Below are 72,089 nucleotides of genomic sequence, written 5' to 3'. Positions count from 1 at the left end.
CTACAAAAGTCAGGGAAATAAATAGAATAGAGCTATGGAGCGCTCAACATTTTTACTTCAGAAGTTTTATAGAATTGCTAAGTGATTTTATTTCCCACAAGCATGATTCTTTCAACAAGTATTTTTCTTATTCAGTATTCTTTCTTTTATTTACGTATTTATTTATTCAGTGAATGTATATTAAACATTCACTATTGCCAGAGCACTGCTAAGTGCTCATCACGGTACAATTTCACAGACGCTTAACATTCAGGGATGCTGTTAGTAGGTTTCTGCTTTCATTCACACAAAAGGCAGGAATGGACATTACTGCTCCTCCCTTGCATTTTGGCTGCTAGCTCTTGTTTCTCTCTGCATTGGGCCTTGCTGTCAACGGTATGGATCTTTAATTAGTTCTCTTTAATCTGCATGAAGTGATTCAAAAGTAGTTGGCACTATACGTGAAGTAGGAGTAAGTTTTGAATCATATTTTGAGTCTCTCTCATGCAGGAAAAAAATATGATTAATTTATTATGAAGAAAATTCTAAAGTACCTATAAAAATTTAATCTGGGCCAGGTGTGGTGCCTCACACCTGTAATCCCAGCACTTTGGGAAGCAAAGGCGGGTGGATCACCTAAGATCAGGAGTTCGAGACCAGCATGGTCAATATGGGGAAAGCTGTCTCTACTAAAAATACAAAAATTAGCTGGGTGTGGAGGCATATGCCTGTAATTCCAGCTACTCGGGAGGCTGAGGTAGGAGAATCGCTTGCACCCGGGAGGTGGAGGTTGCAGTGAGCCAAGATCACGCCACTGCACTCCAGCGGTGGGCAACAAGAGCGAAACTCCGTCTCCAAAAAAAAAAAAAAAGAAATTTAATCTGCAAATATCTAAGCACTTGTGTTGTGGTAAAAGTACAGCAAGTACAACAACTAACTACATCATATACAGGAGAAAAGCTAGCCTCCCTCAGAATGTCCCTTCCCCCAGCTCTTCCTCCCTTCACTTTGCAACACTAAAAGGCACATAGAGCAGAAGTGTTTCAAATTATTGTTGAATATTTATATTTTAAAGTTAAGGCCAGGCACGGTGGCTCACGCCTGTCATCCCAACACTTTGGGAGGCCGGAGGTGGGCAGATCACTTGAGGCCAGAAGTTCGAGACCAGCCTGGCCAACATGGCAAAACCCTATCTCCATAAAAAATACAAAAATTAGCTGGATATGGTGGTAGGTACCTGTAATCCCAGCTACTTGGAAAGCTGAGGCATAAGAATCGCTTGAATCCAGGGGGCAGAGGTTGTAGTGAGCCAAGATCGTGCCACTGCACTTCAGCCTGGACAACAGAGCAAGACTCTATCTCCAAAAATAAGTAAGTAAACAAATAAATAAATAAAGATTATTGAGAATATGTGGGGGAAGCAGTTTAGAAATTTTAAAAGGTTAATTCTATCTTTTGTAAACCTATATTTATTTCTAAGGTGCTTTATTTTTAATACCTCAATTGTTATACCTAAATCAAGCATTATAGCCAAACAGTATTGTATGCCAAAGATTACTTAATGTAACCAACTCCTTTTTACAGAAGAAAGCGAGAGAGGAATACATGCAACTTTTCACAAAGTGATCACATGAATAGAGTGAATACAATGTTGGAAGCAGTGGAATTCCATATAAAAAATTATAGAAACTCCAGTAAAATAATACTGCATAAAATGCTATTTGCACATACACTGAGTGTTGTTATACCTCTATGCCAATTGTCAGCACTTTATTTGGATTTTTAAATTTTTAAATATGCTATAAAGTGTAAGTATACCTACCATTTAACACAAGAACTAAAACATTACAAATACATTTAAATCCCTCTATCTACCCATCCCAGATCCTATTTACTCTCATTCCCACTTATAAAGAAAATTTCTATCTTGAACTTTAGGTTTATCATTTTCATTTTTTTGTACTTTTATTCTGTCCATTTAGACCCTAAACAATATTGTTTTGCATATTTTAAGCTATACAAATAGAGTTACTTGCTACGTATCCTTCTATAACTTGCTTTTTATCTTTCATAATGTGTGTGAGATGCATCTGCATTGATATCTGTACTATGCTATTCATTTTTGTTCCTATATAGTATTTAAATGCATGAATTATATCAAATTTCATAATTTGTAATAGTTTTTGTTTTTATCCATTTGTGTTTTTACCATCTATACTTTTGAAATTTTTTCACGATAACAATGCTGCAATGCATAGTTTTTGTGTTTGAGTATCCCTAATGTATATACTCAGGACTGGAATTACTGGGCCATAGGATATATACAATTTCAACTCCACTCGATATTGTCAAATTGATCTACAAAGTACTTATCATCCCAAAAATATATACTTCCACAAACACTAGATGAGAGCATTCCTAATTTTAATTTTCTGGCAGTGCTCTAGAAATTCTTTTTAGCAAAACATAGCCATAAATCACTTAAATAAGAATCATATTGAATAACATCCTTATGATATAAAATGTTTTTTTGTGCTTTATTGCTAAAGTTGGATCTTTGAGTTTTTGAGCCTTCTAAGGAATGACAACTTAGATAGGCATTATTGGATTGTGGATAATTTGAAAATTTCAAAAGTACTTTACAAACAGGTGGAATATAAATTTAATAACAGTAATGGTATCCATAGGAATCCCCTTATAGAATAGTTTGGTGATGGATTATGACTAAGGCGAGCAGGGAGAAGATCAGATCAAAAATACTCACTCTGCATCTTAGGCATTACAGCTAATGATTGGAATAAATCACACCAAATGCAAATACATATTTTTTAACCAGAGGAGAATAAAGGGATAAAGCTATCCATGAGTGAAAAGGAAAGAATTGTCTGATTTATGTTGAGTGAATTTCAAATCCAATAAGCATCTACCCAGACTATGAAAGGTAAAAGTTAATAGCATGTTTAATTCTTTGCTATTAAAATTAATGTGCATTTCTGAAGGCTGAAAATTGTTTATGTAAGTCACAGCAAAAAGCCAACACTCAGTTTCATGAGGCAAAAAGACCAATCCCTTTATTTATTCCTTCATTCTCTCATTCAAAAAAATTACATTTGCAGAGAAACTTCTATGTATTTGGTATTTATGCTAGGCACAGTGATAAGCCCAAGGAGATCTCCATGCATGCAGAAACTGATATTGACAAGTACAAATTATATTGTTTTCTTGCATGCAGATCTCTACTACATTGTCTCTGTGTTATCAGGTGTCTCTTTATTTGAGCTTTGATATTGCTATCGACTGACTGACTGACAGAAACAGGATGAAAAGCTCCAGAAATCAACAGACACAACCATTTAGGGATTTGTGGAAGGCATCCACAAAAATGCCTCCTGGCATTCATACCCTTTTGTAGTTTCCTCCCATGTTGACTAGGACGGACATGCATAACAAATAATATATCAAGAAGCAAATGTGGGTTGACTCCTGAAGCAAGGTCAAAAAACAACTTTGTAGCTTCAGCATGCTTTCTTAGATAACCTGCTCTGGAGGAAGCCAACTGCCATTTTGTGAAGACGGGTAAGCAGCCATATGAAGAGACCCATATGGCAAGGAACTCAGCCCTCCTGTCAATATCCAACCCCAACTTTCTAGTCTACTGAGTGGACCACCTTGAAAGTGGGTCCTCTAGCCCCAATCAAGTCTGCAGATGAGTGAAGGCCTGACATCTTGATTACAATTTCATAAGAGTCTCTGAGTCAGAACAACTCATGTAAGCTGGTCCTGAATTCCTGATACATAGAGACTAAGATAAAAAATGTTTGTTATTGTTTTAGGCTGCTAAGATGTGAGGTAATTCACTATGCAGCCATAGATAACTAAAATAGGATTGGAAAGTCAAAATAAGAACAACTCTCTTTCTCCCTTTCTCTAAAGCTATAATGAATGTTTCTCTTTACTTTTTCTATATAAGGAATTACAACAGCTTGGTGTGGTGTCTGGTGCTATAATTCCAGTTACTTAGGAAGCTAAGGTGGGAGGATCACTTTAGGCAAGGAGTTTGAGACCAGCCTGGGCTACGTGGCAAGACCCCATCTCTAATAAAATAAAAAATTTGAAATTTGCTGGGTGTGGTGGCATGCAATTATGTTTTCAGCTACTTGAGAGGCTGAGGCCGGAGGATTGCTTGTGCCCAGGAATTTGCAGTTGCAGTAAGCTATGATCACACCACAGCCTAAATGACAGAGCAAGATCCTATCTCTAAAAAATTATATTACACTTAACAATATAATAACTCATTTTGTGCAGGTATTTGATCATTTTGCCCAAATTTTAGCTAAATCACCTCATGCCTTTATACAGGTCACTAAATTGCCTTCAAAATTAACCTTTCTATCAATGGGATAATTATAAAGTGATAATACCAAGATATTATAGTATCATAGTTTTAAGAAAATGTTTAAAGCCTATAAAGTTGAAAACAAACAGCAGTTTAAATTTACTATAGTTTACTACAGAAAACTTGACACACAGAAGAGAAGACTTCTCTGGTGACAAGATCTGAAAATGCTTTTGACTGAAAATATCTAGCATTATATTGTGTGTACATCCCAAGTTGAAATGGAATAGAAGCTTGAGGCTGCCATGAGCTATGATTGCAGCCCTGCACTTCAGTCTGAGCAACAAAGACAAAGCAACTCTGTCTCTAGAATAAAAAGAATAAAAAAGAATTGTAATGGTCTCCCAGAAGGGAAAGCATGTAAGTATCTATGTCACTTGCCTAAAAATAAACTTAATATAGTATCTTAGTTCATTAGTTTGTTTAATGTTCCTTATAATAGAATACCTGAAACTGAGTCATTTATAAAGAAAAGAAAACTCTTTCTTATATAGTTACAGAAACTGAGAAGTTAAGGTCAAGGGGGTATATCTAGTGAGGGCCTTCTTGTTGGTGGGCTTTTTGCAGTATATCAAGGAGGAGCAAGGCATCACGTGGCAACAAACCTGAGTGTGCTAATATGTTAGTTCAGATCTCTCTTCCTTTTCTTATTAATCCACCAGTTCCCCTCCCATGATAACCCATTAATCCATTAAACCACTTGTCCATTACTCCATGAATGGGTTAATCCATTCATGCAGGCAGAGCCCTCATGATCCAATCATCTCTTAAATATCCCAACTCTCAATACTGCCACATTGCGGATTAAGTTTCAACATGAGTTTTGGAGGGAACATCCAACCCATAACATACAGTAAAAAGCAAATGGATCACTGATTCTTTACCTCATTCAGAAATATGCGTTGAGCACTAAGAACCACCAAAATAATGAGTAGATAATTGCACTTTGAATAGATCATTAAAAAGAAGACACTGGAATTCAACAGAAAAGTGACAGAAAATGCCTAAAGCAAGAAAGGAGAGGGAAGCGAAGCAGTCTGCTCAGGCAAGATCAGCTGGGAAATGGGAATGACTCCCCAGTGTGGGAAAAGAGTAAGTAATAGACCTGCAGTGGGCCACATTCCAACTGTGGACTCCTGCAGTCCCAAGCACGGGAGATCCCCAATCCCTATGCAAGCCCTGAAACTAATACATGGAGCTGCCTGGAGATTACACAATGAAACTGCTCCAGGGAATGAGTTTTTACTAGGTCCCCCACTTCCCCCAACTCCTAAGCATCGACAGCAAGGTGCCATTTTAAGAGCACAGCACATAACAGGCTGTGAACTATCCTGGGCCCAGCAGTAGTAGGGCTAAGTCATGAGCAAAGTGCAGGCTGCTGCTACTGCTGTGATTAAAATGCAGTGAAGGCAACGGCTGCTTCCAATGGGGCTGAGGCAAGAGCAGGGCATGTGTTCCCTAGCCACCAGCCTAGGTTGCCGTCACTGAAGGTGGCCCTATCCTCCTCAGTGACAGGAATGTAGTATGGCTGCTGCCACCCCCTACTTGAGCATTCTCCTGGAGGCCTGGGAATCTCCTCACCCCTACTTACCATAGCAAGTACCCGCACGCACCACTGTGGGGCCCTAAGTCAAGCCCGCTGAGCTAAGCTTGAACCCCCAGCATGCCAAAGCATGCAGTCCGGAGGCCTGGAGATTAACAAGCTCAGTCCATCAACACTGGCACCTGAGTATTTCTCCCATAGCCTTGAGGTTGAACCTACCCACCCTGTCACTACCACCACAGTTGGCACCTGCCTGCACATGCCATCTACGGGCACGGAGACTGGTCTGCCCAGCCCATTTCAGCCCCCATTAACAACAGCACATAGCCCTTGGGAACCAGAGTGGTACCATCATGCACACCATGCCAGCTACTGCCATCATGCATGCCATGCCAGCTAGCCAGTGGACAGAGAACACACCCACCTCCCCAGACCACTGCAGTTACTATTGTCATCCAAGTAAGCCATCTGGAGGCCCAAAAGTTGGCCTACCTGGACCCACCGACACTGGTGCCAGCATACCCCACCCTGGGGACCAATGAAGGGTCCAATTAACCCACTGCTGTTACCACTGGCAAATTCTTGTCTTAAAATAAATTAACTGATTGTTTAAAGAAAGGGATGTTTACAAGTCAGAAAGTTGAGGCAAGTCGAAGATTGTGAAAGTTGTGAAAAATGTTATAAAAGGGAATGTATGCAAGAAATGTTGTATAATTTAAAAGTAATTGGGCCTCCTGAATGTAAAACTACTGAAGAAACAGTTTATGTGCAAGCTGTGTAAGGAAAGTAAAATATACTTTTGGTAAAAGAATTATGAGGCATAAGAATATGGATTTTTATCTACATTAAAAGGTTAATATATATATTGTTTTGAAGGTATATATATTGTGTATAGATATATATTTGAAGGTATATATATTGTTTTGAATATATATATTGTTTTGAAGGTGTAAGCAAGTTTTGAAACATTAATTGTAAAGGAAATGTTGTGTGTAAGCATACTGACTAAAGTTAAAAAGGTATCCAGTTTTTCTGTGAACTGGACATTAAAAGCATGACAGGTTTTTTTTAAAGCACTAACCTGCTCTTTAAGAAAAATTATAAAGGGTTAAACAGAGTCTATAAAAATCTTACCTTATGGTCAGGCATTAAAACTAGATAATGTCTACAAGGTTTTATTAAAATTGAGTTGAGCATTAATAGCACACTAATATAAAGGTAAAATTTAGCTTATCTGGTATAAAATCACACAGGAAGCATTGTCAAATATAAAATGGCATTTGGCTTTATTTGGTCTAAAAACTAATAAAAATAGGTGCTAAAGAAAATTCAGAAGGAAAATGGAGAAATGTTATCCAAACCCCTTATGAGGGAAATCTTGTTCCAACTGCATCAAGGGACCCATTGGGGGCCCCAAGCCATGTGTGACGCAGTCCTCAGAGTTGATGGGTGCATAGAAATTTATACCCTAACCAATCAGGTTACAGACAGTTGCTTACTAAAAGATTACCCCTTAGGGGAAGGAGTCTAGGCTTAAGGCCATTTCAAAGTATCCAGATTGATTATACACAGATGCCTCCCATTGGTCATCTGAAGTATTTATTAGTGGTAGTAGATCACCTTACTCATTGGGTAGAATCTATTTCCTTTTCAAGTACAACTGCTAATAATGTAGTCAAGGCATTAGTTGAAAATATTATACCCAAGTTTAGATTAATAGAAAACATTGATTCAGATAATAGGACTCATTTCATTGCACATGTCATTAAGAAATTAGCCCAGATACTGGAGATAGCATGGGAATATCATACTCCCTGGCACTTCCCTTCATCAGGGAAAGTAGGAAGGCCTATTACCCTGTTGAAAGTCCAAACTGCTCCCTGAAAAGACATACACCTGTCCCTTTATGGGATGCTTTATGGATTGCCTTATCTACATTCTACTGCTGATCTCCAACATTTGAAACAAAAGGTCAGTTTCTAAGAAATTATATACTTGGTTTATCTCCCACTTTCCCCTCCCTTAGAACTAAAGTTCTTTTAGCACAGGTGCCACCCCTAGAGTTTCCAGCACACCAACATCAGCCTGGGGACCATGTCCTTGTCAAAAGTTGGAGAGAAGGAAAAACTTGAACCGGCCTGGGAAGGACCTTGCCTAGTGCTCCTATCTACTAAAATCGCAGTCCAGACAGCAGAAAAAGGATGGACCCATCACACCTGAGTCAAGAAAGTGCCACCCCCTCCAGAGTCTTGGGTCACAGTCCCAGGGGAAAACTCTACCAAACTAAAGCTAAGAAAAATTTAACTCTCTTTCACCTATACTATTACTCCTTCTTTCCTTGCTCTATTGCTGACCACCTAGTTATTAATGTAACCAAGCCAATTTTGCCTTAAACTATTACATTTGATGCTCACCTGGTTATACCCTGTGGAGACTTGACAAGTCAGAGGCAACTCTCCACTTCAGAAAAGTATCTTTATCCTTCCTAGTTCTCTTCAGACTAAAAATCTGTTAACTGGGATAAGTTAGTTTGAGAAGAGTTTGACAAATATTCCAGTATAAACTGGAAATCTTATCCTCCTAGAGCAGAGCTTCTCTGCCAAAGTTGGTCCAATGCTCTATAAAATACTAAAAAGCAAGGAGAACCTCACATGGGTCCTTTGACCCCCATGTTTATATAAACGCTGTTGGAGTTCCATGAGAAGTACCAAATGAATTTAAAGCGCGAGATCAAATAGCTGCAGGATTTAAGTCAATAATTTCGTGGGTGACAATTAATAAAAATGTAGTTTAGATAAATTTTATCTATTATGATCAGCAGTAGTTTATTAATTACACCAGGGATGCTGTCAAAGGGATAGCAGAACAATTGGGGGCCACTAGCCAGATGGCCTGGAAAAACAGAATGGCCCTAGATATAATATTAGCTGCAAAAGGCAGTGTTTGTGTTATGATTAAAACTCAGTGTTGTACCTTTATCCCAAACAACACTGCCCGTACTAGGAGCATAACAAGGGCCTTACAAAGACTTACCACTTTATCCAATGAATTAGCTACAATTGTGGAGTCGATGACCCTTTCTCAGGGTGGCTAGAAGGGTGGTTCAGTAAATGGAAAGAAATCATAGCCTCATTTCTTACTTACCTTTTAGCTGTAATAGGTATACTCATTCTTGTTAGATGTTGTGTCATAACATGCATCCGTGGGCTAGTGTAAAGACTGATAAAAACAGCACTTACTAAAACCTTCCTTAATTCTCCTCCACTTTATTCAGAGAAGCTTTTTCTTTTAGAAAATCAAGCAGAACTAAGCCAAGACATGTTAAGGAAGGTTGAAGAGAAAAACTGTAAATATTCAAGATGGAGGATTGTTAGATATAGTGAACTCCAAGTTTCTCTTCAAAGAATCAGTATGTCATTATGTTCAGCTCTCTTATTCTTTGATTCTCCAGTTCTCTTCACCCCCTTGCCTCTAGTTTCAGTAAACAACTTTCCTGCCAGTTCTAATCACTAGTTCCCCTGGTCACCTGCTTTGACCTGAGTTAACCCTGGCTACCTGCTCTGTCTTGAGTCACCCCTGGTTGCCTGCTCCGTCCTGATTCACCCCTGGTCACCTGCTCTTACCTGAATTATCCTGGGTCACCTGTTCTGTAACCACCCTTCCCATCAAACTACTCTGGCTTGTACCCTTGCTCTCTTTAAAATAGCCAGTCAAAATTAACTTAGACTGTGTGGGCCAACCCTAGCCAATAGGGGAATAACACAGCAGTAGGGGCAACCTGTGTCAGGAATAAGAAACCCTTCCCCTCCCTTGTCCAAGTGTGTTCTCGCCATTACTCCATCCATGAGTTGCACTCTTCTATAGAAGTAAAAATTGCCTTGCTGAGAAAATTAAATTTATGTTTGAGTGCTATTTCTTTGCAGCACTGAGGAACACGCATTTGTTTCTAACACAGGGCGGGGGCTTCCAGGTCAAGGTAGGTGAGAGACAAATGATTGCATTCTTTTGAGTTTCTGATAAGCCTTTCCAAAGGAGGCAATCAGAATATGCATCTATCTCAGTGAGCAAAAGGATGATTTTGAATAGAATGGGAGGCAGATTTGCCCTGCACAGTTCCCAGCTTGAATTTTCCCTTTTGCTCAGTGATGTGGGGGATGCAAAATATTTTCCTTTCACACCATCAAAATTATCCTTCATGAATGAAGTAGAAATATAGTATTTCCCAAATGAGTAAAAGCTGAGGGAATCCATCACCACTTGACTGGACCCTACAAGAAATGCTTAGAGTTTTATTTCTTTTTTCCAAGATGGGGGATTAGAGGCTTTCAGCATGCCTCAGCCACTTGGAAATAGCAAGACAGTACATAAAGATAAACTCTGTGAGATTTAATTCAAGAAGGAAAATGGGAACCACTGGAATCATGAAGACACCCAGATCCCAGAGAGAATGGCAGCAAATTGTCCACATTATGGCATCCAGATGATAAAAGTGAGTGAAGCCCTAGGATATTAGAGGGGCAGTCAGCCTTCCTCTGTGATTCACCTTTCCACTGGGGTTCCCACTAACCCAGGTTGAGGAAGAGCAATGGTTTCTCCCAACCCCTGGAGCTAACTTGGGGAGAGGCTTGGAGACACTGTGAGGGAAAGACACCGCGAAAAGCTGCAGACGTTTTCTCAGACCTGGGACCAGGAGCAGGATGCCATTTTTAATCTAGGTGCATAAAAAGTCAGCCATTCTTTGGTAATCCAGAAGCGTGATTCTGTGGGCATTTTCATCTCGGGCCAGAGATTAGAGCTTGCTCTGAAGTGGAGTAGCCTTTCTACAGTTCTATAGCCAGAATTGTAGAAAGCACCTCAGCAGTAGGTTCTGAATATGTGCTTTCTCCCATTGCAAGCCTAGGACAAGAGGAGAGCTGCTACAGCTGCAGTTTCTCCTGGGCAGTGAGACAGCTAGGGCCAGCTTGGTGAACTAGAACTAATCTGTGTGTGCCACTGCTGGGTACCCTAGCCTGATCCCCTGAGGTCATATACAGAAGGGCTCTCTCCATTCTATGCCCAGGCAGACCTCCAGTCATATGGAGCACTCATTCATTTGCTTCAGCAGCCTGAGCAATCCCATTCTTCCTGGGCATAGGTCATAGTGCAACAAGGCCCTCACTGTTCCACAGCCAGGCAGATCTCCAGGCATTTGAAGCACCAACCAGCTCACCTAGATTGGCAGCCTGAACTACCCTATCCTTCCTGAATAGAGATCCTGGTGCATAGAGGCCCTTTCTGTTTCACACCCAAGCAGATCTCCAGGCATTTGGAACACCAGCTTACCTACCTAGATCAGTAGCCTGAGCTGCCCCAAGCTTCCTGGACTGAGGTCTTGCTGCAGAGAGGCCCTGTCTGCTACACACCCAGACAAATAACAAGGACTTCAGAGCATCTGCTTGCCTAGTTCAGCAGCTTGAGTCACCCCATTCCTGCTATGCAGAGATCATGGTGTAGAAGCCAGCCCAGGCAGATCTCCAGGCATCTGGAGCACCCATTGTCCTGGATTAGGAGTTTAGGCCACCCTGATTCCATGCAGAAAACATGGGGCTGAAGAGGTTTCCTAGCTCCACACCTAGGCACACCTATGGGCACTTGGTAGTTGCCAACTGGATTCTTCTTTAGCTCTCGTCCAGCTCCACCTTTCATGGCCCCTGATCCCCCAGGGCAGAACAGAAAGTTCAGAACAATGTGCATGTCCTGAATCAGCCCATTGCCTGAGGCAATAGATAGCCTTAGCCAGTAAATAAAGCATCGTGAATCAGCCCATTGCCTGAGGCAATAGATAGCTTCAGCCAGTAAATAAAGCATCAAGTATATACCTACCATGTTGGCTGCAGCCAGCTCTTACTTATAAACACCATCTACTGGCTTGTAGATTGAACTGCACAGCCCAATGTAAAATCTGCCAGGAGAAGTTCATGGGGCTATAGAAGCAAAGCAAAAGGACCTTACCTATAATTCTCTACAATCATACTCTCAAGAGAGGAGCAAAAAGGGAAAGAAAAAGAATACAACAAGAATAATACTATAGGGAAAGAAGGAAAAAGAAAATTCCTACCCACACAAAAATAATTATGAAAATTAGAAGTGCCGGTCTCCAGATGAGAAGAAACCAGTGCAAGAATTCTGACACCATGAAAAATCTGAATGTAGTAACACCCCCCAAAGGATCACACTAGCAACCCAGCAATGGTCCATAACCAAAAATGGAAACCTAGAAATGACAAAGAATTCAAAAGCGTGAATGGCAAGGAAGCTCAATGAGATCTAAGACAAGATTGAAAGTCAACATGAAGAAACTTCTAAAGCAATCTAGGAAATGAAGGAGGAGATGGCCTGGCACGGTGGCTCACACCTGTAATCCCAGCACTTTGGAAGACTGAGGCAGGCAGATCACAAGGTCAAGAGATCAAGATCATCCTGGCCAACAGGATGAAAACCCCATCTCTACTAAAAATACAAAAATTAGCTAGGCGTGGTAGCACATGCCTATAGTCCCAGCTACTTGGGAGGTTGAGGCAGGAGAATTGCTTGAACCCAGGATGGGGAAGTGGAGGTTGCAATGAGTTACAATCACACCACTGCACTGCAGTCTGGTGACACAGCAAGACTCCATCTCAAAAAAAAAAAAAAAGGAAATGAAGAAGGAAGATATAAGATCTTGAAAAGAAATCAATTAGAACTTCTTTTTTTAAATGAAAATATCCATAATTTATTGAGAACCTAATGAAGCTCAATGTTATCTCACTTGATTTTTTATTTATGTATTTGTTTAAGTAGCATTAGACAAATCATTGATGCAGAAAATTAACAAAGAAAACATAACTCCATCAAAAAGTGGGCAAAGGATATGAACAGACACTTTTCAAAAGAAGACATTTATGTGACCAACAAACATATGAAAAAAAGCTCATCACTGGTCATTAGAGAAGTGCAAATCAAAACCACAATGAGATACACAATGAGATCATGCCAGTTAGAATGACGATCATTAAAAAGTCAGGAAACAATGGATGCTGGCGAGGCTGTGGGGAAATAGGAATGGTTTACACTGTTGATAGGAGTGTAAATTAGTACAAACATTGTGGAAGACAGTGTGGCAATTCCTCAAGGACCTCAAACCAGAAATACCATTTGACCCAGCAATCTCATTACTGGGTATATATCCAAAGGATTATAAATCATTTTACTATAAAAACACATGCACACATATGTCTACTGCAGCACTATTTACAATAGCAAAGACATGGAACTAACCCAAATGCCCATCAATGATAGACTGTATATGGAAAATGTGGCACATATACACCATGGAACACTATGTAGCCATAAAAAAGGATGAGTTCATGTCCTTTGCAGGGACATGGATGAAGCTAGAAACCATCATTCTCAGCAAACAAACACAGGGATAGAAAACCAAACAGCATGTTCTCACTCATAAGTGGGAGCTGAATAATGAGAATACACGGACACAGGGAGGGGAACATCATACACCAGGGCCTGTTGGGGGGTGGGGGGCAAAAGGAGGGAGAGCATTAGGACAAATGCCCAATGCATGTGGGGCTTAAAACCTAGATGACAGGTTGATAGGTGCAGCAAACCACCATGGCACAGGTATACCTATGTAACAAACCTGCATATTCTGCACATGTACCCAAAACAAAGTAAAATGTAAAAAAAAATTAAAACTGGAAATCAACTCCCAAGGGAACCTTCAAAACCATGCAAATACATAGAAATTAAATAACCTGCTCCTGAATGATCATTGGGTCAAAAGCAAAATCAACATGGAAATTAAAAAATTCTTCAAACTCAACAACAATAGTGACAAAACCTATCAAAACCTCTGGGATACAGCAAAGGTGGTGCTAAGAGGAAAGTTCATACCCCTAAATGCCTACATCAAAGAGACTAAAAAAGCACAAACTGACATTCTAAGGTTACACCTCAAGGAACCAGAGAAACAAGACCAAACCAAACCCAAACCCAGCAGAAGAAAGGAAATAACCAAGATCAGGGAAAAACTAAATGAAATTGAAGCAAAAAACATACAAAAGATAAATAAAACAAAAGTCTTGTTCTTTGAAAAGATAAATAAAATCGATAGATCATTAACAAAACTAACCAAGAAGACACAATATCCAAATAACCTCAGTAAGAAACAAAACAGGAGATATTAAAACCGACACCACTCAAATACAAAAGATAATTCAAGGCTACTGTGAACACCTTTATATGCATAAACTAGAAAACCTAGAAGAGATGGATAAATTCCTGAAAAATACAACCCTCCTAACTTAAATATGTAAAAATTAGATACCCTGAACAGACCAATAACAAGCAGCAAGATTGAAATGGCAATTAAAAAATTACCAACAAATAAAAGTCCAAGACCAGATAGATTCACAGCAAAATTCTACCAGACATTCAAGTAATAATTGGTACCAATCTTATTGACACTATTCCATAAGATAGAGAAATAGGGAACCCTCCTTAATTCATTCTATGAAGCCAGCATCACCCTAATACCAAAACCAGGAAAGGACATAATCAAAATGAAAAACTATAGACCAATATCCCTGATGAACGTAGATGCTAAAATCCTTAACAAAATACTAGCTAACTGAATCCAACAACATATCAAAAGGATAATCCACTATAACCAAGTGGGTTTCATACCAGCGATTAGGGATGGTTTAACATATGCAAGTCAATAAATGTGATATAACACATAAACAGAATTAAAAGCAAAAATCACCTGATCATCTCAATAGATACAGAAAAAGCATTTGACAAAATCCAGCATTCCTTTTATTAAAACTCAGCAAAATTGGCATACAAGGGACATGCGTCAATGTAATAAAAGCCATCTATGACAAACCCACACCCAACATAATACTGAATGGGGAAAAATTAAAAGCATTCCCTCTGGGAATGGGAACAAGACAAGGATGCCCACTCTCACCACTCCTTTTCAACATAGTACTGGAAGTCCTAGCCAGAACAATCAGATAAGAGAAAAAAATAAAGGGCATCCAAATCAGTAAAGAAGAATCAAACTGTCACTGTTTGTTGCTGATGATTGTTTACCTTGAAAACCCTAAAGACTCCTCCAGAAAGCTCCTAGTACTGATAAAAGCATTCAGGAAAGATTCTATATACAATATTAATGTGCACAAATCAGTAGCTCTTCTATACACCAACAGTGACCAAGTTGACAATCAAATCAAGAACTCAACCCCTTTTCCAATAACTGCAAAAAATAAATAAAGTACTTAGGAATATCCATAACCAAGGAGTCAAAAGACCTCTACAAGGAAAACTATAAAATGCTGCTGGAAAAAATCATAGACAATACCAACAAATGGAAACACATCCCATGTTCATGGATGGGTAGAATCAATATTGTGAAAATTACCATAATGTCAAAAGCAATCTACAAATTTAATACAATCCTCATCAAAATACCATCATCATTCTTCAGAGAATTAGAAAAAAGCAATTATAGAATTTATATGGAACCAAAAAAGAGCCCACATAGCCAATGCAAGACTAAGCAAAAAACAAATCTGGAAGCATCACACTGCCTGATTTTGATTTTAAACTGTACTATAAGGCCATAGTCACCAAAACAGCGTAGTACTGGTATAAAAATAGGCACATATACCAACGGAACAGAATAGAGAACACAGAAATAAACCCAAATACTTACACCGAACTGATCTTTGACAAAGCAAACAAAAATATAAAGTGGGGAAAGAACACTCTTTTCAACAAACAATGCTGGGATAATTGGCTAGCCACATGTAGGATAATGAAACCAAATCCTCATCTCTCACCTTATACAAAAATCAACTAAAGATGGATTAAGGACTTAAATCTAAAACTTGAAACTATAAACATTCTAGAAGATAACATTGGAAAAACCCTTCTAGACATTGGCTTAAGCAAGAATTTTATGACCAAGAACCCAAAGGCAAATCCAATAAAAACAAAGATAAATAGCTGGGACTTCAACTAAAGAGCTTTTATATGGCAAAAAGAAGGCAGCAAAATAAACAGACAACCCACAGAGTGGAAGAAAATCTTCACAATCTATATGTCTGACAAAGCACTAATATCCAGAATCTATTACAAACTCAAACAAATCATCAAAAAAAACAAAAAAAGCAAAAAAAAACAAAAAAAAAAAACCCAAGCAACCCCATCAAAAAGTGGGCTAAGGACGTGAATAGACAATTCTCAAAAGAAGACATACGAATGGAATGGCCAACAAACATATAAAAACTTCTCAACATCGCTGTTAAGGAAATGCAAATCAAAACCACAATGTGATACCACCTTACTCCTGCAAGAATGGCCATAATTTAAAAATCAAAAAACAGTAGATACTGGCATGGATGGGGGGCATCAGGGAGCACTTCTACACTGCTGGTGAGAATGTAAACTAATACAACCACTATGGAAAACAGTGTGGAGAATCCTTAGAGAACTAAAATAGAACTACCATTTGATCCAGCAATCCTACTACTGGGTATCTACCCAGAGGAAAAGAAGTCATTATACGAAAAAGATACTTGCACATGCATGTTTACAGAAGGACAATTCGCAATTACAAAATCGTGGAACCAACCCAAATGCCTATCAATCAATGAGTGGATAAAGAAACTGTGGTATATATACGCAATGGAATACTACTCTGTCATAAAAAGGAATAAACAAAGAGCATTCACAGCCATCTGGATGAGATTGGAAACTATTATCCTAAGTGAGGTACCTGAAGAATGGAAAACCAAATATTGCATGATCTCACTGATATGTAGGAGCTAATTTATGAGGATGCAAAATCATAAGAATGATACAATGGACTTTGGAAACTAAGGGGGAAGGGTGGGAGGAGGGTGAGGCATAAAAGACTACAAATAGGGTGCAGTGTATACTGACTGCTCAGGTGATGGGTGCACCAAAACCTCACAAAATTACCACTAAAGAATTTACTCATGTAACCAAACACTGCCTGTATCTCAACCTACAGAAAAATAAAATTTAAAAAAATTGAATCAGAAAGAAATTGAAACCCCGAAAAGATCCATAAGGAGTTCCTAAATGGAATCAGTAATAAAAAACCTTAAAAAGCCCCTGACCAGATGGATTCACAGCAGAATTCTACCAAACATATGAAAAAGAGCTGGTACCAATTCTACTGAAACTGTTCCCAAATATCAAGGAGCAAGAACTCTTCTCTAACACATTTTATGAAGCCAGCATTACTCTGATACCAAAACTTGGCAAAGACACACACACAAAAGAAAACTACAGGTCAATATCTCTAATGAACATAGACACAAAACTCTTTAATAAAATGAGTAAACAAAATTCAACAGGACATCAAAAAGTTAATTCACTATGATCGAGTAGGCTTCATTCCTGGGATGCAAGGTTGGTTCAACATAGGCCAATTAATAAATGTGATTTATCACATAAACAAAATTAAAAACAAAAACCATATAATCTTCTCAATTGATACAGAAAAAGCTTCCGATAAAATTCAACATCCCTTCATGATAAAAAACCCTTCAGAAATTAGGCGTTGAAGAAACATATCTCAAAATAGTAAGAGTCATCTATGACAAACCCAGAGCCAACATCCTGCTGAACCAGCAAAAACTGAAAGCCTTTCCTTTGAGAACTGGAAGAACACAAGGATGCCTACTTTCACCATTCCTATTCCACATAGTATACTGGAAATCTTAGCTAGAGCAATCAGGCAAGACAAAGATAAAAGGCATCCAAACAAGTAAAGAACTCAAAGTATGTCTCCTCATGGACCATACAGTTTTATACCTAGAAAACCCTAAAAGTCTCCTGGAACTGATAAACAACTTCAGTAAAGTCTCACAATACAATATCAATGTAGAAAATTCAGTTGCATTTCTACACACCAATATCATTCAAGCTGAGATTCAAATCAAGAATGTAATTCCATTTACAATATCAACACAAAAAAATTCCTAGGAATACATTTAACCAAAGAGGTGGAAGTTCTTTACCAATGAGAATTATAAAACACTGTAAAAACATCATAGAGGACAGAAACAAGTAGAAAAACAATCCATTCTTATGGACTGGAAGAATCAATATCCAGAGTCTGTAAGGAACTTAAACAATTCAACAAGCAAAAATCAAATAACCCCCCTCACTCAAAAAATGGTCAAAAGACATGAACAGACATTTCTCAAAAGGAAGCATACAAGCAACCAACAAACATTGGAAAAAATGCTCTAAATTACTAATCATAGAAAAATGCAAATTGAAATCACAGTGAGATACCATCTTACATCTGTCAGACTGACTATTATTTAAAAGTAAAACACACATACACAAACACACACATATTGGAGAGGCTATGGAGAAAAGGGAATGCTTAAACACTGTTGGTGGGAATGTAAATTAATTCAGCCACTATAGAGAGCAGTTTGGAGATTACTCACAGAACTTAAAACGGAACTACCATTTGATACAGCAACCTCAATACCTGGTATATAGTGAAAAGAAAACAAATTATTCTCATAAAAAGACATATGCACTCACATGTTCATTGCAGGACAATGCACAACAACAAAGACATGGAATTAAGCTAAGTTCCCATCAACAGTGGGTTGAGTAAAGAAAATGTGGTACATATACACCATGTAATATAACTTGGCTGTGTCCCCACCCAAATCTCATCCTGAATTGTTGTTCCCATATTCCCCACGTGTCATGAGAGGGATCTGATGGTAGATAATTGAATCATGTGGGTGGTTCCCCCATCCTGTTCTCATGATAGTGAGTTAGTTCTCACAAGATCTGCTGTTTTATAAGGGACTTCCCCCTGCGCTGGGCACTCATTCTTCTTCTTCCTGCTGCCGTATTTGCTTCCCCTTCCACCATCATTGTAAGTTTCCTGAGGCCTCTCCAGCCATGCTGAACTCTAAGTACATTAAACCTCTTTCTTTTATAAATTACCCAGACTTGGGTATGTCTTTATTAGCAGTGTGAGAATGGACTAATACACCATGGAATACTATGCAGCCATAACAAAGAATAAAGCTGTCCTTTGCAACTGGATGCTATTATCCTAAGTTAATTAACACAGGATCAGAAAAATCAAGTACTGTAAGTTCTCACTTATAAGTAAGAGCTAACCATTGGGTACTCATTGACATAAATACAAGCAATAGACACTGGTGACTCGTAGACAGGGGAGGGAGGACAGGGGGAAAGGGTTGAAAAACTACCTATTGGGTACTATGCTTAGTACCTGGTTGACAGGAACGTTTGCACCCCAAACTTCAGCATCACATAACATACCCAGGTAATAAACCTGCACATAAAACCCTTGCATCTAAAATAAAAGTCAGAAACAAACAAACAAAAATATCCAGAAAACAGAAATGCTTAAGGGAGTGATACACCTGAAAGTGAAAGAAAATTATCTACTATCCATAAAAACATATGAAAATATAAAAACCACTGGTAGAGCAAACACAAACAAAAAAAGAGAAAAGACTCAAATATTACCATTACAGAAAACCAGCAAGCCACGATGATAAGCAGAAAAAGAGAAAGAAACAAACAAAGGATATACAAAACAACCAGAAAACACTGAATAAAATGACGGGAATAAAGCCTCACATATCAATAATCCTCAATGTAAATGGATTAAAACTTTTCACATAAAAGATATACACTGGCTGAATGGATTTTAAAAATGTGGCCCAACTCTATGCTAGCTACCTTTAAAGACACATATAAATTGAAAGTAAAGGGAAGAAAAGAGATAGTGCATGAAAAGGAAAACCAAAAGCGAGCAGGAGTAGCTGTACTTATATCAGAGAAAAAAAACATATTTTAAGTCAAAAACTGTAAAAAGAGACAGACAAGTTCATTATACAATGATAAAGGGATCAATTCAGCAAGGGCATATAACACTTCTAAACATAGGTGCACCCAACACCAGAGCATCCAGATATATGAATCAAATATTAGATTTAGAGGGAGAGATAGTTTCCAATACATTGAGGATTTCAATACTGCACTCTCAGCATTAGACAGATTATCTAGACAGAAAATTAACAAATTAACAAAGAAACTTTGAATTCTGCATTAGACCAAATGGACCTAATAGACATTTGCAGAGCATTTCATCTAATAGCTACAGAACACACATTCTGCTCATCAGCCCATGGAACACTCTCCAGGATACATCATTCTCCAGGACAGAAAACAACCCTCAACAAATTTTTCAAAAATCAAAATTGTATTACGTATATTCTCCGACCACAATGAAATAAACGTAGACTCCATTAACAAGAGGGGTTTCTGTTGTTGCTGTTACCAACATTGTGGATTAGAGGCTTTTAGCATACCTCAGTCACCTGGAAGTAGCAAAATAGTGCATAACAATCAGTTTTTTGATATTTAATTCAAGAAGGAAAATGGGAATTCACCAGAATACTAGAGGACACTCCAAGCCCGGGGAGAAGGTGGGCAATCAGACCCAGTGATAGCAATCAGCTTATAAAAGTGAGTGAAGCCCCAGTACAGGAGAGGCGCAGTCAGTCTCCCTCTGTGACTCACCTTCCACTGGCGACCTGTGTAATGAAGGCCATGAGAGAGCACAATTTTTCTCTCAAACCCTGGAACTAACTTGGGTACAGTCTGAGAGACAAAGAGAGAGAGACCAGGAAAAGCTGCAGGCATTTTCCTAGATCTGAGAATGAGAGAAGGACTCCATTTATAATCCAGCTTTATACAAAGATAGTCATTGTTTGGCTACCTGGCAGCTGTAGCCATTGCAGGCACTGTGGTCTCAGCCCAGAGACTGGAGTGTCTGCTTTGGAGTGGGAGCCAGAATTGAGTGGCACATGTCACATACACTCTACCAGTAGGTGCTGGAATTAGACTCTCTCCCATTACAGGCCCACCGCAGCGGGAGGGTTGCCCAAGTTGAAGTTTCTCCTTGGTGGCAGACTTGCAGCCACAAACAGCTTTTGCGACCTGTCTGCCTGTGTCATTACTGGAACCTGTCTGCCTGTGTCATTACTGTGTGCCCCAGCCTGCTTCATTGACCAGATTGGGGAGAGTGCCTCACTAGCTCTGAAGAGTAAGAGGGGGGCAGTCCCCACTTCCCCAGATATCTAAACTTCAGTGCAGACAACCCCTAAGAGAGGAGAACCACCCAACAAGGCATGCCTTGGGTCAAAGGAAGCACAAGTGTGATGCCAGTCACTGCATGGGGCACCATTAATGCCTGTGAACGAATCTGGGAAGAGGGTCATCTATCACTCAACCCTCGCTCCTCTCCCCATTCACTGCTGTGAATGTGGCAGGGCTCCTCCTATTGGGTCCTAGAGGTGATAGGCTGAAAGAGGCCACTTTTCCAGCTTCTCCAGCAGCTTCACCTCTGCCAAACGGAAGTATACACTGAGGGAGGGTGTTTTTCCTCACTTCTCTGTCACCATTGCCCAGGCCAATGGCAAGCACATGCAGAGTAAGAGTCAACCTGTTGGCTCGTAGACTTTCTCAAGTGCCATCTACTGTACTGCAGCCTGAATTACACCACTATATATACTATATATAATAGTATATAATATATAGTATACCTGATATATATTAGATATACATTAAATAGTGTATACATATTATATAGTATATACATATATAGATTATATTATATAGTATATATTATATATAGTATATATAATACATGTCATATGATATATAGTATATATAATGTATAGTATATAATATATATTTTATATATATCTCTCTCTCACCACAAGAAAGTCACTGCACAAACCTAACTGCAGCCAAAAGACCCATACAGATATTTGGTCCTCTAAAAGCACCCAGAAACAAAACCAAGTGATTATACACACATACACCAGAGTCACACCCTCGAGGGAAAAAGAATAAAAAGTCAAAAATCCCAATCCAAATGATAGCAGCTTCCAAAAAGAAGTGTCAGCTCCCTGTATTCAGAGGGAATCAGCACATGAACTCTGGCAATACAAAAACCCAGAGAGTTTGTCACCTCCAAAAGACTGTACTAGCTCCCTAGCAATGAATCTTTTTTTTTTTTTTTTTTTTTTTTGAGACGGAGTCTCGCTCTGTCGCCCAGGCTGGAGTGCAGTGGCGCGATCTCGGCTCACTGCAAGCTCCGCCTCCAGGGTTCATGCCATTCTCCTGCCTCAGCCTCCCGAGTAGCTGGGACTACAGGCTCCCGCCACCACACCTGGCTAATTTTTTGTATTTTAGTAGAGACAGGGTTTCACCGTGTTAGCCAGGATGGTCTTGATCTCCTGACCTTGTGATCCGCCCACCTCGGCCTCCCAAAGTGCTGGGATTATAGGAGTGAGCCAACGCGCGGGGCCCCCTAGCAGTGAATTTTAACCAGAATGAAATGTCTGAAATGAGAGGTGCTGAATTCAGAATCCAACACAAAACAGGAAAATGATCCAGGATCTGAAAGACAACATAGCTATATAAGAAAGAACCAAACAGAACTTCTCAAATGGCAAAATTCACTTAAGGAACTTCAAATACAACTGAAAGCCTTAACAACAGACCAGACCAAGCAGAAGAAAGAATTTCAGAGCTCAAAGACCAATCCTTCAAATCAGTTAAGTCAGACAAAAATAAAGAAAAAAGAATTTTTTAAACATGAGCAAAGTCTTTGAGAAATACAGAATTATGTAAAGTGACCAAATCTACAGCTTGTTGGCATTTCTGAGAGAGAATAAGAGAAAGTAAGAAACTTGGAAAATATATTTGAGGACATAATTCAAAAAAATTTCCCCAATCTTGCTAGAGAGGTCAACATGCAGATACAAGAAATCCAACTGTATTAGTTAATTTTCATGCTGCTGATAAAGACATACCCAAAACTGGGAACAAAAAAGGTTTAATTGGACCTACAGTTCCACATGGCTGGGGAGGACTCAGAATCATGGCAGGAGGCAAAAGGCACTTCTTACATGGCAGCAGCAAGAGAAAAACGAGGAAGAAGCAAAAGCATAAACCCCCATGATATCCATCAGATCTTGCGAGACTTATTCACTCTCATGAGAATAGCATGGGAAAGACTGGCCCCTGATATTTAATTACCTTCCCTTTCACAACATGTGGGAATTCTGGGAGATACAATTCAAGTTGTGATTTGGGTGGGGTCACAGCCAAACCATATCACCAACGAACTCCAGTGAAACACTATAGATGATGACCATCCTGAAGGCACTTAGTCATCAGACTATCCAAAGTCAACACAAGAGAAAAAAATCTTAAAAGCAGTAAGAGAAAAGAACCATATTACCTATAAAAGAAAACCCATCAGACTAACAGATGGGTTTCTCATTTTTAACATTCTTAATGAAAAGAAATACCAGCCAACCATTTTATATCCTGCCAATCTAAGCTTCATAAATGAAGGAGAACTAGAGTCTTTCCACACAAGCAATTGCTACCAGAAATTTTTACCACCAGATGAGTCCTATAATAGATGCTTAACGGAGTTTTAAACATGGAAGTGAAAGAATGATATTCACTACCAGAAAAGCAGATGTAGAAACATAGCTCACAGATGTTATAAAGCAACTATAAAATCAAGACTACAAAGCAACTAACTAACAACACTATGATAGGAGCAAAACCTCACGTGTCAATACTAAGCTTAAATGTGAATGGCCTAAACACTCCACTTAAAAGACAGAGTGGCAAATTGGATTTAAAAACCACCCATCTTTCTGCTGTCCTCAAGAGACCCATCTCACATTTAGTTGACACTTGCAGGCTCAAAGTAAAGGGATGAAGAAAGTTCTATCATGTAAATGAAAAACAAAAATAATAGAAATCTTTTTTATTATTATACTTTAAGTTCTGGGATACATGTGTAGAAGGTGCAGGTTTGTTACATAGGCATACATATACCATAGTGGTTTGCTGCACCCATCAACCCATCATATACATTAGGTATTTCTCCTAATGTTATCCCTCCCCTAACCCCCCACCTGCTGAAAGACTTTGGTCTGTGATGTTCCCCTCACTGTGTCCATATGTTCTCATTGTTCCACTCCCACTTATGAGTGAGAAGACATGGTGTTTGGTTTTCTGTTCCTGTGTTAGTTTGCTGAGAATGATGAGTTTTAGCTTCATCCATGTCCCTGCAAAGGACATGAACTTGTCCTTTTTAATAACTGCATGGTACTCTGTGGTATATATGTGCCACATTTTCTTTATCCAGTCTATCATTGATGGGCATTTGCATTGGTTCCAAGACTTTGCTATTGTGAGCAGTCTTGCAATAAACATACGTGTGCATGTGTCTTTAGAGCAGAATGATTTCTCATGCTTTGGGTATATATGCAGTAATGGAATTGCTGGGTCAAATTGTATTTCTAGTTCTAGATCTTTGAGGAATCGCTATACTGTCTTCCACAATGGCTGAACTAATTTACACTCTCACCAACAGTGTAAAAGCATTTCTATTTCTCCACATCCTCTCCAGCATTTGTTGTTTCCTGACTTTTTAATGATCACCATTCTGACTGGCATGAGATGGTATCTCATTGTGGTTTTGATTTGCATTGCTCTAATGACCAGTGATGATGAGCTTTTTGTCGTATGTTTGTTGGCTGCATAAATGTCTTCTTTTGAGAAGTGTCTGTTCATATCCTCTGCCCACTTTTTGATGGGGTTTCTTCTTGTAAATTTGTTTAAGTTCTTTGTAGATCCTGGATGTTAGCCCTTTGTCAGATGGATAGATAGCAAAAATTATCTCCCATTCTATAGTTACCTGTTCAATCTGATGATAGTTTCTTTTAGTCTGGAAAAGCTCTTTAAGATTAATTAGATCCCATTTGTCAATTTTGGCTTTTGTTGCCACTGCTTTTGGTGTTTTCGTTATGAAGTGTTTGCCAATGCCTATGTCCTAAATGGTATTACCTAGATTTTCTTCTAGGGTTTTTATGGTTTTAGGTCTTACATTTAAGTCTTTAATCCATCTTGAGTTAATTTTTGTATAAGGTGTAAGGAGAGGTCCAGTTTCAGTTTTCTACATATGGCTAGCCAGTTTTCCCAACACTATTTATTAAATAGGCAATCCTTTCTCCATTGCCTGTTTTTGTCAGGTTTGTCAAAGATCAGATTGCTGTAGATATGTGGCTTTATTTCTGAGGCCTCTGTTCTGTTACATTGGTCTATATATCTGTTTTGGTACCAGTACCATGCTGATTTGGTTACTGTAGCCTTATAGTATAGTTTGAAGTCAGGTAGAGTGATGCCTCCAGCTTTGTTCTTTTTGCTTAGGATTGTCCTGGCTATACAGGCTCCTTTTTGGTTCCATATGAAATTTAAAGTGGTTTTTTCTAATTCTGTGAAGAAAGTCAATGATACTTTGATGGGGATAGCATTGAATCTATCAATTACTTTGGGCAGTATGGCCATTTTCACTATACTGATTCTTCCTATCCATGACCATGGATTGGTTTTCCATTGATTTGGGTCCTCTCTGATTTCCTTGAGCAGTGGTTTGTAGTCCTCCTTGAAGAGGTCCTTCACATCCCTTGTAATTTTTCTTCCTAGGTATTTTATCCTCTTTGTAGCAATTGTGAATGAGAGTTCACTCATGATTTGGCTCTCTATTTGTCTCTTATGGGTGTATAGAAATCCTTGTGATTTTTGCAGTTGATTTTGTCTCCTGAGACTTTGCTGAAGTTGCTTATCAGCTTAAGCAGATTTGGGGCTGAAACAATGGGGTTTTCTAAATATACAATCATGCCATCTGTAAACAGAGTCAATTTCACTTCCTCTCTTCCTATTTGAATACCCTTCATTTATTTTTCTTGCATGATTCCCCTGGCCAGAACTTCCAATACTATGTTGACTGGGAGTGTTGAGAGAGGGCATCCTTGTCTTGTGCTGGTTTTCAAAGGGCATGCTTCCAGCTTTCTCCCATTTAGTATGATATACTGTGAGTTTGTCATAAATCGTTCCTATTATTTTGAGATAGGTTCCATCAATACCAAGTTTATTGAGTTTTTAGCGTGAAGTGGTGTTGAATTTTATCAAAGGCCTTTTCTGCCTGTACTGAGATAATCACCACTGATCCAAAGAAATACAAACTACCATCAGAGAATACTAAAAACACCTCTATGCAAATAAACTAAAAAATCTAGAAGAAATGGATGCACTTCTGGACACATACACCCTCCCAAGATGAAATCAGGAAGAAGTTGAATCCCTGAAAAGATCAATAACAAGTTCTGAAATTGAGACAGTAATTATTAGCCCACCACCAAAAATAGCCCAGGACCAGATGGATTCACAGCCAAATTCTACCAGACCTACAAAGAGGAGCTGGTACCATTCTTTCTGAAACTATTCCAAACAATAGAAAAAGAGGGTCTCCTCTCTAACTCATTTTATGAAGACCAGCATCATCCTGATACCAAAACCTGGCAGATAACACAACAAAAAAAAATTCAGGCCAATATCCCTAATGAATATTGATGCAAAAGTCCTCAATAAAATACTGGCAAACTGAATCCAGCAGTAAATCAAAAAGCTTATCCACCATTATCAAGTCGGCTTCATCCCTGGGATGCAAGGCTGGTACAACATACACAAATCAATAAACACAATCCATCACATAAACAGAACCAATGACAGGAGTCACTATTCTTATGTCAGATAAAACAGACTTTAAACCAACAACAGTAAAAAAGGACAAAGAAGGATATTGTGTGATGATAAAGCATTCAACTCAACAAGCAGATTTAACTATTCTAAATATATATGTACTCAATTGGAGCACCAGATCTATAAAACAATTACTTCTGGACCCAAGAAAAGGCTTAGATAGCCATACGATAGTAGTGGAAGACTTTAATACTTCACTGACAGCATTAGACAGATCACTGATGCAGAAAACAATGAAATTCTGAACTTAAATTTAACCCTTGATGTATGAGAGTTAATAGACATCTACAAAATACTCCATCCACCAACCACAGAATGTACATTCTTCTAATCTGCACATGGAACATAAACTAAGATTGACCACATCCTGAGTCATAAAGTAAATCTCAATAAATTCAACAAAATTGAAATCATATCAAGCATCTTCTTGGACCACAGTGGAATAAACCAGAAATCAGTACCAAGTGGAACTCTCAAAACTGCACAAATATAGGGAAACTAAAAAACTTGCTTCTGAATAACTTTTTGGTAAACGATAAAATTAAGGCAGAAATTTAAAAATTCATTTCAACAAATGAAAATAAGACACAACATACCAAAACCTCTGGATGCAGCAAAAGCACTGTTAAGAGGAATATTTATAGCACTAACCACCTACATGAATAATATAGAAAAATCTCAAGTTAAAAATCTAATATCACACCCAGAGGAACTAGAAAATCAAAGACAATCAAAACTCAAAGCTAGCAGAAGAAAATAAATAATTACAATCATTGCAGAACTTAATTAAATGGAGACCAAAAAAAAAAAAACAAAAAAACAAAAAAAAAAAACCACAAAGGGTCAATGAAATGAAAAGTTGGTGAAAACATAAACAAATTGATGGACCTCTAGCTAGATTAATAAAGAAAAACAGAGAGAAAAAATATCTAAATAAGCACAATCAGGAATGACAAAGGTGATATTACAACCAATGCCACAGAAATACAAGAGATCTTCAGAGACTATTATGAACCCATATATATATATATGTGTGTATACACACACACACACACACACACACACACACACACACATACACAAATTAGAAAATCTAGAGGAAGTACATCAATCCCAGGAAACACATAGTCTCCCAAGATTTAATTAGTAAGAAATGGAAACCATGAACAGACCAATAATTTGTTCCAAAGGTGAACCAGTAATTTCAAAAACCTACCAATCAAGAAAAGCCCCTGATCAGATGGATTCACCACTAAATTCTACAGGACAGGCAAAGAGGAAATGGTACCAGTCCTACTGAAACTATTCCCAAAACTTGAGGAGGGATTCTTCTCATACTCATTCTATGAAACCAGTATTATCCTGATAAAAAATCTGGCAAAGACACAACACAAAAGAAAACCATAGGCCTATACTCCTGAAGAACATAGATTCAAAAATTCTAAACAAAATACTAGTAAACTGCATTCAGCTGTACATTAAAAATTTAATTCACTGTGATCAAGTGAGCTTTATTTTGGAGATGCAAGAATGGTTCAACATATGCAAATCAATAAATATGATTCCTACTCACCGTAGCAAAGACATGGAATCAACCTAGTTTCCCATAAATGGTCAATTGTATAATGAAAATGTGATACATATACACCGTAGAATACTAGGTAGTCATAAAAAAGAACAAAATCATGTCCTTTGCAGCAACATGAAAGCCATTATCCTAAGCAAATTAATGCAGGACAAGAAAACCAATACTGCATATTCTCATTTATAAGTGAGAGCCAAACACTGGGTACTCTGGACATAGATATGGGAACAATAGACACTAGGGACTACTGTGGGGAGTGAGGAAGAGGGCAAGGGTTGAAAAACTAACTATTGGGTACTGTGCTCACTATCTGGGTGATGGGATCATTTGTAACCCAAACCTCATCATCATGCAATATACCCATGTAGCAACTTGCACATGTACCCCCGAAACTAAAAAAGTTGAAATTATAAAAAAATTTTAATGTGATTCACCACATAAACAGAAATTAAAAACCATCTCAATAAATGCAGAAACAACTTTTGATAAGATCTAACATCTCTTCATGATAAAAACTCTCAAAAAACTAGGCATTATAGGAACGTGCCTCAAAATAATAAGAGCCATCTATGACAGACCCCCAGCCCATATCGTACTGAATGGACAAAGTTGGAGGCATACCCCCTAAGAACTGAAACAAGACAAGGATGTCTACTCTCACCTCTCCTATTCAACATAGTACTGGAAGTCCTAGCCAGAGCAATCAGGCAAGATAAAGAAATCAATGGCACCCAGATAGAAAGAGAAGAACTCAGATTACCTCTCTTCACTGATGATATAATCCTATATCTACAAAAAACCAAAAGATCCTGCCAAAAGACTCCTAGGCCTAATAAACAACTTCAGTAAAGTTTCAGGATACAAAATCAATGTATAAAAATCAGTAGCACTTCTATCACCAATAGCCCCTGTGGAAAGGAGTTTGGAGATTTTAAATCATTCTGCTAAAACAAAAAAACAAAAACAAAAACAAAACAAAAAAAAAACCACCTGCACTCATATTTATCACAGTAATATTCACAATAACAAAGACATGAAATCAACATAGGGGCCCATCAATGGTGGATTGGATAAAGAAAATGTGGTACATATATACCATGAAATACTACATAGTTATAAAAAAGAATGAAATTTCCTTTGCAGCAACATGAAGGCAGCTGGAGGCCATTATCCTTAGCAAATTAATGCAGAAACAAAAAACAAATACCACATTCTCACTTTTAAGTGGGAACTAAACGTTGGATACACACAGATATAAAGATAGAAAGAATACAATGAGGACTCCAAATGGAAGTTGGGGGGATGGAAGGCTGAAAAACTCTCTGTTGGGTACTATATTTACTATTTGGGTAACAGGATCAGTAGAAGCCCAAACCTCATCATTATGCCATGTAATAAACCTGCACATTTACCGCATGAATCTAAAATTTTTTAAAATGATAAGAGAAACTTTGGAAACTGTGCAAATACATGGAAATCAAACAATAACAATATGTTCCTGAATGACCATTATTGGGTCAAAAAATAAATGGAGGAAATAAAAATTAAAATGAATGAAATCAAAATACAAAATGCCAAAACCTATGAGATACAGCAAAAGCAGTGCTATGAGGAAAGCTTATAGCCATAAATACCTACATCAAAAAATAGAAAATTTAAAATAAACAATCTAATGATGCACCTCAGGTAACTAGAAAAACAAGACCAACCCAAACCAAAATTAGAAGAAAAAAAATAAAGAGAAGAAATAAATAAAGTACAGAAAAATAAAACGAAGAATTAACGGAACAAAAAGTTGTTTTTTTCAAACAAAAAATTAACTACTTTCTATATTAACCAAGAAAAAAGTGAAAAGACAAACAAAACAGAAATAAAAAACATATTGCACCTGGTACCACAGAAATACAATAGATCAGACTATTTGAACGACTATACATAAACAAACTGGAAAACCTAAAAGAAATGGATAAATTCCTAGGCACATACAACCTACCAAGACTGAATAAAAAAAATTAGAAAACCCAAACAGACCAATAATAAGTAATGAGATCAAAGCAGTAATAAAAATTCCTCTAACAAAGAAAAGTCCAGGACCAGATGGCTTCACTGCTGAATTTTACCAAATTAAACGAAAAACTAACACCAATTCTCCTCAAACTATTTCAGACATTGGAGAGGAAATAATTCTTTCTAATTCATTCTACAAGGCCAGAATTACCCTCAGACTAAAATCAGATAAGAATGCAAAACAACCACTAAAAAACCTGTAGACTAATAGCCCTGATGAACATAGATGTGAAATGCAAAAATCCTCAACAAAATACTAGCAAGGTAAATCCAATAGCACATCAAAAAATAATACACCACGATCCCTGGTATTTATCCCAGTGATTCATGGATAGTTCAACATATGCAAGTCAATGAATGTGACGCCTCACATCAACAGAATGAAGAATAAAAACCATACAATTATTTCAATGAATACAGAGAGAGTATTTGATAAATTTCAACATCCCTTCATGATAAAAACCTCAACAAAGTAGGCATAGAAGGGATGTACCTCAACATAATGGAAGGCACATATGACAAACCCATAGCTAAGATCATACTGAATGAAGAAAAGCTGAAATCCTTCCCTCTAAGAACTAGAATAAAACAAGAATGCCCACTTTCACCACTCCTATTCAACATAGTGCTAGAAATCCTAGCCAGAACAATCGGGCAAGAGAAAGAAATAAAAGGCAGCCAAATTGGAAAAGAGGAAGCCAAATTGTCTCTCTTTGCCAATAATATAATTTTTTGTCTAGGAAAACTTAAAGACTTCACCAAAAATGTTTTAGACATGATAAATTCAATAAAGTTTCAGGATACAAAAATCAATTACAAAAATCAGTAGCATTTGTATACACAATAATGAAGTAGCTGAGAAAGAAATTAAGAATGCAATACCACTTATAATAGCTACAAGAAGATAATGAAATACCTAGGAATAAATTTAACTGAGATAAAAGACCTGTACAAGGAAAACTAAAAAGTACTGGTGAAAGAAATTGAAGACACAAAAAATGGAAATACTTTTCATGCTCATGGATCAGAAGAATTAATATTGTTAAAATGGCCATGCTGCCCAAAGCAATCAACAGTTTCAGTGGAATCCCTATCAAAATACCGATGTCATTTTTCACAGAATTAGAAAAAACAATCCTAAAATTTTCATGGAACCAAATAAGAGCCCAAAAAGCCAAAGCAACATGAGCAAAAGGAACAAAGCTAGAGGCATCACATTACCTGATTTCAGCATATATTACAAGGCTATAACTAAAACAGCATAGTATTAGTAAAAAAAAAAAAAACAAAAAAAAAAACAACAGTTACATAGACTAATGGAATAGAATGGAGAATCCAGGCCAGGTGCAGTGGCTAATGCCTGTAATCCCAGCATTTTGGGAGCTCGAGGCAGGCAGATCACTTAAGGCCAAGAGTTTGAGCTCAGTCTGGCCAACATGGCAAAAACCCATCTCTACTAAAAATACAAAAATTAGCCAGGCATGGTAGTAGGTACCTGTAATCCCAGCTACTCGGGGGATAAGGCAGGAGAATCACTTAAACCTAGGAGTTTAAGGAGGTAAAGGTTGCAGTGAGCCGAGATTTGCCTCTGCTCTCCAGCCTGGGCAACAGAGCAAGACTGTGTCTCAGGAGAAAAAAAAAAAATAGAGAGAATCCAGAAATAAATCCATGTATTTACAGCCAACTGATTTTTGACAAAGGTGCCAAGAACACACATTAGGGAAATGACAGTATCTTCAATTAATGGTGATGGGAAATTTAGATATCTACATGCAGAAGAATATAGATATCTTCTATCTAAGCCCCTATCTTCACTACATCAAATAATAATTCAAGGTAGATTATAGACTTAAACATAACATTTATAACTATAAAACTACTAGAAGAAAACAGAGGGAAAACTCTTCAGTACATTGGTCTGGGCAAAGATTTTACAGCTAAGATCTCAAAATCACAGGCAACAAAAATTAAAATAGACAAATGGTAGCATATTAAATTAAAAAGCTTCTGCATATCAAAAGAAACAACCAAGAGAGCGAAGAGACAACCTGTTAAATGGGAGAAAATATTTGTAAGCTATTCATCCATCAAGGCATTAATATCCAGAATAGATAAGGAACTCAAACAACTCAACAACCAAAAAACCCCCACAAATAATCATATTAAAGTGGGCAAAGGACACAAACAGATATTTCTGAAAATAAGGCATACAAATGGCCATATACAAATGGTATATGAAAAAATACCCAACATCACTATGCATCAGAGAAATGCAAATGGAAACCACAATGAGATATCATCTTACTCCAGTTAGAATGGCTGTCATTAAAAAGATGAAAAATACCAGATGCTGGTGAGAATGCAGACAAAAGGAAACTCTTACACACTGTCGATGGGAAGGTAAATTAGTACAACCACTATGAAAAATAGTATGATGATTTCGTTAAAAACTAAAAATAGAACTACCATACAATCCAGCAATTCTACTTCTGAGTATTTATCCAAAGGAAAAAGAAATCAGTACATGAATATCTGTACTTGCATGTTTGTCTCAGTCCTAGTCACAATGGCAATAGCACAATAGCACTATCCAAACATCCATTTGTCTGTTGATAGACACTTAGGTTAGAATCAATTCAGTAAACAATATAACCATGAGCACTGTCTCATGGAATTTATGGTCTAAGTGAGACGGACAATAATCAATAAATGATTCAATTATTATAAGCTATGAGTCCACCAAATGAAGTATTGCAATATGGGATGAGAGGAGTGTGAAAAGTGAGACCCCTCTGAAGAGAGGAGTCACTTCTAAGGTAAGACCTGAAAGACAGGGAATAAAAGCATTCATTGAAAGAAAGATTAGAAGAACAATTCAGGAAGAAAGAACATCATATCATACCAAAGAATGAACTGAAGAAGGCCAGAATGACTGTATTCCAATATGTGAGGGGGAGAGTGACACGAGATGTTGTGGGAGCTCATCCATTTCTCATGAATATTCTAGGAAACATAAATCACTGGGAGGGGACATACTATAAAAATAACTCTACTCACACACTGGTCTGCTTTAGATAGGCCCCCTCCTTTACACCTAAAGAAGTATTTACAATTTGAGGGAAGAAATGGAATCAGACTAAGCATAAGACATGAGGACTCAGAACCTGTTGGTTCCTCATCCTCCATGCTCCAACTAGGTGTTTCTCCCTTTGCCAAGATATCTGGAATTTCCAGACTTGCAATATTAATGCACAGCCCTGTACATGGTCTTATATACCTACGATAAGAGAGCCCAGTCATGAAGCCAGAGAAATGCAAAATAAGAAATTTTGCTACAATTATTTAGCAAAAGCTAAAGAATATGAAGACTAAATCTGACGGAAACCCTAAGGTATATTGGATTTAACCATTATTGGAGACATAAAAAGGTTTAGTCAGAAAGTTTCTGGTGCATCTCAAGGAATTATGTGACAGCTTTAGAGTTTGAAGACCACATTTCTTGAGTGTTCAGACTTAAAATTCTGTCTTTGTGTAAGACCTTTCAGACTTTGTTGAAGAAAGAGACTGTGAAATGTAAGGCCTAGAAGTCATATTGTAACGTTGCAGGCTAGCCAGGTGTTGAGAGACCCCTTGCTATTTATTTGGCCATGTTGTAATGCCCTTTCCAATCCCAAATTCATTCTTGCTTCTAGAAGATTATTGAAATGGGACTTGTGAGATATATAGTCTCTTTCAACAAACAGCAATATAATTCTTCCTTTACACGTTCCAGGGAAGAAAAAAAAATCTCCTTTCCAGTTGGTACACAGGCTGTGATGCACTGAAACTACCTGAATCCTAACTGCCAAAAGGGCACCAGGGAGGATTTTAATATATGCAGTACCAGTGTGTCAAAAGCAGCATCTTACGAGAGATTTAATCTGTTCATTTGAAAGAGTGCGACACAAATGGTCCCGTGGGGCTCACCTCCAGGGCTGCCGATGTTTTCACACTTGATGAGAATCAATATGTGTGCTTGATCTTGACTACAAATATTTCATTAGAAGCTGAGAAAAGGCCCCTGCTACCCCATTTTGCTTTCTTCCCGGCTTTACTGGTCCCAGTTTCTTCCATGTCAGAAATGCCCATCACATTTCATATAAAAGAATGCATCCAGCAAATTAAAAAGCTAGAGACCTGAAGTGGAAATTAATTACAGGGAAACAGGTGTCTCACATTTTAAAAATCCTGGCCCTGGTTTACAGCAGCATAAGGGTGCCCTTTGTGCTGTTTCCTCCTCTAGCAGAACTGCTCCAAACACAAGGACGGGGGCTGCCAGTCCCTCAAGAATGCCTAACGTGCCATAGGGTGGCCTCCTGGAGACATGAATACTCTCTTGGGCCCGAATTAGAAAACCTTGACCAGGACGAGTAGAAGCAAATGCACTGTCAGCCATGGGCTATTCTTGTCCCTGCAGTTGTTGCCCATCTTCAAAATGGAGACAGCCAGACTCATGCTGTCTGAAGACCCTAAGACAGGCTTGACACAGGGTCCCTCTGTTTTTTATCCCACCCAATGTCATTCATTTTACCTTGGAAGGCAGTATTATTTCTTCTCCCTATCAAACTTTGTATTAAAGCATAACATACATTTGGAAAAATGCAGAAATCTTAAGTGTACAACTTGATGACTTATCACAAAGTGAACAAATTTGTGTAACCAACAGCTCCTTCAATACCCGATCCTCCTCTCCACTACCCAACACTCCTCTCCACTACTATCCTGTCTTTGAATACCATCAGGTAGTTTCTCATAGTCTTGAACTTTATATAAATGGAGCCATAACACTATGTGAGACTGATTCATCTTACTACATGTACCTGTAGTTTGTTCATTCTTATTGCTGGGTAGTGTTCCATTACAAGGATATATGATATTCTATCCATTTTACTGCTAATGGGCATTTGGGTTGTTTCCAGTTTTGTGCAATTATGAATATTATTGCTAAAGATGTTTACGTACATTTTTTTTTTTTGAGATAGAGTCTTGCTCTTGTCACCCAGGTTGGAGTGCAATGGTGTGATCTCAGCTCACTGCAACCTCTGCCTCCCAGGTTCAAGCAATTCTCCTGCCTCAGCCTCCCAAATAACTGGGATTACAGGTGCCCCCCACCACGCCTGGCTAAATTTTTGTTTTTTTAATAGAGACAGGGTTTTGCCATGTTGGTCAGGTCGACCTCAAATTCCTGACCTCAGGTGATCCACCGACCTTGGCATCCCAAAATGCTGGGATTACAGGCGTGAGCCATCATGCCCAGCCTATGTACATCTTTTTTTTTTTTTTTTTTTTTTTTTTTTTTTTTTTTTTGAGACGGAGTTTCGCTCTGTTGCCCAGGCTGGAGTGCAGTGGCCAGATCTCAGCTCACTACAAGCTCCGCCTCCCGGGTTCACGCCATTCTCCTGCCTCAGCCTCCCAAGTAGCTGGGACCACAGGCGCCCGCCACCTTGCCTGGCTAGTTTTTTTTTTTTTGTACTTTTTAGTAGAGATGGGGTTTCACCATATTAACCAGGATGGTCTCGATCTCCTGACCTCGTGATCCGCCCATCTCGGCCTCCCAAAGTGCTGGGATTACAGGCTTGAGCCACCGCGCCCGGCCTTACATCTTTATGCATATACATACACATCTGTGTGGGACATAATGACTATGAGCGAAATTGTTGACTTTTAAGATATGCACATGTTTAGTATTTATTCTTGGCCTTTTTGTCCTGGATGGTGCTTTTCACTTTATTTCCCAGAAAAATATCAGTGGCCAAAATGTCTTTTGCCAGTTTGTTCTTGGAATTATGCTAAATATTATAGGATGATGATGAGTTAATGAGCAGTCATTACCCTTGTACATTTATACTCTCAACTCCTTCTCAGGAGGCAACCAAGAAGGATTTCTGATCACTAGTCTGACCATTTGGTTACTGTTCTCTTACTGCCACAGCCCCTTTTCTTGAGGTAGTCCCTGCATCGTGTGCCCTTCCTTGCCATGGTCTGGGATTTTCTGTCCCTTTCATACTCCCCGCCTCTTGCCAGAATCACATAGTACAGCATCAGAATTACCCAGTGAAGCAATCTCTGAGCAATTTTAATCACTATAAATGTCCTTCCTTGAGAAATCCTACACCCCCACCTCCAGGGGAAGCAGCATGTTAAACATGTAAAGAATCACGCTGACTCAATTTCTACATGACTTACTATCTGCTTCATAAAACAAGATTCCTGAGCACTGGTTCCAGGCTGGCCCTGGACACATCATGACTTCTAACAAGGTAACTCTGAGAGCAAAAGAAGAAAAATACCAGTCTTCACTTACACAAGGATTGGATTTATTAAGTGTTAAAGAAACAATACTAGTTTAAAACTTAGCGATGAAAGGAGTGTAAACATTAAAAAAAAAAATCATCTTTATTATTCAGTCCCAGTCTTTTATCAAGCTTGCACTTAAACACCCATCTATTCTTAAAAGGAAACAGTTTACATTTTAGAACATTTTTGGAGTACCTCATAGTCCCCAGTTAGAAAGTTATTTATTTTTAACTGAAAATTATTTCACTCATCCCTGATAGTCACACATAAAGAACAGCTGATGACTACTCTCTTAATAGCAACATTTTATCAATTAAAATTGCTTTTAAGCCACCATTTTCTTCCTTCAACTAAATACCTCCAAAGCCATTAACTTCTCTGAATGGGTTCTAATAGTCAATTTTGTTCATCTTCATTCTTCTCTTCTAATTATTCAAATATTCAAAATTATTTCTCTGGCTCAGATTTTGGGGCTCCAAACTGTCTTGAATCATTTAAGTATATCTGGCAACACCAAAACCCATAACATTCTTTCATTCATTTATTTATCCATTCCTTTAAAAAATGTTTTGAGCTTACTATGAGTTGGGAGCTGGAGATTCATTGGAGAACCAGAAAGATGAGTCCCTGATCTGATAAAGTTCGCTTCCTAAATATATTAGAAAACAAATAAAAATTTAAAAATTATAAAGTCCATGAGAATAATAAAAACAGATGCTGGGCCAAGTAATAACTGGAGTAGGAGTAGCATGATTCCATTAGGTCTTTCAGAGAAAGTAACATTTGGATTAAAATCGAAACGATCTTGGGTAGTAGCCGTGAAAGAGTATATAGAAAAAGTGTTCTGAGAAAATGGTACAGCAATGTCAGGCACTGAGGAGAGAAAGTCAGAATGGCCAGAATATAACCAACAAGCAGGCAAGAACTCAGAGAAGTTCAGGGAGACAGGTGGGGACTAGAGCAAATCCAGCCTTGTTGGCCATTGTTAGGAGTTCATCTTGTAAGTTCCAAATGTGATGATACCATTAATGAATAATGACATACATAAACTTTTCTCAGATAAGTGCTAGGCTTATGATTACTTAGTTATTGTGCATTCTTCCAATTTGTGTACACCCAAGATCTCCCTGCCATTGGCATTGCTAACATTCCAGTAATTCTTTTGCTTCTTTGAGGCCCTCTTCTTCCAAAACATAACCTTCAATTGGATCTTTTTTTTTTTTTTTTTTTTTTGAGACAGAGTCTCGCCCTGTCACCCAAGATGGAGTGCAATGGCGCAGTCTTGGCTCACTGCAACTTCTGCTTCCTGGGTTCAAATGATTTCCCTGCCTCAACCTCCAAAGTCACCCACCACCACGCCCAACTAATTTTTCATATTTTAGTAGAGACGGGGTTTCACCATGTTGGCCAGGCTGGTCTCAAACTCCTGACCTCGTGATCCGCCCACCTTGGCCTCCTAAAGTGCTGGGATTACAGGCATGAGCCACTGTGCCCGGCCGTATCATTTTTTTTTTTAACAAGGCAAAATGTAATTCTACTACAACTGAATAGCTGAGGTGTGATCCTCGTTGTTTTTCACATGTCGTTATCCTTCCCTTAGTCATTACGAAGTGGTAGGGTTTAGATTTCATTAAAACTGGGTTGTACTTCTGTTTTTGACACTTTGTTTTTTGTTTTATGGGTGTTTTTATTCTGTTGCCCAGGCTAGAGTGCAGTGGCATAATCATGACTCACTGCAGCCTCCAACTACGGAGCTCAAGCGATCCTCTTGCCTCAGCCTCCCTTCAAGGAGGGACTACAGGTGTGCACACCATGGCTGGCTTGTTTTTAACACTTTTACTGTGGGCAACTAGCATGTAACTTTACCTCTGAGTCTTTTTATCCATAAAGTGAAAATGATAATACCTACCTCAGAATTGTGGGGATTAAAGGAAATGGAAATGTTAACCCTCAACAGATGGCCACTAATAATACACTTTTCAAAAAGCAAAAACCATAGAACTTTGCAGTAAAAATGAGACACTGGATTTTACCCTATCCATTCTTCTAATTTTGTATTTAAGCATCTCTGAAGCTAAAATAATTGTCAGTAGTCACACAGCTAGTAGCTAGTTAGAAATAAACCAGATCTCACTAAATCAATATTCTAATAGAAAAATAATTCAACCACCTACTATTTGCTTTAGCTTTTTTTTTTTTTCTTTTTTTTGAGACGGAGTCTCGCTCTGTCGCCCAGGCTGGAGTGCTGTGGCCGGATCTCAGCTCACTGCAAGCTCCGCCTCCCGGGTTTACGCCATTCTCCTGCCTCAGCCTCCCGAGTAGCTGGGACTACAGGCGCCTGCCACCTCGCCCGGCTAGCTTTAGCTTTGAGGTTGGGCTTTATGAACTCCATAATTATTCTCTGAATCAATCACAAATGCAGTCTGATTCTTAATGAGGCAGGTTGAAATTGGAAAAAACTGTGGTCCAATAAATGCTACTTATTAGGGCTTGGGAGATTCAGAACCATGAACTCTACTTTTTACTCAATTTGTTAAGGGGGAAAAAGTCAATAAGATGATGTGGTTTCTGTATAGATTTCATCCACCAAATGTGGATTGTGACTTATAGACAGCTCAGGAGAGGAAATAAACCTTAGTTGACCGAAGAACCTTGGTAAGCAAATTATTGGAGATAGTGGATGTATCAACTTAGGGCCAAAATCTTGAGGAGGAACTGTGGTGTCATTAAATAATGTGAAAGCCACTTACTTCAAGTGCTTACTATTGAAAAGTTTTCAAGTAGTTATCACACACATGAACTGATTTATGTAAATGTAAGGGGAAACAATCCTGAGTCTTAATTGCAGGTTTAACAAGTTGGCTTTTACATATGGTTTTGCTTATATTTAATCTTTATTGTTGACTTTTTAATTTTTTATTTTATTGTTTATTTATTGTATAAGCAAAGTGTAATCAGAGAAGAAAAGTAAAAATATAGATTAGCAAATAAAATTAACTCATAATTCTACCACTCAGAAATAACTATTAACACAAGTATGCACACACAGACACACACATGTTAATTCACACACTTAAATTCTTATTTTGCTCTATGACAAAGGGAATTAACATAAGCTTTTAAACCTAATATAGTACTTCATTATATCAAAAAAATTCATAAAAATGAAAAAGATATTTCATACTATACACTTCAAAATTTCACAATTATTGTGCTAAGTACTTAATTACCCAACAATCCCTTTTCTCCAGGAATGTATAATGAATGTTATGACAACAAATTCAACTATAATTCAACAAGCTTTATTAAACACTTTTAATTGTTCCAATATTTAAGAAAATATAAAATAAGGACCATATTTTTAAGGAATTATTCCTGCAAGGAGCACACAAAAATTTCAACTTGGGCAAAATGATTGATAGGAAGCAAGAAATACACATTGAATTTCTAATCAATGTCCCTCTTCAGTGTTTCCATTACAAAGTGGCAACAACACTTCCTAACTCCTCCTTCATAACAGTATTATAAAAGCAGATAAATTTCATTATGCACTTTGCTCTCTCAATATTTTTTAAAGTTTGCTGTCACCTACTTGCTATTCCAGTCCTCTGGATAGATGGAATTTCTACTATAGTTTGCAGACACAGAAGATGAATTTTTAAATTGTATATATCTATAGAGAAATCAATCTTTTTGTGGGGTAGCAGGAAGGACTATTGATGAAGCCACTTTTAACCTACTTTGTAAGTTTGGGCTCTTTTACATTCTTTTCTAACTTGGTTTAGTATCTCCTTAACACTATAAGGTGCCTTATACACTGCTGCTTCTTTTGCTTGGAGTTCTCTTCCCCTTCCCTTTACCTATAAACTCCTCTCTTCCTGTGGTTCCCAACCCAATTATCCCTTCCTTAAGGAGGCCTTTGCCAATGCCTACAAGTCAGTTTTCCCAGCTCCCATGTTTGCATATTCCCAGTTTATATCCTCTTTCAAATATCTCAGTTTTCCAAGGGAACAAGAACCAAATTCATCTTGTTCAACCAGTAATACTAATGCCTATCATATAATAGGTGAGAAATATATGTGGAATGAGTGAATGCCTGTGGTTGCCTGGTCAGTGAAATGAAGGAGAAATACTGGTCGCTCTCACTTCCCAGGCCCAACATTTCCAAATAGAAAATAATTATTTTATCTTAGCCAAAAGAACCGAAAAACTTATACTATCATACAAGAAATAGATTAATAATGTGGCAAAGCTTGGCTATGTGGCAAAAGAAACACAATGGATTAGAGATAGACTACAATAGACCAACTTTAGTAATGATTTTTTTTTCCTTTTGCCATTCCCTGCATTTTGGTATCTAAAAAAACTTAAGCAAATGGTACAGTTAAGTATGAGGAATACTTGGAAGATCTGGACACACAGCATGTCAGCTGTCACCAAGAACATGAATCCTCAGCTGTTGCCCTTTTTTTCTCCTTAGAAGTAAGTCCTGTCACACAGCACTATAAAAAGGAGGGGGCATGTCAAGAGAAATTTCATTTTGTTCTGATTATCATATTAAGTTACTCATGATCATTGTTTCAGAACACCTCTAAATTTGTTCTCCACGTGTAATTTCTATGAAACTAATAATGCCTATGTGACATACATATACATTGTGCCCAATAGGATCAACCATTTCAAAAAGACCTCAGTGCTATAAATTGTGAATATTTTTAGACTTTCCTTCTATAATATACCAGACCCAAAACACAAAGAATGTTGACTAAGAATGAGATCTTACACCTCTTTTCTTTGAAGTTTCAGATTTTCTACGTTTTGTTGTTGTTGTTGTCATTGGTTTGTTTTAGTTCTTGGTTTTTTTTTTCTAAAACAAACTTTTTATTGTAGAATACTTTTAGATTAGCAAAATAGTTGAGAGGAGAGTTCAGAGAGTTCTTAAGTATCCCACACCAAGTTTTCTCTATTGTTAACATCTTACAGTATATGGTACATTTGTCATAACTAATGAGCCAATATTGATGCATCATTATTAGCAAAAGTCTATGTTTTATTCAGATATGCTTAGTTTTCACCTATGTCTTTTTTGAGATGGAGTTTCACTCTGGTCACCCAGGCTGGAGTGCAGTGGCATGATTTCAGCTTACGGCAACCTCCGCCTCCCAGGTTCAAGCGACTCTCCTGACTCAGCCTTCCGAGTAGCTGGGACTACAGGCATACCACCATACTCAGCTAATTTTTGTATTTTTAGTAGAGACGGAGTTTGGCAATGTTGGCCAAGATGTTCTCCATCTCCTGACCTTGTGATCCGCCCTCCTCGGCCTCCCAAAGTCCTGGGATTACAGGAGTGAGCCACAGTGCCCGGCCACTAATGCCCCTTTCTTTTCAGGATTCCATCTAGGATACTACATTACGCTTACTCACGATGTTTCCTTAAGCTTTTCAAGGCAGTAAAAGCTTCTCAAACAGTCCTTATTTTGGTAACATTGACAATTTTAAGAAGTTATTGTCAGAAATTTTGTAGAATATTCCCATAATTTGGATTTGATGGGTGCTTTTCCTCATGATTAGACTGGGCTATGGGTTTTTGGTGGTCAAAGACTACCTCAACCACACGGTCAAGGTTAACATCAAAGTAATGTCATGCTATGCTAAGAGCAGATATCCTTGATATGATAAGAATGGTACTTTGTGATTTCTACTTTGAGGGAAAAATTCTACACCAACATATATTCCTCTGTGCATTCACAAATCAGTAATATATGTAGTTAGTAACACAAAGGGATTTAGATATATAGTAGAATCAAGCAATTTCCCTTCATATTATGAAATAAAGTGCTCCTATTTCAAATTTGGGGTATTTGAGTTTTTAAGACCAAGATCATTGGTGACATTACTAATGTAAAGCATATTTGGAGTGAGTGGATAAAACATATGGATTAATATATTTTATATTGTTTTCTTTTCTGAATGCAAGGAAGATCAAAATATTTTTGCCCAGAACACATAAATCTCCTTTATCTGTTTAACTTTGTCATAGATTTTAAGGGGTTTGTGCACATGAAACAAAGTATTGATGCAAACTATGAGTTAAAGCAAAATATATCTATCTATCAGTAATTGCAGAAAATCCCAGTCTATCTTTGAATGATCCAAAGGAAAACTGGTGAACAAATTTCTGCTATTTATGAAGGTATTTCTGTTATAAACATAGCATTATTTTTAAAATCTATTCTGATTATTTAAATATGAGAATATTCTAGGTAAAATATGTTCAGATTCTTCTGTCTTGTATGTAAAAAATGAGCACCAGCAGCTAAATTTAGGTAATGATTGAGTCCTTGGTATGGGGAAACAAGGGAAGGAGCTATCAAAATGTTTTTCCTGTAACATACATGGATAAAATAATCCAGTAGTTCATGCCACCATGTGAAATAGGAGACTGATTAATTGTGGGTCAATTGTAACTAAGGTGAATTATTTCTGCTCTGAGAGTCTTAATCTTGCTTAGTTGTAATATATGGCAGAAATAGTGACCTTCTCCAAGTTGGTGAATGCTTTTATATCAGACCCAAGAAAGTGGCTAATGAATCTATATCTTTAAACACAACTACATTTAACAATTAGAATATGTATTTATAATACATTTGTATACATGTATGGATGTATATATACACACATAAAGTAAATGTATATGTGATGTATATATACCCTTTATATATCTAAAATGTATAAATGTGCTTTTAAAACCCAAACTATTTTTTAAACTAGTTAATAACTACTCATTAATTAAATATTTCACAAGTTAAAACAACAGAAATGAGAGTGGGATTGAGCAATAACTGATTACTAATTGTAATCCCCTCTCTGGGCAGAATTTACCACATGCAAAGTTATAAAGTGCCCATTGGTTGTTTTATATTTCTTAATATGAGTCTAGCCTTGCAAACGGAGGAAATCAAGGACAGAAAAGGAAACACTTTCAAGTTACCACAACTTGCACAGTGTTGATAATTAAAGCTCTTTTCTCTCTTTATGTCTCTAAAAATGTATTTTGTCTCTCTCATATGGACAAAAGATTTATGTGATAAATAATGAGACTTTGCACCATTTAGAAAATAAATATCTACTTTTATTGAAAGCTACTTTACTATTAGAAAATTTGTTTTGCAAGAAGGTAAATCTTGCTGTCATTTCCATCCATTTGATATGCTCCATTAAATTATACAAAGAAAATTAAATTATAGGAAGTCATGTTGAAGTTTTTTTAGCATAGAATTCACTACAATTAAAGGAGAGAAAGACTGCCAGAGTCTGTGCTCCCTAGAAGGGAAGCCACTTTAAGACATGATGGGCTTTCCTTATACGTCTGCTTTTTTATTTTTAACCACCACCACCTCTTTGCTGACCAACACTTCCTTGCAAATTATGGCAATGAGGGAGGAGCATGAGCAAAGAAGCTGTGTGAAAGTTGGTGATACTCCCTGACAAAATTCCAAGTTGAAATGGAATCCTTCAGTAAAGTCTCTTAGGCAAGGAGGGAAAAAAAGATTTACAACTTCAGCAGAACTGTAATTCTACCAAGAAAAAGTACAGTCAATCTACCTCACTGTCATCAAAGGATCTGAAGCTGGCTCTGTCATATTTCTTTCTCCATTATATATGGAGGTGTGGGGGGGTGGGGGGAAAAGGAGAGAGAGTTAAAAAAAATTGATGAAGCCCTGACACTTTAGATTCCATTTATAGTCTGAGCCGGAATGCCATCCCCCTTGACTAGAGAACTATCCAATCCAGCCGCATGTGTCAAGATTCTATTAGGCACTAAGTGAAATATATATGCATGCCCTTATACCGTTTAACACTCTGGGTCCACCTTCAAGACACTGGGCTGTGGATCAACCGAACCACCACTCCTCTTCCAAGAATCATTTTGACAGGTTCTTTTGGAGGAACTCCTTCTCTTTTTAACCCACCCTTTAAAAAAAAAAAATGGCACCAAAGAAAGACGTGAAGAAACCTGCAGCCGCGGCTGCCCCGGCACCGGCACCGGCACCGGCACCTGCACCTGCCCCTGCCCCAGCCAAACCCAAAGAAGAAAAAATTGACCTCTCTGCCATTAAGGTAACTAAACGGATGAATTGTGTGGTCACTGAAACATCTTTCAATAGTAAAGAACTCTAGGAACTTGCAAAGGCGTGTATTTTTCATTGAGAGGAATAGCATTATTTAATGAACTGGTAGATTTTGAAGAAGATAATTCTGCTTTAAAAAATGAATCCCAGCATATCATTTCAAAGATTATTAGAGTATGGTATCATATGTGAAGCCTGTGCTTGCTCTATTTTTTATTCTCAAGTTTCCATTTTTCCCTAAATTACACTTTTACTATTTAGGAGAAAAGTATATATATTTAACTGTGTTGCACTTAAGAATACTTAAACCAGTGTTTGGGTTTTAAATAAAATCTCTCTGGAAACCAGATCCCTTACCTTACCACTACATCAAAAGGAAAGTTTTAGCCCCTACTTATTTCCAGAAGTTTAAAAACAGCTGATGGCCCAGTTGTCCTGTATGTATTTGACATCTGCTCTATTTTTTGCAATTCAAGTTAATTCTCCCTTCAGCTTTGCCTAATAAAATTTGATATAACACTAAATGAGGTCTCAGTGCAGAAAATTATGCACTCAAGTGTTTCAGTGACTATAACTGTCATCTTGTTTATTTGTTCACAATATTTAATTCAGAATTTGTGAGTTTCTTCTAAATGAAACTAACAAAAATAATTATAAAACTTGCTATTGCATGGCTTTTAGCTTATGTCTTAGAGTATTTGCATACTGATCTTGAACTAAGAAAAATGTGATTAATTATTGTGTCAACACTTTGCCGTGATCAAAGTTCTCAATTGCCAAAAGATTATCTGCTTTTGGAAAATGGATACGTCTGTTAACTTCCAATGACGTGACTCATTAAATGTGCACCTTCTCTTCATTCACTGAGCTCTGATTGGCTCATATCACAATTTGAAAATTTTTATCTAAGGAAACCTGCCTTATATGGAAAACCAATAAGCAAAAGTACCCATGAGGTGATCTTTCCACTTAAACCAAAAGTTGTATACGTAATAAATCTCAATTTTGCCAATTTCCCATTGTTTACTTGTGACTATGATGCTGACCCGTAAACAAACATTTCATTATTTAACTGAAGAATTTTTTAAGACTCAAAAATATTTAGTTAGATCATCCTTAGACATTATGTAATGAAGTTAAATATATTCATAATTTGTATAACATTCCAGTTAAACATGAAATTTTGTTTAAAATATAAGTAAATTATCACAAATATTTAATCTTTAGCTTGTAGGTATTTGAAGTATTTAAAAAAATTGGTCATAGGATATAATATTGGTTAAGAACTGTTCTTAATGGATATCGATTTAGGAGGACATAAAATGCATGTCAGCTCTTCTGATAAATGTTTTTCTACCTTGAGGACTGGCATGTATACAGTTCTTTAAGAGGAAACCAAATTTTTCATCTCCAGCAATCCTAGTTAATGTATCCTTTACATATGCATACTGACTACATTACACAGTGAGATCATAGCCATGATAGTAATTCTGATTGTCCCTCATCTTTAACTCTTCACTCTATAGTAACATTAGAAATATGAATCAGTGTCAAAGCTATTCCTTTTTATATTTATTGTGATTTATAAAACAATGTCATCTTTTTGTATCTGGTATTACAAACTTCTGGAAAGAAAAGAAGATGTACCTCTTTACCTAAGAAGCAAACAAAGTGTCTAATAAAAACAGGCATTAATTTTCTTCCCTGAGGACTGTGTAAGAATGAGTACATAAATAAAAATTTAGTTTGGCAGGTGAGAGATCTCCAAGAAAAGAGAAAACATCTCTTTTCTAATCCAGAAATTAAGCCAATTACTTATTCATAGTCAGCAGAGAAACAACACTTTTCAGAATCTTGAAAAATTGTTTATTCTTCTGTCAATATGTTAAATTGAGTTGTACAAGCTCAATACTGTGTAATATTGTGAGGATACAGTATGAGTTTGTACAACTAAGCAAAAGAAGGAAATACCCCTGGAGTGTCTCTGTGAGAATGGGGCATGCTCCATCTTTATTATTTCATTGCAGAACAAGAGATGTGATGGATTCCAGTAAGGGACACAAATCAAAAAGAAGTTAAATGACTCTTGAAGAAACAAGAAAAAAAAAAAAAATAACCTTTATCTTCCATTCAGAAGGCCCATTTGTAACAGACAAAAAAAAAAAAAAAGAGAAACAAACGGAAACTAACACACTTTTGTAAAGAAATGTAAATGTCTTCAATGCTTTGCGTTCATTAATATGAAATAAATCAGTGCATATTTAGATGTATTCTAGCACAGCCAAGAAACTGATACAACTTGAGAATTTTATAAACTTTAGTTTTATCCCAGGAGGTAACAGGCCTAATTAAAACATACATTAAAACATTTTACATTATGATGCTTTTAATCACTTAATAATGTTTCTAGATATATTACCTCATAAAAGCTATACAATTTTTTCAAGCGGAGAAAATGAACTTTAAAGAAATAGAGCTGTTATATGCATTCATTAACTTTCCAAAAATTCAACAAAGAACAAAACTTAATTGGATTATAAACTTTCTTTCATAAATCATATAAAATTAGAAACTTAGCTGTCCCTTAGACTTTGAGTAATGCTGTAGTTTAATCATAACTGCCTTTGTGTAGTACTATAGTCACAGCCATGGTAAAATTTAATTTCTCCATAGTATTCCCAGCTAATATCTATGTTTCATATTGTAACATACTATATTTAATAGCCATATATTTGATTCCTCCATAAATCTTGAATAATCTTGAATATAATTAATTAGTTTTATCACCTTCTTAAATGTGCTTTCCAACCTGATTTCCTGGTTTGTTAGTTATTAGTTTACAACATTTCTTCAATTGTTCTGACACAAATTTTATGATACTCTCTGAAGGAATGCTTACTTGATATCCAATCCTAATGGATTTTCTATGAGTACCCTTTTCAACAACAAAGTACTATTGATATTTGAACACTAAAGTTATTGTCCTTGGTGGTTCTAAGCACTCTTTGCCTTCAGAGAGCTAATACTTCCAGTAACAATGCCAGACCAAAAGAACACAGCCTAACAGAATCAGTTACAGGAATTAAAACCCAGCATATAAGTATGGTTGTAGGGTCAAAAACAAGAATACACATTGCTCAAAACTGCAACCAAGTAAAATAATGAAAGTAATAACATAACCATGTGCCTAGATTCTAGATCTTCAATGTGTAAGTAAATTTTCTGCATGATGCATGCATTGTATGGCAGTATTGCTGTGAGGTGATGGTATTGTGAATTATGTCTCTCACTGTGCTGTTTGAGTTTTAATTCTCATTGCATTCACCACTTAATCAGGTCAGCCCTGACTAGATATTGTGAGCGGTATTATAAAACATGGTAAACGTACAGAATGCATTGACAGAAACTATCAAATAAGAATTCTTGCTTCAACAATTGACCACATGCTTGGGAAGATTTAAACTTTCAATTTAATGTATAAGGTAGAAATCTAATGTTCCCAAATGCATCTACTTACTGATGGGGATTCAGTGGAGGCAGATAGTTGTATATGCATTGTGGCACCCAATTTGTTTTGGCCCAGGTATAGGATTACTTTTGTTCACCTGTAAGTTCTTTTTTCTTATTTCTAACAAAACTAATATAAATCCAGTTTCCTTTAGAAGAATTTCTGAGAAAAATCAAATGAAGTCATGCTCCACGAAAGGCTCTGAAGTTTATAAAGCTTTTTGTAACAATAACCAATATTCATTGTGAATTTACTCTTTGCCATGTTATCTTATTTAATCCTCACAATATTACACTGAAGTTGTGGTATCCACAATTTGCAAGTAAAGAAACTGAGCTTAAAAGAGGGTAAGGGCTATACATATGATCAAATAAGTAGTTAAGTGATGGACCTAGGGTTTAACTTAGCAAGCAAAATCCAGAGTCAACTGCGTTAACCATATCTGAAACTACCACCCTCATTTATAAAAAGTAAGTTACTGTTTCTAAGAATGTGTAAAGGAGCCCTTTTTACTCTTAAGGGTATGAGGTAGAGTGGTTTTTATATTGCCCTGCACAGTCCTGTGTAACCAGAAGAGGGGATGACAGACACATCAGAGCAAGTTCACCAAGACTTTGACCTTGACCGTTCACTACTATTCTGTTCTCCATTTCCCTATCTTAGCACCTGACAACTTGGGTGTTCTGTTTTACAGAAGGAGGGTGCAATATCAGGAACCTAGAAATATTCCTACTCATTTTGTTCCATCTTCCTATAGGATATTGTAAATTGAAAATGCATATGTTTAAATGCTATTAGATATAATGAAACTGATTAAGATTTTTTAGTACTTTTGTTCAATTAAATACACATACATCAAATATGACCTTCAATTTTTGCCATCAGGCTAATATTCTAAGGAGGGTATGAGATCTCTATTTTGTTTACAAATAAACAGCATTATTTAAACTGGAAATCCCAACCTATATTCTTTGGGATGGTATGCAGAAATACAATGCCACATGTATAATATGATAAAATCTTAACCCTAACTACTCTGAGTAAAAGAACACATGTAGTCAACTTCTAATTAGAAAAACATAGGTAAAAATATGTATAGGTTGTTTCTAACTTTTCCTTACATAATCTTAAAGGTTTGTTTTCTTTTACTCTGGCCTTTTAATAGTTCAAATTAATTTTTAATACAACTATAATGTTAGCCAATTGCAGTATTAATCCATTTGCAATGTGAATATAACCTGAGGAGCAAATCAGAAATTATTTGACACTATTACTAGGTATCAGTATCACATTTCCTCTTTCAAATATCTATGCTGTAACAGAAGAGAACAGGTGGGGAGAAGTGGGAAAATATTAAAGGGCATTTTGTAATTTTCTCTAGAATTATATTTTGAAGGATAATGTCTTTGAAAGGAAAATGTAGCTTTGAAAATAAGAGATCTGTTCACCAATTAATAGTGAATAACACTTTTAAGTAAAACTAAATATTTGCGGGATAAGGAGACCATAAAGTGACCGTGCCAAATTTAGCTCTCGGCATTTTAGTGCTGCAAATGAACCCCTGGCAAGTTGTTTTTAGAACTCAATCCATAATTACCTAGTATTAAGCACCATCTGACTCATGGTGGAAAGGATTATATTTAGTCTGCTGATACTACACTTTCTTCTGCTGCTCTTCAGACTGAAATACTTTTCATATAAAAATGAGATCTTCTGTGGTTTATTTCTATATCAACTTCTACAGTTTGTTTCTTACCTTAAATCAGAATGTGAAGGGCAAAAATTACAATATAAAAGTAGAAATGGCTTCAATTATACTAGTTAAAAGGTATATTATATGGATGATAAATTCTGGCTATTCTGGTCACAAATTAATAACAGTGAAGCCAGAGAAGAAAAGCATCCCTAAAAATGTAACTACATCTTCTCAACTTTATGCTCTTCCTTTCACTGTGATAAAGTACCTATTAAATGCCCAGTGGAGTATGACTCCTGTTTATGAAAAAAATCCAACTGGCTTGAATATGGTGTTATGAAGTTATGTTTTGCTTAATTCCTGTTTATCTAAATTACTTCAGACTAATATTACCTGTTGAATTTTTAGGCATCTTTCCTTTTCCATTAAAATGAGTGAGTTGAAGTAGATTCTACTGACAAAAGGATGGAAAACTCACAACCTTGAAGAAACATAAGAAATCCTAGAAATCGTGCAGTAGAATACTTTATGCTGACGAAACTATAGCCTAGATGAGAGAAGTTAATCAAAAGACACATGATTTATAAGAAAGCTAAAACAAAATTCCCAATCTAGTTCTCTTTCCACAAGTTCTCGAAGTCTCCAGAATGGCAATGCCAATATTCTTATCCCTGCTGTCACAAAAGGAACTTTTATTCCAAATAGGAAGAAGCAGATACTTATGTCTTAAAACACACAAAGAATTTTTTAAAATAAAAGAATGAACAAAAACACAATGTAGGTTTTTAAGAAATTACATGCAAACAAATGCACAAAGGAGACAAAAGTATGGGCAGCTCTCAAGAAACTTTAAATTTCTTTATCAATTATTAATCATGAGAAAGCTAATGAGAAAACAGAAAAAGTGTAACAGGTTGTGTTTCTAGATTTTTATTAAAATTCACCTAGACTTAGCTTAGTTCCTGTAGGTCTGAATTGTTTTATTTTAATAATTGAGTTTTTGCTGTTATGTGACTGAATTCAGTTGACTAATCTAGGACTTCATAGCACAAAATTAAATATTTTATCTCAGACCAGATCAATTTATGCAATCTAACCATCTAATCTCTCTTATATTAAACAAACTGGGCTGGTGCCATATTCTCAATACTCTTAATTTCCCCTGTTTATGCCATATTATAGTAACTAGCCTAGATATATACTAGCCTAAGTATGTCCTATTTTGAAGTCAAAAATGCAAAAATATTTATTTCCTTTGACTTAAGTGAGTTATTCTGAAGCACAAAACTCCCAAGAGTTCCAAAATAGTGCTTTTCCTGGCCTTTTATGGTGGTTCCTAGAAACTCTGTGAGATTGGAGTGAAAATTAGGTAAAGTAAGTTTAAGGATTTATATACATCCAGGTCTTTGGTCTCTCTGCCAGGCGTTAAATCAGAGAGCATACAGCAGTGTTTTCTTTGATTGAAAACTGGCCCTGATTATATTAGCTTCTTTAGCCTTTCCAGTCATTAGTCCCCATTGTATGTTGCAAGGACCATCGAGTTCTTTGAAGAATGTAGTCCATGTTCCTTCCCAGGGCATTTTCTCCCAGTATTCAATATTACATGTCTCCTCAATTATCTTTAATTACAGCTCTTCTTCTTTTACTAAGGCTTACCCTACATCAATTCCAGAGCCTGTTTGATTAACAGCATTTTAATATTTTTTTCTATAATTCAATTCTTTCTGTTAGGTTGGTACAAAAGTAATGGCAAAACCGCAATTATTTTTGCACCAACCAAATAGATACATTGTATGATGTTTAATCAGTTAACTTAATCTCATTATTACTATTAGATGCTTCTCCAAGTAAAAATGAATTTGTAAACATTGTAATAAAAATTCTTTTTGGTAGCAGTATGTTGTAGACTACTATTACCTAAATCCAACATCAAATGATAGCACGAATCATAAAAATGTGGAATGTAACTAGTTTACTAAGAGTCTAAGATAAATATGTAGGCTAGAATTTAAAAGAGCCTTAAAAAAAATTGGGGATTGGAAAATTAGAAGTCCAGGTCAAAAACATTTATATAAAATCCAAAGGAAGGTGCTAGAAATATAAAGGTACATATATCAATAATTCAAAATGAGCATGCTAACTTTGAGCAGGTGAAGTCTTTTCCCTCATGGTACACAACCTTCTAGAGGAGAAGTTTATATCTGAAGGGGGAGCTTAGGATATACATATTCTAATGATTTTAACTTAATGAAAATCTACTGAGCTTCAAATATAGGCAAGGTATTCTACAGAGAGTTATGGAGGGATAAATCCTAAGAATAAGGCAAGCATACAGCGGACACCAGGACTCCAAGATGGCGTCAGTCCTACCAGTGAAGGACAAGAAACTTCTGGAGGTCAAACTAGGGGAGCTGCCAAGCTGGATCTTGATGCGAGACTTCAGCCCTAGTGGCATTCTCGGAGCATTTCCAAGAGGTTACTACCGGTACTACAACAAGTACATTAACGTGAGGAAGGGGAGCATCTCGGGGATTACCATGGTGCTGGCATGCTACGTGCTCTTCAACTACTGCCTTTCCTACAAGCATCTCAAGCACGAGCGGCTCTGCAAATACCACTGAAGGGGACACACTCTGCACCACCCCCTGACCCCATGACCTTGTCCCCAGCCCCTCCGTGAGGAACACAATCTCGATCTTGCTGAATCCTTGCCATGTCCTAATGGGAATTAACCTCCAAATAAAAGATGACTGGTACGTGTAAAAATAAAATAAAATAAAAAATAAGGCAAGCAAAGTGCTCTATTGGAGACAGGTTGGGGTAGGCTCACATCCAGGTCTACATCAAGAACAAATGACTTCGGGAATGGCCTAAGCTTCCCAGAAGCTTACAATCAAGAAGGTTAAAAAATTTTCAGTGGGATGAAGACCTGGGTGATGTTGAATACTGGGGAAAACAGAGGAAACGTTTCTCTCGAGGGAAACAAATGTTACCAGGGCTTGTCGCATATTTAATTTCTAAAAAGAAGCAATGAGAGAACATTCCAGAGAGAAGAAAGGTAAATCTGATTTTTAAAAGTTTTTGATGACAGCGAACTCAAGCGAAAACCAGCCGACATTGTGTATTCACATTACACAATTAATTTGCCTTTGTTCAAAGGACTGATTACCCCATCGTTATAACCCCAAGGAAGAGAGAGAAGATAAGTTGTGCCATTTATGAAAGTAAACCAGACAGAAGAATCGCTTGAGCCTGGGAGGCGGAGGTTGCAGTGAGCCAAGATCGCGCCATAGCACTCCAGCCTGGGCAACAAGAGTGAAACTCCGCCTCAAAAAAAAAAAAAAAAAAAAAAGTGTGCCAGAGAAAAAAATTGGATTTCCCGTCTATTCTATGAGCACAGAATCTAGTCTTCTAGTTTTTAAACTACAGTTGTTTTTTTTTTTTCTCTAGACCATACTGTAGCCTTCCCTACTGTTGTCAAATAAAATGCTCAAATATTTATGTTGATTCTCAGTAAGTACCCCAAAAAATCTAAATGCATTCTCTATGTGACAAAGGTATGAAGAAAAACTAGGGTGAAACAGTTAACAACTGCATATCACTTAACTGCTTCTATTTTAATAACAAACTTTATAGTATCCAAGTCATTAGGAATAGCTTATTCATAACATAAATACAAGGTTTCTTTTTTTTTTTTTTGAGATGAAGTCTCACTCTGTAGCCCAGGCTGGGGTACAATGTCGCGATCTCAGCTCACTGCAACCTCCTCCTCCCGGATTCAAGTGTTTCTCCTGCCTCAGCCTCCTGTGTAGCTGCGACTACGGGCATATGCCACCAGGCTCAGATAATTCTCGTATTGTTAGTAGAGGCGGGGTTTCACCATGTTGGCCAGGCTGGTCTCAAACTACTGGTCTCAAGTAATCTGCCCACCTAGGCCTCCCAAAATGCTGAGATTACATGCATGAGCCACCACACCTGGCATAAATAAAACGTTTTATTTTATTTTATTTTATTTTATTTTTTTATTTTATTTTATTTATTTTGAGACGGAGTTTCACTCTTGCTGCCCAGGCTGGAGTGCAATGGCACGATCTCGGCTCACCGCAACCTCTGCCTCTGGAGTTCAAGCAATTCTCCTTCCTCAGCCTCCCAAGTAGCTGAGATTACAGTCATGTGCCACCACTCCCAGTTAATTTTGTATTTTTAGTAGAGACAGGGTTTACTCCATGTTAGTCAGGCTGGTCTTGAACTCCCAACCTCAGATGATCCGCTTGCCTCGGCCTCCAAAGGTACTAGGATTACAGGTGTGAGCCACCACACCCAGCCCTAAATACAAATTTTAAACTTACTTTCCAGTTTACTCAATAGATTTTACACAGATTAACCATATTTTATATCTAGGCAAGGACACTTTTTTACCTGAAAAAAATTATTAACTATGAAAATAATTATGTTTAGTAGGGCAATTTTGATGGTTAATTTTGTATTATTTATAGTTATTAGCTCAACTAATGATATATGCTAGTTCTCAATAAGACAATTCAAATTTAATAATGTAATTACATAAATATAATTAGAAAACTAAAAAAGAACACAAAGATAACATGGTAGGCTCTGATGCTTTCATTTATGTCAAAAATTGTAAGATTCCAAATCTTGTAATATTCAAAGCTTACACATTTCCACCTTTATCTTTCCCTTCCATTTGCCCCTAATGATTCAAAGCATTTTTAATTTTTCTATTAAATTTCAGTTCCCAATAACCTTTCAAAAGGTCAAGCTATTTATGAAAATGTTTACCTGGGTACTAATAATTTTAAAATTATATTTTCAATCTTCATTTTGGGACTCAAGATTCTATGAGATTTTTTTCACTACTTATAAACTTAGAGCCAGAAGAGATGTGTATATTAAATGCTGATTTCTTCTGAAATGGTTTGAGGAGAAGCTACAAAGTATATGTCTTTCTAGAAGGGAAGACTTCATGCTTTTTGTGACCATCCCCTTAAAAACAGTTGCTGAAGCAGTACTCAAGTTACAATTAATCTCCAATATACATTATGCCTGTGAGCTGCTTTAAACATGTAGAAAACTGATAAATATTTTGTCTGAACTTTAGCGGACATCCTAGGAGGATCTTTCCCTGTACCACTTTTCCCAGTACCATTTCCAGAAAGGAGTTGCCCGCTATTTTCAGGTAAGCTACCATGAAAACCCATTGCTGGCCAATCCCCTAGATTACCTTTAAAATTCTAAAATACAGTTTTAGCTAGGCAAGGTGACTCATGCCTGTGATCTCTACACTTTGGGCAGGATGATGGCTGGAGGCTAGGAGTTCAAATTAGCCTGGGCAACATAACGAGACCCTGTCTCTACAAAAAATCAAAATAAAAATTAATCGGGTGCAGCGGCACATGCCTGTAGTCCTAGCTACTAAGGAGTCTGGGGTGGGAAGATCACTTGAGCCCAGGAGTTCAAGGCCGCCGTGAGCTGTGATTGTGCCATTGCACTCCAGCCAGAGTGACAGAGCAAGACTCTGTCTCAAAAATAATAAAATAAAGTACAATTTTGCATTCCACAAGCTCTGCCTTGCATTCTTTTGCCTTCTTGGTCTAGGGGCTGAGCCATAGAGTATTTGCCAAGGCAGAAGCAGAAACAGAAACAGCATGTTCTAGTAAGAACTTATGCGTAGTTAAAAAAAAAAAAAATGTATAGGATGAGAGAAAAAGAATGTAAAAATGATCTATCAGCTTTTCTGCTCAGAAAAACTTCTGAAAATAAAAAAATATGACTACTCAGCCATTATAAAGATAACAAGCAGGGAGGAAAATAACCAGACCTAACGTCAGGAGACTAAAGGAGAATGGTGAAAAGCAGAGATCAAAACTATTCCTGGTTTAGATTATGCTTGCAAAAGAGTGATCTTTAATTGGAGATTGCAGGACCCGACCAGATTGTCACTTGGGTGCACCCTAAGAAACATGCAGAATGTGCATGGCCTTTTCAAGTCCTCTGAACTTTACCATAAAGGATAGCACTTCAGAGGATGTTCCTTCTATTATAGCAGTTGCCATTTGAAACCCCAAACCAGTCCCCTTCAAAAACTTGCATTAATACCAAAACTTGCTGACTAGAAGTTTTCAAAATCCACACTCATCAAGAGAAGGGTCTGGCCCAAGACCTTAAAGAACTTCTAAGCTCTTCTGCCATCGAACAAATAGGAAGCTTCTTAAAAGAAGATGCTCCAAGAGAACTTCTTGGAAATAAAGACCATAAAAGTACTGACAGGCTTCCATCTCACTATGGCTGTCCACTCCCAGGTTCTAGTCACCTAAAAATAGCTCTCAGGGTACAGATCCATCTTTCCCTTTGCCCTAAGAAAGCTAAAGAACTCTCCAAGGGGTGTGGCAACTTATCTCTGAAACCTGATGCTAGCTGTGAGGTCAAAGCTTGCCCAGAAATAAAAGGAAGCCTCAGCCAGGGAGGACCCCACTCAGGGACCGGAGCAACCCTCAACTCACTCTTCGGCTTTCCTGCTGTGTTGCAGCCCAGCCACTCCATCATGGTGGGTCCTATGAGACAATGATTTGTCATTTATAGGAGAAAATAGATAGAGGATATGATCTTACTGAGAAGAAAGATAGGCAAAGAATGGAACTGAGGAGAGAACATACTCAATATGAGTCTTTAGTATCTACTTTTGGGTTTTGTTGAGATCCATTAAAGATAGAAAAAAATAATTAGAGCTGTTTATCAACTGGAAAAATACATGTTACTTCCAAGAGCTGTGCTTTATGCTTCACCAACTCTTGCTGTATCACATAAGATTCATTATACCTAAATTTAGAAGAAAAAAAACCTGTAGCTACAGCAAAATATTATTCCTCAAAATACAATCCAGTGATGCTGATAGCTAAAACTAAGTAAACAGCTTTTGATGCATTGGGTTTTATATACTTTTCTTTAAGCACTGGCTAAATAGAAGACAGACTTAAGGTAGTCTTTTTAATGGGTATATCTGTACTCAAACACTGTGTATCTTATTAGACATATCTTAAATATACTATAGATTTTCCTAGGAAGTATTAAATGTAGCATTTGTTAAATCATTAAGATATAGAAAGATATTCCCTAATTATCTTTTGCAATAGCTTTTTATGTTCCTAGATTCAAAAGTGTCCTAAGGCAACCTTCTTATGCCAAGACACCTACATAGCTTCCTAAAAATCTCAGAGCAACCAGCACTCATTCTTCTGTCAATGCATTTGAAAGAGTACTTGTTTTTTCTTTCTCTTCCTCGCCACTGCAGTCCTTCAGTGCTGACCAGATTGCTGGTAAGTGAATTGAGTTTCTCTGCTACAGATGTAGGCACAGCACTGCCTAGTTTCTGCAATATTACTTATCTTCAAGGCATGTTTCATTGCAGCTCAACCTATTAGTGTCCAAGCTATGCCTGAACTCTGAAAAGTAGCCTGACTTTTGGAGCTTACTTTGAAGATTACTCAGGGAATGAGCTGGATACAACTAAAAATCAGAACATTTTTGTTTGGTTAAAACATTCTTTGTGGTCAATTTCTTTCTAACAGATCGAGTTCTCTAAGCAACAGCAGGATGGTAAGTTTAAAAGCTATGGTTGTTAAATGTGCACACTCATAAAGATGGCATGTGTGAAAACCAACTCCCTTGGGATGAGATTAGCTCTTCCTAATTATCCCCACTGGTGTTCCATTCTAAATATAAATTGCTCTCGATCACTCTAAATATAAATTAGCTCAACCTGAAACCCTCGCTGATACTCAGTAATCAAAGGTTTAACAAGATAAGCACCACAGAATAGGCCCTTATATTTACTGATACCTAAATAAAACCAATTTGATACAATAGATACTATATATATATAGATTTTATATATATATATAGTAGATGTTAGATGGCTAAATTGCTAATATAATCCCTAAAGAGAGATTTGACAAGTCTGAATTGTCAATTTGAAAAATAAAATTGATTATAAAACTGCCCAATTACTAAAACTATATCATTTCAATGGATAACATAGTGAGTTGTAGAATAAAAATGAATTCAGAAACAAAGAAGGATTAATTTATCATAGAACTATAGAAGGAACATTAAATGTATCCTGGTTGAACCCCTCCCTGAGACATGCAAGACAGAGTCCAGAGATGTCACAAGACTTTGTCAATGACTCAAAGAATTAGTGCTAGGATCAAAATCTGACATTAGTTTAAGTTGATTAAAAATTTATTTCATAAAAACAATTACTAGCTAGGAGACTCGAAACTCTTAAGATTCAAGAGAATCTGAATAGTTTCCTTAACAAGTCAACTTTTTCACCTTTGGGTCTTTGGATCCAACAGATCCCATTAGTCCACAGGAGCTTGATGTTTTCTGGGAAGTACAGTGAGGAATGTTTTATGGAGTGAAAGAGTCACATATCTAAATGAACTGAGACATAAATAAACTTATAGATGGAAGGAGGAGAAAAAATTAGCTTCAAAATATTGTATAAATTAGAATATCAGTCATAAGTAGTATGTCTATATTACATATATTATGATATGCAAAATATAAATAATTATCATTATAGGTGATTAATAAGAATCTATTCAAATACTCAGTTCTCTACCTAAAGGATTCCTATTCTTAAAGTCTGTTTCTGTGTCTGAAATAGTTCATATTTGAACACAAATCGAGAAAAAAGGGATATTTACTGTAGTTCAGACTCACATGCATCTGCATCATGGTTGATGGCCTCATGTAGACAGATTAGATGATTGAGTGACTCATAACTCAAGATTATTTGAAATTATAGCATGAAGGACTATTTTCTCATTGAAAACAGTTGGTGATTCTACTATAATTTGTTTGATTTTTAATGCATTTTACTAGTGATGCTGCTACATTGTCACCCGCTGCATCCCAGTCCTCTCAAATAGCTCATTTACAGTTGTTGTGACCAAACTATTGTAGGATCAAGCAAGGGAAGACTTAAAAACCCTTGCAAGGATGCGAGGATTTAATGTTGAACATTAAACCTTTTATTCCGTCTGTGAAATAGATTTCAGACACAGAAGTTCAGTAAACATGGGTGTAGCGTACTGTTTTCTTTGTGGCAGGAAAACAAATGTCAGCATTTTAAATGATGTGGAAAACCTATAGTTTCTTAAATGAAAGTATTCTTTAGTTTGTTTCCTTGTTTAGCAGTTAAAGAATTGTGTTCATGGCTGCTCTATTGGAATCTATCACAGGATTGAAGGAAAAGGGGCAAAAACTGGAAAATTACAGCATTCTAAAGGTCTAAGTCTTGTGCTGTCCAGTAGATACTAGGCACATGTGGCTATTTAAACTTTAATTAATTAAAAATAAAATTTTAAATCCATTTTCCTCACTTGCACTAGTCACATTTTAGTGTTCAAGAGCAACAGTTAATAGTCACCTTTTTGGGCAGCCCAGAATGACAACAATTCCATTATTACCAAAAAGTTCTAGAACAATACTGTTATACACCAGAAGTTAGCAAACTTTTTCTTAAAAGGGCCAAATAGTAAATAAGTTAGGCTTTGCTGCCAGTATAGTCTCTGTAAAAGCAACTCCACTCTGTCACTGAGGTGTGAAGAAAGCCATAGACTATTCATAAAATGGGAATGGCTGTATCCGAATCAAATTTTATTAAAAAGAAACAGGCAACCAGCCCCTGGAAAATAGTATAACCAGCCCTGGTATTAATTCTTCAAGAGAATAACTAAAGTTTGGGTTAAAAATCTGGAGTAAGAAAAATAGTGTCTTTCTGGTCTCCGCCTTTAAATCACCAAAAGTGTTAATGTCAGAGTGATTCTATTACAGCCCATAAAATCCTATTTCCACTTCGGCATCTGACCAGGGTAATAGTGAACCTGCTGAGCAGTCTGTTCATGAAAGCCTGAAGCCAGTAACAAGAATAGTTCAGTTTCACGTGTCCCTTAGAAAGATGAAAAATAATATTTGACTAATGACTTCTTAGTGCCTGCAGCAAGTTTTTTAGCGTAGGGAATTGATCTGTAGCCAAACTGCATAGAATTTGAGGGGGAAGTTTTAACAAATAATGGTAACATGATCTGCAGTGAATTGTGAATATAATGTCAGTGCAATGTTAGATTAGGATATGGAGGAATAGTAAGATGGAATATTTTGCTGAGTAATCTAGACAGCACCTTTTGATCTGAAACCACTGATAGCCTAAAAAATGCTTCCACTTTTACCAATTTATTCAAAAACGATTTTTTGAGTATTGTTGATATTAACTCCAAGTCACCGTCAGTACTTTTGGGTTTCCCAGAAAATGTAATCTAGTTTATAAGTCCTAATTAAAACGGTTTTCCTGGCCCCCAAATTCATAGTAGCACCCCTTTCTGTCTTTGATATACATTTCTAAACTCTTTGTCACTATAATTTTGAAAGTCAAACCAGTTCTATCAAAAGAGAATGATGAAATTTAGAGAAAGTAAGCAATGCAATTATTATAATTAGAATAGAGAACACTTTAAAATATGTATTCAGAAAAGAATGGGAATGGTTGTGTATACTTAATATACACACATGCACACAAAATGAATCAAGCAAACTGGGAAAATGTGACTAAAATTGATGGAGTCTACCAATGTGAATATCTTGGTTGTGATAATATAATTTTGCAAAATGTTACTACTGGAAGATACTGGGCAGAGCATACAGGAGATCTTTCTGTATCATTTCTTACAACTGCATGTGAATCTACAATTTTCTCCATAAAATTGTAATTACAAGGCATATCGAAATTCTGAAGTAGATATAGCAACATATGTCATATGTATTATTTGAAAAAACAGTAAAGTATAAAGAGATTCTCACAGCAACAATGGTATTATCATACCAAAACAAATATTTCTCCTTCTGAATTGATTACACCTGGAGACTAATAGAGTCACACATTAGTTAATCAACTATAGAATGTATAGTTTTGTCTCACCTTTCTAAATTTTTCCTGAAAAATAAAGGTATTCCTGGAGAAAACTGGTTAAAGGGATAACCTAGGAAATTTGTACCTCAAGAGGAGGTTTTTGTATATAATTTGAAAACTTTGAGTTAACCTCACATACCATGAGCCTGATTGAAAATTTGTTCTTTTTGAAATTTTGTTAATCTTGTTAATTATATGAGAGATTATTAAAATTTCTCAGGGCCTTAGAATGTTTTTTAACCCAATCCTGCTTTCCAGGCAGGTAAAGAAAATATGAATATGACTAGAAGCCCCAATTTCCATATCTGATTAACAACAACAGGCAACTTAAAGTTGGAAATGCTGCTTTAAAATAATCCCAAAAAGAAATGCTAAGTTTTTGCCAATGATAGTTGGAGATACAAAAAGAGAATCCAGGAAAACAACTTGCACAGTTGGCAAAAGTTGTAAAACAGAAGAGTTTGAACTGAATTTTTGATTGAGTTAGATTTAATTAATAGGTTAGAGGAAGAAAAAAAGCACTCTAATGCTTCTTGCTTTTTGCAGAATTCAAGGAGGCATTTCTCCTGTTTGACAGAACAGGTGATTCCAAGATCACCTTAAGCCAGGTTGGTGATGTCCTTCGAGCTCTGGGCACAAATCCCACCAATGCAGAGGTCAGGAAAGTTCTGGGAAACCCCAGCAATGAAGGTAACCCATCAATTTTTCCAAGAAGTGTTGAAGTATAGGGAAGTGTGCAGCAGTGTGTGTGTGTGGTATGTGTGGTGTGTGTGTGTGTGTGTGAGAGAGAGAGAGAGAGATTGATTTAAAAATGTTTCACGTAATAGGGCTCAGTTTATTCCTGATTGTGGTAAGTGCACCTCTTAGCCATATAGTCTCAGCCCTTTTCTTTACAAAATAAGTTAAACTTCATTTGAGAATTTTCAAGCATGATAAAATGTCAATGTTTAACATTAGATATTAGAAATAATATCTAATGTCAAATGTCAATGTTTAACTTTAGATATTAGAAATAATACCTAATGCTATCATCATTTCAAATGTTCATAATTAAAGGCTAATGAAATAATATCCAAATCTGCACATTTTTTCAGACTTCAAATCTTCAAAGGCAAAAACACATTTTGGCAAAGATGTTAAATATGACTTAAAATACTTTATAAACAATTCTGAGTAAATTCCAGTGGCACAGTTCTAGAGAACTTCTCCTCTGATAAAAGCTGTGGAAATGAAATTGCAACTTTGTCAAGCAACTGGAAAATACATGCTGACTGCCATGTGCTCTGTCCTTTGACACACTGCTTCTATGAGCGGACAGAAGCAGGGTGTCAAAAGAGCACAGGGATAATCCTAGGAAAAAAATCAGTGAGAAATATAAGTGGCAAAATTGCAGAAGTCATTTACTCCATCCAGAAATCCAGTCATTATTCTAGAATAAGGAAATTACTTTTAATCCCAATGGTTTTACTGAAAAGTATAATAGTCTAACAGAAAATGACACTCAAAACAAACAAAACAGACAAGACACATTTGCAAATTGTTTGACAAGGGATTAATATCCAAAATGTATAAGAAACTCAACAGCCAAAAAAAAATAAACCCACAAATAATCCAATCAAAAAATGGGCAAATGAACTGAATAGACATCCTTCAAAAGAAGATATACAAATGGCCAACAGGTATATTTTAAAATGCTCAACATCACTAATCACCAGGGAAACGTGAATTAAAAACCACAATGAAACACCACCTTACCCACTTAGAATAGTCATTGTTAAAAAGACAAAAAATAAATGCTGGGGAAGATGCAGAGAAAGGGGAGCTTTTATACACTGTTGCTGAGAATGTAAGTGCAACCATTGTGGAAAATAGCATGGTTTATCACAAAACTAAAAATAGAACTGTTATATGATCCAGCAATCCCACTACTGGGTATATTTCTAGAGAAAAGGAAATCAGTATGTCAAAAAAAAAAATCTGTATTCCCATGCTTATTGCAACACTATTCATGATGCCCAAGATATGGAATCAACTTAAATGTCCATCAACAGATGAATGGATAAAGAAAATATTATATATATACACACACACAATGGAATACTATTTAACCATAAAAAATGAAATTTTATCATTTGCTGCAATATGGATGAGCTTGGAAGACAACATGTTAAGTAAAATGAGCCAGGGACAGAAAGATAAGTCTACATGTTCTCACTCATATGTAGAATCTAAAAATTTTATTTTAGAGAAGTAGAAAGTAGTGCTTTCTAGAGACAGGGAAGGGTGGAAGGAATAAGAGACAGCCAGAGGTTGGTTAATAGATACCAAAGTATAGCTACATTGGAGGAATAAATTCTAGTGTTCTGAATAAATTCTCGTGCTCTAGTCCCTCCCAAGTTGCTAAGACTACAGATGTGTACCACCACACCCAGCTACTTTTTGTTTTGTTTTAATTTGTTTTGTAGAGACAGGGTCTCGCCATGTTGCCCAGGCTGGTCTCAAGCTCCTGAGCTCAGGTATCTGCCCTCCTTGGCCTCCCAAAGTGCTGGGTTTATAAGCATGAGTCACTGCACCCAACAGAAACCTTATTTTTAAATGCCACTTCCCAACTTACCAAACATCTATCTTTAATGAAGAGAGGAGGGAATAAGAGACAGCCAGAGGTCAGTTAGTGAATACAAAATTAGAACTAGATTGGAGGAATAGCTCTAGTGTTCTAAAGCATTATAGGATGACTATGCTAGCAGCAATTCATTTTCAGATAGCTAAAAGAGTTGATCTTGAATGTTCCTAATACAAAGAAATGATAAGTGTTTGAGGTGATCGGTATGCTAATTATCCTGATTTGGTCATTACACATTGTACATATGTATCCAAATATCACACTTTACCCCATAAACACGTACAATAAGTATGTGTCAATAAAAAATAATTTTTGAAAGAGATACAAAACTGAAGTTTTTCAAATAGATATTCAGGCTGTTTATCTTTGCCATTAGGAAACAGAGAGGGGCGTGAGATAACAATCTTTTTCTTTCCCTTGACAACTGAAAATTCTTTGGAGACCTTCCTTTGTTAGAAAAAGAAAACTTGATTTCAACAAAACTCAAAATCAGCCTGCTGACTTCATTTTCTTTGGAAGGAAATATCCAATTATACCGTGCAGAAAAGCCGAGAGCATGAGATCAAGTGAGCAAGCAATAGGACAAACCCTATTTTTATTTTTTCTTTCTTTCCTTCTTTTCCTGAGGCAGAGTCTCACTCTGTCAGCCAGGTGGGAATAAGTGGCATGATCATAGTTCATTGCAGCCTCAACCTCCCGGGCTCAAGCAATCCTGCCTCAGCCTCCCAAAGTGCCAGGATTACAGGTGTGAGCCACCACACCCAGCCAAATCTAATTTTAATTTTTATTTATTTGAGATGGAGTCTCATACTGTCATCTAGGCTAGAGTGCAGTGGCGTGATCTTGGCTCACAGCAACCTCCACCTCCCAGGCTTAAGCAATCCTCCCACCTCAGCCTCCCAAGTAGCTGGAGACTACAGGCATGTATCAGCATGCTGGCCTTTTTTTTTTTTTTTTTTTTTTTTTGTAGATATGGAGTCTTGCCATGTTGCCCAGGCTGGTCTCAAACTCCTGAGCTCAAGGAGTCCACCTGCCTCAGCTTCCCAAAGTGGTGATGTTACAGGTGTGAGCCACTGCAACCTGGCTGAAACCCTTAAATGTCACTTTCCAACTTAGCAAACATCCATCTTTCATAAAATTATTTGGTAAAATACTCATTTATTCAACATTCAAATTTAATTTTTTAAATATTACTCAATATAATTTCAATGTAAAAATATAAATAACATATAATAGAAATATAGAAAAGTAGTAAAAAGATTTGATTTGGTGAATATATAACTTTACCCATTTGCATACATCCGGATAGTATAAAATAGACTGTCTAGATTTTCCATGAATAAGATTTACCTTGTCAGAAGACAATAAAAGCCTATCATCCCCAGGCTTCTAAGGTACAAAGAAGTCGGGAGATCACAGAATATTTGACACACACTCTCTCCTTGTAAACTTCTTAAATTACTTAAAATTTAAAGAAAGGGAAGGCCCTCCAAAAGCTGGGGACAAAGGTGGAATATGTACTAAAGTTAAGTTTTATTGTCTTAATCCACTAGTGAGTTTGTTGTATCTCAGTGCATTTTTCTATGGCTTGCAAGTATTTATGGGAAATATTAAATGGACAATACTAAAAATAAGCTACCACTTATTAAGCACTCAGTTTATCCTAGATATTATATTAAACTTTGTATTCATTACCTCATTTAGTTCTCACAATAACCCTATTAGTTATCTATTTTACAGATAACTTGAGGCACAAAAAGGTTAACTTGTGCACTGTCAGAGTTGCAAATGGTAGACTAGGAATAAAAGTTCAGGCACTGGAATTCCAACCCTCATGCTATTAACTATTACCATATTCTTGATATTTTAGCAATTTACCAGCTGAAATTTAAGCTTTGTCAAGGTTTTTCAGATAACCTAGAATAACTTTTGAAGTTTAAATTGTGACTCAGAGTTAGTATTATGGTAGCTAATAACGCTCAAAATTGCAATTTCTTACAGAGCTGAATGCCAAGAAAATTGAGTTTGAACAATTTCTGCCTATGATGCAAGCCATTTCCAACAACAAGGACCAGGGCACCTACGAAGACTTTGTTGAGGGTCTGCGTGTCTTTGACAAGGAAGGCAATGGCACAGTCATGGGTGCCGAACTCCGCCATGTTCTAGCCACCCTGGGTAAGGGAATTTATTTCAGTGGACTTACTGAGACAGAATATATAGAAAAGAACATGACAGGAGAATCATGTCATCACCAAAATAGGAGGAAATACTACAAAGGGAAAATGGGGGGAAAAAATAGTCAAAAGTTAATGACCATTTCAATTGGCCTCAGTGGCAGTGAGTTTGGTGAAAATGTTAACTTAAAATATTGGTAATGAATAAGTAAAGGAAAGCATAATAGTTCTTATAGGATACAGTTTATATGACAAGGGATAATTTGTATTTAATTAACTCATTCAAAAACCAATTAGTTGACAATATATTAAGTACCAAAAGAATGGGAAAGTCACAATTCCTATATGCCAAGAGTTTAGTCTCCAGAAGCCCTTGGCTGATGACCTATGGTGGATTTTGAAAATACCACGTGGACTTCTTTCTAAAAGGAGAGTTTTGTTTCATCAGGTGAAAAGATGAAAGAGGAAGAAGTGGAAGCTCTGATGGCAGGTCAAGAAGACTCCAATGGCTGCATCAACTATGAAGGTAGAATCAATGCTCACTGGTGGTTACAGCAACTCTTAACTGATCAGATTGATGATGGGCTCCTTTTGAACTTCTTTTCCTCTTCCTTCCTAATTGACATACATATGACAACCAATTGCATAACTCTAAAAAGATATGTGAGGATCTGAACATATAAATAACATTTATTCCAGTGTGTTTTAGCAATACTGTGCATTGTTTTTAAGCTTAAAATGTGTTTTCACATATATTTTTTGTTAGCTCTTCAGAACATCCCTATGAGATAGACAGGGCTGATGTCAGAATCAAATTTAATAGAATACTAAACTTGAAGAAATTTCAATGTCTTTTACTAGTATGAAGCAATTATGAAATTGAAACTTCAGGCCAAAGAGGTTTAGTTACTTGGTGAAGGTCAAACAACTGATGGCCAGGCTGGTACTAAAATTTCTTCTCCTTGTCTAGTGTTCTTGCTTTAATGAAAGTCATCCCACAGTTGCCAATTGTTTAAATCCTACCACCAAGTTATAGCAGCTTCACCCAGAGGGTGTGAAAGCAATGCACTACACAAAACAAAGATGCATAATATAATTTACAAATTTAATTTTTTTACATTTTTTTAAGAAAATGTAAAAATTTTTCTGTCCCCAAAGAGAATGAACCCAGTTACATATAAATAAAGACAAAAAGAGAAAAACATAGAAGAGAAGAGAACAAGAGGGGAAGAAAGGAGAAGAAAGGAAAGGAGGGAGAAGAGGACAAAAAGAAAGGGTTTAGCCAAGCTTATCTTCACTGACAATCTTGATTAAACTTCACTTTTAATTCTTAATGTGACAATTCTTCACATTTGGTTATTACCATAAATACACTCCATAGAGAATCATTCAATAAATATTGTTTGAACAAGTGGACAGTCATCTAGAAAATAAAGTCAAATCTGAATTTTATGCCAGGACAAATTTCAAATAATTTACATGTGAGACGTAAAAGCTAAAAACAAAGAGCACAAAAATCACGGAAGAATTCATTTTATAACTTTGGAATGATTAAGTTTTTTCTTTCTAACAGTGACACAAAAACCAGAAGGCATTGAAAATGCTGACAAATTTAAACACATACTTTTAAAAGTCTATATGGCAAAAGCCACTAAAGCAGTCAAAAGACGGATAGCAAACCAGAAAAAAAAAAAATTGCAATTAATATCAGAAAGAGCTAATTTTCCTAATAAAAAAGAACTACTACAAATAAAATATCATATCCAATAGAAAATTAGCAAGTACATGAACAGACAATTCATAGGAAACAAAATGAAAAAAATGAAAAACTACATTAATAATTTTAAAAATGCAAATTAAAACTACACTGACGGCTGGTTGCAGTGGCTCATGCCTATAATCCCAGCACTTTGGGAGGCCCAGGCAGGCAGATCACTTGAAGTCAGGAGTTCCAGACCAGCCTGGCCAGCATGGTGAAACCCTGACACTACTAAAAATACAAAAATTAGCTGGGCGTGATGGCGCACGCCTGTAGTCCCAGCTACTCAGGAGGCTGAGGCACGAGAATCGCTTGAACCCGGGAGGCAGAGATCACATTACTGCACTCCAGCCTGGGCAACAGAGCAAGACTCCATCTCAAATAATAATAATAATATAAAACTACACTGCAACATCATTTTTCGATAAGCTGATTGCCAAAGATTAAATGATAGGCACACTTTGGGCTGAGTAGAGGGTATGGAAACAGGCAATTTCGTGTATTACTGATGGGAATGCATATTGTTAAAACCCCTAGGTGATGATGTGTTACTACTAATAGCAGCAAATCTACTTCTGGAGAGACTTAGTCTCTAGATATTCTTTCACTCAAGTGAGATGACCATATATAGATGGTTATTCATTACTGTGCTGTTCATAATGGCCAATTTTTTTTAACAATTTAATGTCCATCAATGTATAATTTCACCAACATATCAATGTGAAAACAATCGAATGTCCATCCATGTATCAACGTGAAATTCTCTGCAGCCCTAAAAAACAGGGACACTCTTGTGTACAGTTATAATATCTGTAAGATAAATTATTAATTGAAAAAAGAAATACAAAACAGTATATAGAGTATGCCATTTTGTGTTAAAAGATTTTTAGAAACATATTTATGTGTTCTTGTATGTGCATAAACAGCTCTGTCAATTTAGCTATAAAAAGGGGAACCAGTTGCCTGGCAGACAGTGATGGGAAACACTTTGTTGTTATATATCCTTTCATATGTTAAAAAAAATATTTTAACCCTAGCTGGGCACAGTGACATATGCCTGTAGTCCCAGCTGCTTGGGAGGTAAAGCAGGATCGCTTGAGCCCAGGAGTTTGAGTCAAGCCTTGACAACACAAGACCCCATGTTAAAAAATAAAAATGTATGTGAATGTACCACTTATTCAAAAAATTAATTTGCAAAATCTGGGCAAAGGTCATAAATCCACTACTAAGAATTATGAGCTATACACCTTAAATACAAAAGAAAAGAAACTACTGTTACAGCTAAAAATAGGATTGAGCTAACTCATTAAACCTTTCTTTTATTACATTTGACTGTTTCCTAACTCTAAGTTGTCTATTTTGTCTATTTTGCCCCTACAGCTTTTGTCAAGCACATCATGTCTATCTGAATGGAGCTCTCAAGGTATATACCTGTTTCCTCTTTAATATTTAAGGCTTTCTTGATACTGTGTTTTTTAAAACTTGACAGCTTCAGTTTATATGCTGTAGATTAATATTAGTTCTTAATTAAGAGATGTTTATTTAATTAGAAAATACTAACACCTTGAGATGGGTTATTTAGAAATAAAGCATTTTTGCATGAGTGTATAAGCAAAACTTATGAGGTTTTTGTTTCCATTCATAAATTCTATCTTTGTGACTGTAATACAATTATGCAGTGGACTACCAGAGACTAGTTGATTAATTTAATTGGAACAGAACACTAATAAAAGCACAGGCAAATGTTTTTTGGATAACTAAAGTAGTTTTTAACAGTTTCTGCTCTAGAAAACCATGTTATAACAGTCCAAATTCAAGCACTTGCAACCAGGTTCTTACAACTAGGAAATGGCTCATCTTTTAAGTGCTGGTTCGCTTTGTGCTTTTTATTCTCTTACACTTCACATTATTTCCTCGGGGGTTTTATTCCTGAAAAGATGCAATCAATATCTAATTCGTTTTCCAGTTTTCTTTACAGAACAAGCATTGTTTAGGAAGACTGGCTGGAAGCTTATTTTAATGACACCCATGACAAACTCTCCAGATCTGTTTACCATCATTCAGAAAAACAAAGCAATCTGGACTGTTCGAGACTGAGCAACTCCCTGAATTTTTATACATCTTCAGTTTTTCTCTGAATTGTATTCATACCACACAAAGTGTCTGCTGCTCTAGACGAGAAGAATAAAATATTGACAATCTCAAATCCAAGCACCACTCTTTATTATCTACCATGAATCAACAAACATTCTTAAAACGATAAATCAATAAACAATTTTGGTCAGTCTGGAATGTTAAAGTCACATTGCATTTTTATTTTCTTAATGAAAATAATTTTTAAAACTTCAATTATTTTGTTAAATGTAGAGAATATTGACAATTTCTAAACTTAAAAGAAGAAATCACTGCAGTCTACATAGCAATAACAAATTGAATAATAAAGATAATCGTATGTTATTGAAAAAGTGAAATAGAAATCTGAGGAAATTCAAACTGGATAAGAGATATTTTTCTAAAAACTATGCAGGTAATTTAAAGCGAAAACAGTTTTCGTCAGATTTGTGTAAATCATTTTGTTCATGGCTTGATCTATTTCACTTCCAGTGACAATCTGGCCTATTAGAAAAGTCTAGCAAGACCTTGATCCTTCTCACTTAATGTCTTCAAGGATAAGATTTAGAGTGACCTTTCAGCTGTAACTTTTTAAAAAACCCTCTGGGATGGGACTGTTGCTTAAGAACTCAAGATCCTGTTTATCAATATTCTCTCTCCGACTACAATTCCCTCCCCTTTGCATGCCCATGTCCCAAAATATCAGTTCAATCTTTTAATAGATGTCAAAAGTGGTAAGACAAATTAGCAGAAAAGTTCATAGTATAAACTTTATTTAAGAATGCTATCACCTATCATTTTTTCTTTAGGACACAATCAGAGGGTTAAAAATTGACTATTTAGAAGAGATGAGTGGTCAATAGTTCTCCATACCACCCTCAAAAGATAATTGTAATATACAGGATTATAAAGTATTTGAAAAGTACCTGCCTGCCTATAGATCTTTGGAAGCTGAAACAACTTTCTCCTGATTTTGGAAGCTTCAGATCAACGTGTTCCTTCTGTCTAGCAAAGGTCACTCAGATTTCAGTGGCAGAACTTTGATTTCAGCCTCTATTTTGTAGTTGATATGATGATGTTGTGACACTGCAATCACTCTTAAGGAAAGTGCACTATAGTCTCATGATCTTTAAGGCCAAGTTTCCCTAAGACCAGGAACTGGAAATATCACACAGCATCATCCAGTAGAACTTTCTGTGAAAATGAAGATCTATATCTGCTCTGTCTTATATGGTAACCACTAGCCACATGCAGCAATTAAAATTTGAAACGTGGCCCATGTGACGGAGGAATTGAATTTTTAATTGCTTTCTTTTAATTAATTTAAATTTGAATTTAAATAGTAACATGTGGCTCTTGACTACTATATTGAACCACTGTTCACAGCTCTCAATATATATTTATCTGCAGGTGTTATACCAGGCAATTAAAATTGTTTGTTTTAATTACAAATGACACTATGTAGAGAAGTTGTCTGGTACAAATAATTCAATCATAAAAGGCTCATTTTTGTTTTGGGATATGTGGCTAAATGTCATTTCTTCTATACTCCTTTAAAAAGTTTTAATTAGAAAAATGTGATGTCTGCAAGGTATTACATTTTTAACCTCAAGTTTTATATTTAGTGATTCTCCCTCAAGACCTTATAAAACCACTTTAACCCTCAATGGGATAATATCTAGTACATTGTCATGGGAACTAACCTTATTAAATTACCATGTGTGAAATGCCTGTAACTCAAGTAGCAGCAGGTGCAAAATAAAGTAGCAGGCGGAAGAGTGACAGTAATTTTTAACATCTACACCAGCTGGCAAAAATGACAGGTGCCTAATTCCTCAGTCTTTAAAAATAACTTTTGAGAAGCCTATGCAGCATAAGCAAATATTTTCAAGCTTATTTTTTAGTTATCTTCTAGTTACCTTTCTGACAAAATGTAATACTATACACAAATTTTTGCTGAAAATTTGAAACTTAAAGAGTGCACAGGAACTTAATTTATTCTCTATGGACAAAATAAACTATTATTATATTGGGGAAATAAATTTTTTAGATTTCACAGGAAAAATTCAAGAAACATTGTCTCACGTGTCCATGTGAAGAGACCCCCAAACAGGCTTTGTGTGAGCAACATGGCTGTTTATTTCACCTGGGTGCAGGCGGGCTGAGTCTGAAAAAGGAGTCAGCAAAGGGTGGTGGATTATCATTAGTTCTTATACGTGTTGGGATAGGCGGTGGAGTTTCCAGCAATGTTTTGCAGGCAGCGGCTGGATCTCACATAGTACATTCTCAAGGGTGGGGAGAATTACAAAGAACCTTCTTAAGGGTGGCGGAGATTACAAAGTACATTGATCAGTTAGGTTGGGGCAGAAATAAATCACAATGGTGGAATGTCATCAGTTAAGGCTATT

At 36.7% G+C, this 72,089-nt stretch overlaps 2 protein-coding genes across 4 annotated transcripts; both read left to right on the top strand.

Annotated features, from left to right (window-relative positions):
• The first annotated feature begins 44,518 nt into the window (after positions 1 to 44,518).
• MYL1 (myosin light chain 1) lies at positions 44,519 to 69,861 on the top strand. Of its 2 annotated transcripts, none has more exons than XM_025405090.1 (7): positions 44,519 to 44,805; positions 57,607 to 57,634; positions 61,560 to 61,703; positions 65,638 to 65,811; positions 66,259 to 66,336; positions 68,950 to 68,992; positions 69,548 to 69,861. In XM_025405090.1, the coding sequence occupies exons 1-6, from the start codon at positions 44,674 to 44,676 to the stop codon at positions 68,976 to 68,978; spliced, it is 585 nt and encodes a 194-aa protein (XP_025260875.1). In that variant the 5' UTR covers positions 44,519 to 44,673; the 3' UTR covers positions 68,979 to 68,992; positions 69,548 to 69,861. The 2 variants fall into 2 exon arrangements, with proteins under 2 accessions (XP_025260875.1, XP_025260876.1); XM_025405091.1 differs by lacking the exons at positions 44,519 to 44,805; positions 57,607 to 57,634 and adding exons at positions 56,515 to 56,585; positions 57,330 to 57,354.
• On the top strand, positions 52,375 to 52,671 carry LOC112636399 (ATP synthase subunit f, mitochondrial-like). 2 transcript variants are annotated; one of them, XM_025405093.1, is made up of 2 exons: positions 52,375 to 52,495; positions 52,613 to 52,641. In XM_025405093.1, the coding sequence occupies exons 1-2, from the start codon at positions 52,375 to 52,377 to the stop codon at positions 52,639 to 52,641; spliced, it is 150 nt and encodes a 49-aa protein (XP_025260878.1). The 2 variants fall into 2 exon arrangements, with proteins under 2 accessions (XP_025260878.1, XP_025260877.1); XM_025405092.1 differs by having other exon boundaries at positions 52,375 to 52,671.
• Positions 69,862 to 72,089: the final 2,228 nt, after the last annotated feature.

The sequence above is a fragment of the Theropithecus gelada genome, chromosome 12 (assembly GCF_003255815.1).
Source record: "Theropithecus gelada isolate Dixy chromosome 12, Tgel_1.0, whole genome shotgun sequence".
NCBI lineage: Eukaryota > Metazoa > Chordata > Mammalia > Primates > Cercopithecidae > Theropithecus > Theropithecus gelada.
Note: the sequence above shows the minus strand (reverse complement) of the source record. Positions and strands in the feature narration are given on the sequence as shown.

Bases quoted from the DNA above. Each gene is read 5' to 3' on its own strand.
- MYL1 (XM_025405090.1), top strand. From the start codon at position 44,674: ATGGCACCAAAGAAAGACGTGAAGAAACCTGCAGCCGCGGCTGCCCCG. The intron at 44,806-57,606 runs GTAACTAAACGG...TCTTTCTAACAG, and splicing joins TTGACCTCTCTGCCATTAAG to ATCGAGTTCTCTAAGCAACA. The intron at 66,337-68,949 runs GTAGAATCAATG...TTGCCCCTACAG, and splicing joins TGGCTGCATCAACTATGAAG to CTTTTGTCAAGCACATCATG.
- LOC112636399 (XM_025405092.1), top strand. From the start codon at position 52,375: ATGGCGTCAGTCCTACCAGTGAAGGACAAGAAACTTCTGGAGGTCAAA.